Source organism: Zea mays, chromosome 4, assembly GCF_902167145.1.
Source record: "Zea mays cultivar B73 chromosome 4, Zm-B73-REFERENCE-NAM-5.0, whole genome shotgun sequence".
NCBI lineage: Eukaryota > Viridiplantae > Streptophyta > Magnoliopsida > Poales > Poaceae > Zea > Zea mays.
In genome coordinates this window covers 18,802,991-18,875,079 of record NC_050099.1, presented here as the reverse complement: position 1 = coordinate 18,875,079, position 72,089 = coordinate 18,802,991, and the positions used below count along the sequence as shown (strand labels likewise).

Sequence of the window (72,089 nt, the reverse complement as noted above, 5' to 3'; positions counted from 1 at the left end):
TCCCGTTTGATTGAGAAGAAGAAGCTCACTCGGTCCGAGGGACCGTTTGAGAGAGGGAAAGGGTTGAAAGAGACCCGGTCTTTGTGACCACCTCAACGGGGAGTAGGTTTGCGAGAACCGAACCTCGGTAAAACAAATCCACGTGTCACACTCCTTATTCGCTTGCTATTTGTTTTGCACCCTCTCTCGTGGACTTGATTATATTTCTAACGCTAACCCGGCTTGTAGTTGTGATTAAGTTGTTAAATTTCAGATTCGCCCTATTCACCCTCCCTCTAGGCGACTTTCAATTGGTATCAGAGCCCGGTGCTTCATTAGAGCCTAACCGCTCGAAGTGATGTCGGGAGATCACGCCAAGAAGGAGATGGAGACCGGCGAAAAGCCCACTACAAGCAATGAGAAAGCTCTATCGGGGGAGTCCCGCAACAAGGAGAAGAGGAAGGAAAAGAAGAAGGAAAAGAAGACTTCTTCTCACAAGTCGCATCGGAGTGGCGACAAAATAAAGAAGATGAGGAAGGTGGTCTACTATGAGACCGACACTTCATCACCTTCTACCTCCGGCTTCGACGCACCCTCCATAACTTCTAAGCGCCATGAGCGCAAGAAGTTTAGTAAGATTCCCTTACATTATCCTCGTACTTCTAGACATACTCCATTACTTTCCGTTCCATTAGGCAAACCGCCAACCTTTGACGGTGAAGATTATGCTAGGTGGAGTGATTTAATGAAATTTCATCTAACCTCACTCCACAAAAGTATATGGAATGTTGTTGAGTTTGGAGCACAGGTACCATCCGTAGGGGATGAGGATTATGATGAGGACGAGGTGGCCCAAATCGAGCACTTCAACTCCCAAGCCACAACCATACTCCTCGCCTCTCTAAGTAGGGAGGAGTACAACAAGGTACAAGGATTAAAAAGCGCCAAGGAAGTTTGGGACGTGCTCAAAACCGCGCACGAGGGTGATGAACTCACCAAGATCACCAAGCGGGAAACGATCGAGGGGGAGCTCGGTCGCTTCCGTCTTCGCCAAGGGGAGGAGCCACAAGATGTGTACAACCGGCTCAAAACCTTGGTGAACCAAGTGCGCAACCTCGGGAGCAAGAAATGGGATAATCACGAGGTGGTTAAGGTTATTCTAGGATCACTCATTTTCCTTAACCCTACTCAAGTACAATTAATTCATGGTAATCCTAGATATACACTAATGACTCCCGAGGAAGTAATCGGGAATTTTGTGAGCTTTGAGTTTATGATCAAGGGCTCACGGAAGATCAACGAGCTTGACGGTCCCTCCACGTCCGAAGCACAACCGGTCGCATTTAAGGCAACGGAGGAGAAGAAGGAGGAGTCTACACCAAGTAGAACACCCATCGATGCCTCCAAGCTCGACAACGAGGAAATGGTGCTTGTCATCAAAAGCTTTCGCCAAATCCTCAAGCAAAGGAGGGGGAAAGATTACAAGCCCCGCTCCAAGAAGGTTTCCTACAAGTGTGGTAAGCCCGGTCACTTTATTGCAAAATGTCCTATTTCTAGTGACAGTGACAGAGGCGATGACAAGAAGGGAAGAAGAAAGGAGAAAAAGAGGTACTACAAGAAGAAGGGCGGCAATGCCCATATTTGTCGGGAGTGGGACTCCGACGAAAGCTCTAGCGACTCCTCCGACGACGAGGATGCCGCCAACATCGCCGTCACCAAGGGACTCCTCTTCCCCAACGTCGGCCACTAGTGCCTCATGGCAAAGGACGGCAAAAAGAAAAAGGTTAAATCTAAATCCTCCACTAGATATGAATCCTCTAGCGATGATAATGCTAGTGATGAGGAAGATAATTTGCGTACTCTTTTTGCCAACTTAAACATGCAACAAAAAGAGAAATTAAATGAATTAATTAGTGCCATCCATGAGAAGGATGATCTCTTGGACTCCCAAGAGGACTTCCTAATCAAGGAAAACAAAAAGCATGTTAAAGTTAAAAATGCTTATGCTCTAGAAGTTGAAAAATGTGAAAAATTGTCTAGTGAGCTAAGTACTTGCCATGAGACCATTGACAACCTTAGAAATGAAAATGCTAGTTTAAATGCTAAGGTTGATTCTCATGTTTGTGATGTTTCAATTCCCAATCTTAGAAATAATAATGATGATTTGCTTGCTAAGATTGAAGAATTAAACATTTCTCTTGCTAGCCTTAGAGATGAAAATGAAAAATTGCTTGCTAAGGCTAAAGATTTTGATGTTTGCAATGCTACTATTTCCGATCTTAGAGATAAAAATGATATACTGCGTTCTAAGATTATTGAACTAAAATCTTGCAAACCATCTACATCTACCGTTGAGCACACTACTATTTGCACTAGATGTAGAGATGTTAACATTGATGCTATACATGATCACATGGCTTTAATTAAACAACAAAATGATCATATAGCAAAATTAGATGCTAAAATTGCCGAGCATAACTTAGAAAATGAAAAATTTAAATTTGCTAGAAGTATGCTCTATAATGGGAGACGCCCTGGCATTAAGGATGGCATTGGTTTCCAACAGGGAGGCAATGTCAAAATTAATGCCCCTCCTAAGAAGTTATCTAATTTTGTTAAGGGCAAGGCTCCCATGCCTCAGGATAACGAGGGTTACATTTTGTACCCTGCCGGCTACCCTGAGAGCAAAATAAGAAGAATTCACTCTAGGAAGTCTCACTCTGGCCCTAACCATGCTTTCATGTATAAGGGTGAGACATCTAGCTCTAGGCAACCAACCCGTGCTAAGTTGCTTAAGAAGAAAACTCCTAGTGCATCAAATGAACATAGTTTTTCATTTAAAACTTTTGATGCATCTTATGTGTTGACTAACAAATCCGGCAAAGTAGTTGCCAAATATGTTGGGGGCAAGCACAAGGGGTCAAAGACTTGTGTTTGGGTACCCAAAGTTCTTGTGTCTAATGCCAAAGGACCCAAAACCATTTGGGTACCTAAAGTCAAGAACTAAACTTGTTTTGTAGGTTTATGCATCCGGGGGCTCAAGTTGGATTATCGACAGCGGGTGCACAAACCACATGACAGGGGAGAAGAAGATGTTCTCCTCCTATGAGAAAAACCAAGATCCCCAACGAGCTATTACATTCGGGGATGGAAATCAAGGTTTGGTCAAAGGTCTTGGTAAAATAGCTATATCTCCTGACCATTCCATTTCCAATGTTTTTCTTGTTGATTCTTTAGATTACAATTTGCTTTCTGTTTCTCAATTATGTCAAATGGGCTACAACTGTCTTTTTACTGATGTAGGTGTCACTGTCTTTAGAAGAAGTGATGATTCAATAGCATTTAAGGGAGTGTTAGAGGGTCAGCTATACTTGGTAGATTTTGATAGAGCTGAACTCGACACTTGCTTAATTGCTAAGACTAACATGGGCTGGCTCTGGCACCGCCGACTAGCACATGTTGGGATGAAGAATCTTCATAAGCTTCTAAAGGGAGAGCACATTTTAGGATTAACCAATGTTCATTTTGAGAAAGACAGGGTTTGTAGCGCATGCCAAGCAGGAAAGCAAGTTGGTACCCATCATCCACACAAGAACATCATGACGACCGACAGGCCACTAGAGCTCCTACACATGGATCTATTCGGCCCGATCGCTTACATAAGCATCGGCGGGAGTAAGTACTGTCTTGTTATTGTGGATGATTATTCTCGCTTCACTTGGGTGTTCTTTTTGCAGGAAAAATCTCACACCCAAGAGACCTTAAAGGGATTCTTGAGACGGGCTCAAAATGAGTTCGACTTGAGGATCAAGAAAATTAGAAGCGATAATGGGACGGAGTTCAAGAACTCACAAATTGAAGGCTTCCTTGAGGAGGAGGGCATCAAGCATGAGTTATCTTCTCCCTACACCCCACAACAAAATGGTGTAGTGGAGAGGAAGAATAGAACTCTATTGGACATTGCAAGAACCATGCTTGATGAGTACAAGACTTCGGATTGGTTTTGGGCCGAGGCGGTCAACACCGCTTGCTACGCCATCAACCGGTTATATCTACACCGAATCCTCAAGAAGACATCATACGAACTCCTAACTGGTAAAAAGCCCAATATTTCATACTTTAGAGTCTTTGGTAGCAAATGCTTTATACTTGTTAAAAGAGGTAGAAAATCTAAATTTGCTCCTAAGACTGTAGAAGGCTTTTTACTAGGATATGATTCAAACACAAGGGCATATAGAGTCTTTAACAAGTCCTCCGGACAAGTTGAAGTTTCTTGTGACGTTGTGTTTGATGAGACTAACGGCTCCCAAGTAGAGCAAGTTGATGTTGATGAGATAGGTGATGAAGAGGCTCCATGCACCGCGCTAAGGAACATGTCCATTGGGGATGTGTGTCCTAAGGAAACCGAAGAGCCTCCAAGTGCACAAGATCAACCATCCTCCTCCACGCAAGCATCTCCACCAACTCAAAATGAGGATGAGGCTCAAGTTGATGAAGGACAAGATCAAGAAGATGAGCCACCTCAAGATGACGGCAATGATCAAGGGGGAGATACAAATGATCAAGATAAGGAGGATGAGGAACCAAGGCCGCCACACCCAAGAGTCCACCAAGCAATCCAACGAGATCACCCCGTCGACACCATCCTTGGCGACATTCATAAGGGGGTAACTACTAGATCTCGTGTTGCACATTTTTGTGAACATTACTCGTTTGTTTCCTCTATTGAGCCACACAAGGTAGAGGAAGCACTTCAAGATTCGGATTGGGTAGTGGCGATGCAAGAGGAGCTCAACAACTTCACAAGGAATGAGGTATGGCATTTAGTTCCACGTCCTAATCAAAATGTTGTAGGAACCAAATGGGTTTTCCGCAACAAGTAAGACGAGCATGGTGTGGTGACAAGGAACAAAGCCCGACTTGTGGCCAAGGGATACTGCCAAGTCGATGGTTTGGATTTTGGTGAAACCTATGCACCCGTAGCTAGGCTTGAGTCAATTCGTATATTATTAGCCTATGCTACTTACCATGGCTTCAAGCTTTATCAAATGGACGTGAAAAGTGCCTTCCTCAACGGACCAATCAAGGAAGAAGTCTATGTTGAGCAACCTCCCGGCTTTGAAGATATTGAGTACCCTAACCATGTTTATAAACTCTCTAAGGCGCTTTATGGGCTCAAGCAAGCCCCAAGAGCATGGTATGAATGCCTTAGGGATTTTCTTTTAGATAATGGCTTCAAAGTAGGAAAGGTCGATCCTACTTTATTCACTAAAACTCTTGAGAATGACTTGTTTTTATGCCAAATTTATGTTGATGATATTATATTTGGGTCTACTAACGAGTCTACATGTGAAGAATTTAGTAGGATCATGACACAAAAATTCGAGATGTCTATGATGGGGGAGTTGAAGTATTTCTTAGGATTTCAAGTGAAGCAACTCCAAGAAGGCACCTTCCTAAGCCAGACGAAGTATACTCAAGACATTCTAAGCAAGTTTGGAATGAAGGATGTCAAACCCATCAAGACACCCATGGGAACCAATGGGCATCTCGACCTCGACGAGGGAGGTAAATCCGTCGATCAAAAGGTATACCGGTCGATGATAGGCTCTTTACTCTATTTATGTGCATCACGACCGGATATTATGCTTTCCGTATCCATGTGTGCAAGATTCCAAGCCGACCCTTAGGAAGCTCACCTTAAGGCCGTAAAACGAATCTTGAGATATTTAGTTTATACTCCTAAGTTTGGGCTTTGGTGTCCTAGGGGATCCACATTTGATTTGATTGGTTATTCGGATGCCGATTGGGCAGGGTGTAAAATCAATAGAAAGAGCACATCGGGGACTTGCCAGTTCTTGGGAAGATCCTTGGTGTCTTGGGCTTCAAAGAAGCAAAATTCCGTAGCTCTTTCTACCGCTGAAGCCGAGTATATTGCCGCAGGACATTGTTGCGCGCAACTTCTTTGGATGAGGCAAACCCTTAGGGACTACGGTTACAAATTAACCAAAGTTCCTCTTCTATGTGACAATGAGAGTGCAATCAAAATGGCGGATTGAAAGTTGCCTAGAGGGGGGGTGAATAGGCAAGTTAAAACTTTTTCAACAAAAACTAGAAGCAAACTGGGTAAAACTGAATTGATCTCGAAATTCACCCAGTTAACTTTGGAAATGAGATGTTCTAAATGATCCACAGGGTTCAAAGTAGTAGATCTGAGAAGGGCACTTCTCAAAATCCACACACCAAAAAGATATAAACAAATCTTTCACGGAATGGTGAGAGAACGAAGAACACGAATAAGCACAATGAACAAGAACACAAGAGACACAAGATTTATCCCGAGGTTCGGTCACACCACCAAGGTGCCCTACTTCCTCGTTGAGGCGCCCACAAAGAGCCGGGTCTCTTTCAACCCTAATCCTCCCTTTGCCGACCACAAAGGTCAAGCCCACACAATAATCTTTGCTCAAACGAGCGGGTAATACAAACTTTCTTGTGGTCTTCCACAAGATTTGGAGACTCACAAGCGACACCTAGTCGTCTAGGAGCTAGAAGCTCCAAGAGTAATGAATCCACAAAGAACTCGATGTAGTACCAAAGCTCGAATGAAGAAGAGCAAGAGGGATTTAGAGATGAAGCACCAAAATCGCAGCTCTTCAATCTCACTCAAAGATTTCTCTCCAAAGATTTGAAATGGGAGAGGCAAGAGGTGTGTGAGAGAGAGTGGGAGGTGTTTCTCAGGTTAGAAATGGAGTCCAAGTCGTACTCTTCTGTGGAGGAGAGAGGTGGGAGCGAGTATATATAGGTGGGGCTCCAAAACTAGCCGTTTTTGACTTTTCTGCCCAAAAACCGGTTGAACCGGTCCCAAAACCGGTTGAACCGGTTTTTCAAAAAGCTGCGCACAGCTTTTTGGCTGACACAACAGACTGGCAGAAAAAAGTGAACAGTGTAAAAACCGGTTGAACCTGTTTTAAAACCGGTTGAACCTGTTTCCACCAGACAAAAACCGGTTGAGTGTCCGGTTGAGTGTCCGGCTGAACCAGTATTTTCCAAAAAGGTGAATAGTGCAAAAACCGGTTGAACCTGTTTTAAAACCGGTTGAACCTGTTTTCCAAAAAGCAATTTTGGCCAAGATAGACTTAAAAAGGTTGTACTACATACTTTCACTAAGGATTAACAAGGGTAAAATGGAAGTTTTAGATCAAGGATTTTGAGCTTTAGTACCAACACCACCCTTCTTTATGGATCCCCCTTGATAGTACGACGATTCCTATACTCAAGTCAAATAAAATATAATTAAGTAAACTCCTTGAGTCATTGGTGTCTCAAGTGTGATTTCTCCATGATGTTGCTTCATAAGGATCACAAACATCTTTGTCTCACCTTTTGAAGCAAACACAAATCGAGCCTGTGACTTGTGCCATTTCACCATATATGAGTTCAAATCATGGCTTCACGTCACCTTACTGATGCATCAACATGTTGTAACTCTTCATAGCTGATTAGTTCATCGACTTAGTGCAAGTACTCTCTTCTTCACCTTAGCCATGGTACCTCGGTCTACAAGCCGTCGCTTGGCCTTCACCTTCGCTTAGTTCCTCGAAGCCCTTTCCTTGCTATCTTCACCCTATCAAGCCATTCTTGAGTCACATCCTATTGAGCATCCATTGAGAGAATCATTTCTTCAATATTGTGAACCTTGCTTGAATGTCATCTAGATATAACTGCTAAGATCAATCAAGCTCTAGTTTGATTCTCATATATTCATATATGGACTAATAGTAATATGGTCAAGCCAATTCACGATTCCTCATATCTTATTCACTTTGGCTTGACCAATCCTCTTAATCACTTCAACCTCTATTATGATCATATTTATGCATAGTGATTTCTCAGGACTTGTCCATATATTCAAACCAATATAGATACCATATTATATCCATTTGCATTGTCTCACTGGTTATTTGACCTTGTGTTGAACCTTGTTCACTGATCATTATACACTATTCAAGTATGTTCATCATACTGAATTTCCTGTTCAACACTTAGCAAACTTGTTAGACCTTTAAATGTGTTGTTATCCAAATCACCAAAACTCACAAAAGGGACGAATGCACTTTCAATCTCCCCCTTTTTGGTGATTGATGACAACACATTTAAAGCTTACATAAGATTTGATAAATAAGATTTTGAATCCTATGATATAGTTTCCTCCCCTAAATATGTGCATTTCAGAAAATACCAATTTTGTACTCAAATGCCAAAATGCCAAAACCACATATTTGGGTCAAAGAGTAAAGACAACTTATATCATACTATTCATAGGGTGCTTTGTGTCATAAATAAATGTGATGCTCATGACATATTATGCACTCATCAATTTCCTTCATCTTATGTTTTACTTATGATTCAACCCCCTTTTGTCAATTATTTCTCCCCCTTTTCAAAAGTCTTCTTACACTTAGTTACATAAGACTAAAGGTAAGCTTTAATGCACAATTTCTCCCCCTTTGTCATAAATCTCCAAAAAAAGATATAAAGAATATAAAGGGTAGAAATTATGATTAATCAAGATTTGAACACACTATCATGAAAAGGGTCCTTATATGGCACAAAGGTAACGGAGAAGTGTCATAAATGATGTACCTTTGTGTTTTACCTTTTCAAAGGGGTGTTCCACACTTGTGTTGTATTTAGAGTTCATTTTGCAATCTCTTGTTGGCATAATTGTGACATAGGTCCAAGATATCAAATGAATATTGTCATACTAATTGAAAGATAAACCTTGATACCTGGAGTATAGATGTCACCTAGCATTTTCTTATCATAACAAGAGGCAGCATGAAAATTGCACAAGTATGGATTATACAACTAGCGATCATGTTTGAAAAATATCAATTGAAAACCACCAATTGATACAATTTGATAGATAATCAGATCACTAATTGCATATTACACTAAGTTCTCCTCAAGTTTTAGTGCACACAAATATATATGAATTCAATTGATATCTGTTGAGAGTACTTATTTGCAACTTAAAGTACCATTGGCATACAAGGAGTATCAATTGAACATAATCATGCAACATAAGGAACATGTGCACTATTTAATCAATTAAGTTCTAGGCAAGAGAATTTATAAGCTATGCTACTTCAGACATTTGCAATCCAAAAGGATGTGATACATATTTACCAATTTTAGATGACGTTGGAGTAGCATATACAAGAGAAACTCATTCTCTTATGAAATGTATAGAAGATACATTTATTGGAGCAAAGAATCTTTGATACCCATCAAATTTTGCAGTGGAAGCGATTGTCTTTGCTTGAAGATTCCTTTCTAATTTGAGACTACACACATAATAGACTTGAAAATGAAGTTAGTCTCAAAGATTCAAATTATAGACCATTCTCCCCCTAAATGTATGCATATAAGTGATGAATACTTGTTTAGCTTATGCACTTGGACTTGTGAGGCCAGGGGATTAAGTTCTACAATTTGAACCTTGGTACAAATAAAGTATGAAAATATGAAATTGCACCAATTTAAGGAATTGCTCATAATCAAAAGGTATACTAATAGACATGATATGCAATATTTTAAGCCAATATTCAAGTGCAACCTTATGATGTGACTTAAGATATTGCATTTACATGCATACACTAACTTGTAAGAGCCTAGATACACAAATATAATACAATAGTTCATGGAGTGACACACCTTTGTTCCATGCCATATGGTCTTCATTATAATCATGAATTTCTATCTTAGCTTTTGATAGGCTTGACATTTCAAAGAGAAACTTATCCTCTTTAAACGATCAAGAGAAACTCATTCTCTTCAAAGAACTACACAAATTCACTAAAAGAAAATGTTAGTCTTTAAGGACACAAGATATAGAATGAGCTCCCCCTAAATGTATGCATCAAGTACTCGAATTACTTGTAACATGCACTTGATTCAATTAAGATTCTTAGAGGAGTTCATCATATATCTTGGTCAAGGCATAATATATTTGAAACAATTGAATTTATGCTAGAGAACACATATCGTTCCCCAATAGAACTAATCCATGGGGTGACATGTGGTAAATATTTGATCATTTCCTTGGAACCACTCATCCTCATTTGATGTTCTCCAAGGTGTGAGACTACACAACATGAACTTGAAAGAAATCATTAGTCTCACAAGATATAGGCTAAACTCTCCATCAATTTGTGCATGCAAGAGTACACAAAGTACACTTATGCACATCAACAATACGAGGTTAAAGGAGATGTTTGCACTATATCTTGGTTTAACATAACATGCTTTACATAGATGATGAAAATTATACCAATTAAAAGTTTAAGAACTAAAAGTATATCAATTGAAATCTTGAAGGGTAGAGCATGCTAATATGAACCTCAAACCTCATAATGAAGGATATCATATAAATATGTCACTGCATCTTCATTATTTGGTTGACAAAAAATGTAACTCCCTTCTTGAATCACTGTGATCTCTTTTCTCTTTACGATTTCATCCAACCAAGTGATCTTGAACTTCTTTCATCTTTTCTTGATTCGATCATATTTGATATGAGATCAATTGAAACTCAATGATTGAAACAACCAAGACTCTTATATCCGTAGATTTTGAATCCATCTTGAAAGCACTTGGAAGGACCTTATTGAAACACTTAGAAAAGAGAGCATTAGAAACACAAGGGAGGGTTTCACAAATGATGATCCTTATATACGGATGGCAAATGAATCATCATTATTGAAACCCAAAAGGATAGACTAAATTCCTTTAAATAAGTGCACACATATAGTTAACGTCAAAGTTATATGCACTATTGAACATTTTATATTGCGGGGAATTTAACCTATACTATGGTACATTCCACTAAGGATAAAATACTAAAACAACTGAAGGAGAGGAAGTTTTCATACCTTGGCCTCTTATCAACTTCTTCTTACTTTAGTTGAATAGTATCCTTTAAGCTTATGATTTATCCAATTTAAAACAAGCACCATCTCTTAACATAGATTTTCTATGGATAAACTCGACACAAGAGATGGCATTAGTAGCACAAGCACTAGTTTCTTATTTAGCAACCCTTTATATGTGGAAGACAAGCGTGTTGCTAAAATAGAGAAACATCATAATATGGACTAAATTTCCTTGAACCCTCATGCACAATATATTTTGAATGACATGGATACTATGCATGGTTATTCAATGAAGTCTAAAGGGATGACTTAATCCATATTATGGTGAGTGTCTAATATAGAAGAATCAAATCCAAATTGACTAGATAGAGAATACGTCACATAATTTTGGATTGTTCACCATATGACAATATTCATTCAACTTCCAATTAGACCTTTATTTCATAATCAACAACTGATGTATATCCTCAAGTGCTTCTTTTTCCTTAGTGGCTACACAAGTCACAAAAAGATAAGATTTGAAAATAATATGCACTTGAGATTCAGTTGTTACCACCCTAGCTACTATCTCCAAAGATGATTTATACATTCATTATCGAGCACCCAACTTGATCCATTGAAGGAGTGATCCTGCAAAACAAGTTTAAGCTTCATATCTTGGTACCCAATTTGAATTGGGTCCTTTGAGATTAGTAGTAAGAGCCTTGAGTACCCACACAATCCTTATTGTGGCCTTTCTCTTTGTGCAGGCAACCACATATACTTGACAACCATCTTACATGGTTTCAAGTCAATATTTAATCACATAGATAAAAACTAGAGTTAAGAATAGGAGCCTTTTCTCCTTTTATTAATACATCATTGTGTTGCCTTCTTGATGATGAACCTACCTTGACTTTGGGTGCACCTAGCTTATCAAGGTTAGTTGCACAAGTATTCATATCATAAAGACAAGTTATGCATGGAATTTACAACTTAGTGATCCAATTCAATGTGAAGCATATGGATACCGATTGAAATAAATTTATAAGATATCAAAATATAGGTTTACAAGATTTAGAGAGTATGGATCACTAATTGTACCTTTTACAGTTTAAAAATCATATCCATGTTAGTGCATATGTATGTCATAAATATCAACAAAAAGGATTCTTATGCACTTTTAGATTTAATGATAAGGGAAATTTAAACTGCCTCAAGAGTAGCTATTTAGAAAACAAAGATTACAATCCATATGAATGAGATACAAATTTACCATTTTAGATTGTCTTAGTATAACTTACTCAAGGGAAACTTATTTTCTACGACACAAGATATATAATGTTCTCCCACTAGATATGTGCATCAAGTATTTGAATGACTTGCCACATGCACTTTCAATTCAGTTAAGAGTCTCATGAGGAGTACATTACATATCATGGTCAAGGCATGAAAAATTTGCAATGAATTAACTTATGCCTAAGAATACTTACCACCATTTAGAATGTACCATTTGTTATATCAATTGAAAGATCTTACTATATGATATGGTGTCATCTAAGCATTCTTCTTTTCTTCAATTGTGGAGACTTCCTTCTTTAGCTTGTTATCTCTTTTCCTTTTAAAACTAGTAAAAAGCACTTTGAAAAGAGGTATTAGTAGTACAATGAAGTATTTAATGAATGATGATATTTATATATGAATGTCAAATAAATCATCATTTATGAGGCATAAAGGCATAAATTAAATTCCTTTTAAGTTAATGCACATGGATGAGTGAATTAACAATATGCACCAATTTACAAATTTAATCCAAAAGGAATTTAACCTTCATATTGACATTTCTTTTCATAAAATAGATTATTACTAATTGAAAGTATGCCACTTGAAAGGAACTACTATTGATCAACTACCAATTGAAGTAATTAGTTCCATACCTTTGCCTTGAACATTCCTAATCTTTCTTTTAGGTGAAGATTAACCTTTAAAGCTTGTGATTTTACCAATTGAAAGAGCACAATCTCTACTTATGAATTTCATGAAATAGCTTAAAAGAGATTGTATTAGTAACACAAGCAATAGTTCCTATTTAGCAACCTCTAGTATATGAATGACAAGAAGGTTACTAAAACAAGGAAACCTCATGATATGAACTAAATTACCCTTACAAACATCATGCATAACACTAATTTAAACATGGTGAAAATAGCATGATTATTTAATTAAGTTTACATGGCAAGTTTAATTCATAGCATGGTGAGTGATTAATGTAGAAGACTCAAAACCAATTTAAACAAGAATGAATACATCACATGGTATTGGTTCGATCTTCTTTGAATGTTGAATGGCACACTCCATTTGGGAAACACATTCTCATGTTGTGAGACTACATAAACACTTGGATAGAAACATTAGTCTCACAACTCTAGTCATATAGAGAATTCCCTTTTGGTAAGTGCTTTAAGAATTTGAATTTCTTACTTAGCACTCTATTCATTTAAGAACATGGGATAATACTCTTTATGTCTAGGTCATGGCAATAATATGATGATTAACTTGAAATATGCCACAAGATACATACAATCAATTTAAAGCATGTAGATTGTCACAATATAAAAATATGAACTTGCAATCTACCATATAATTAGATCCTTTCCAAAGCAAGGTAAAATCTTTTAAGTTCATTCTCAAGTGCTTCATTTTTCCTATGTGGCTACAAAAGACACAAAGGAATATACCAATTAAAAGCAATGTGCACTTAAGAATTAATTGTTACCATCCTTTGGATATCACTTGGTTGTAGGCCTTTTGCTTGATTCCCACAAAGGTTAATCCTTATTCCCTACAACACAAGTTCTTGCTAGAGATGAATGTGAAGTTAGTGATATAACAACTCAATTCATCTTTGGGTCAATCTTAAAGGATAGACATTGTAAGACTGATAGCTTGAGATAAGAATTGAGTTAAACCGCTCAAGCACCCCAAAGCTTCATATCATCTCTGGGTACCTGCAAAACTTATTAAGTACATTTTGGTACCCATTTTTGGATGGGTCCACCAAGGTTAGCCAATAAGGACTTAGGCACCCAAATAGCCTTGGTCCTAGAATTTGGTGAACTCATCACCTTTCTAGCACAAGAGTCAAATTTAGGTCTCCTAAGCATATCTGAATGTATTGACAAGTTAGGCTTAAGAGTTTTACCCTTTGGACAAACCTTGAATAGATGACCTTTTTCACCGCAATTGTAGCAAATGCGGTGCTTATCCTTGCAATGCATTTGCCTTTTGTTTTCATCCCTTTTTATGGTCATCTTTCTTGATCGTGCAAGATCTTGGTTCTTCATGTGGGGGCATGAATCAATTTCATGACCCTTCTCCTTGCATCCATAGCACCTTCTATCGCTTCTCTTTGATCTTTCTTTGTTGAAGCACATAGGTACATTGTTAGAGCAAATAGTATGAGCATTAATTTTCTTACCATGAATTTTGCTCATGCCCTTCTTGGAAAGCTTGGTATTCTTTTGAAGGGGTTTTGTGCATGCTACAGTTGTCCCCTTTTCAAGCTTTTTCACCATATTATCATGGTTATCTAGAGAAGGTTGAGCATGACACATTCCCTTCAAAAGAGTGAAGCTCCTTCTTAGCCTTCCAACTTCTTCCTTGAGCTCTTTATTTTCTTGTGTGATAGAAATATCACTAATTCCTGAAATTTCTAGCTCAATGGAAGATTGGCTTTCTTCAGAGCAACATTTGTTAGCACATGATAATATAGTTTCTACTTGAGTACATGTGCATATGTGAGGTTGGTATGATTTCAAATTAGTTAACACAACCTCATGAGCCATTTCTAACATGATATGTGAATCCATAAATTTATTATGAGAGCACACAAGCATATCATGTTTTTCTTGCAAAGCTAGATTTTCAATATTTAGCCTTTCTATCGTGTTCTTGAACATAGCATTTTTATTTTCTAATTGAGCAATATATGATGAATGATTAACAACTTTAATTTGCTCAATTGAAATGTCTTCATACCTTTGGACCAAATCATCATGAGAGCACTTTAGCTTCTCATGCTCTTTGGTCAACTTCTCTAAGTCTTCGATTTTTCTGATGAGTAAGTCTTCTTGCTTATGAAGCATTTCTTTTTGTTCTTCTGCTCTTTTCATGAGTTTGAGCAAGCTCATCCGATGTTTCTTGCTTAGCTGAGCGAAAAATTGTTGAAGATCATCCTCATCTTCACTATCACTTTCTTGCTCCTCCTCATCCTCACTTTCGCTTTCACTGTCACTCCCATTAGCAATAAAGCACATATGAGAAGTGGATTTGAAAGACGAACCTTGTGAAGAGGTGGATTCGTCGTTTGGTCTCCATCGATCATTTTCTTCTTCAATTTTGATCTTCGCCTCATCTTCCTTCATTTTGAGGAACATCCTTTCGGCGATTCTCATGGCAAGATCTATTGCCCTAGGATCAACGTCTGCAACAAAAGATGAAGTCGAGGCAACCTCAACTTTTTCAAGCTTAGAAGCACTTTCGTTTCTTAGTCCCCCCGACATGATCTTTTCCTCACGCGGTTAAGCGTTAGAACGAGGATTAGGTTCTGATACCAATTGAAAGTTGCCTAGAGGGGGGTGAATAGGCAAGTTAAAACTTTTTCAACAAAAACTAGAAGCAAACTGGGTAAAACTGAATTGATCTCGAAATTCACCCAGTTAACTTTGGAAATGAGATGTTCTAAATGATCCACAGGGTTCAAAGTAGTAGATCTGAGAAGGGCACTTCTCAAAATCCACACACCAAAAAGATATAAACAAATCTTTCACGGAATGGTGAGAGAACGAAGAACACGAATAAGCACAATGAACAAGAACACAAGAGACACAAGATTTATCCCGAGGTTCGGTCACACCACCAAGGTGCCCTACTTCCTCGTTGAGGCACCCACAAAGAGCCGGGTCTCTTTCAACCCTAATCCTCCCTTTGCCGACCACAAAGGTCAAGCCCACACAATAATCTTTGCTCAAACGAGCGGGTAATACAAACTTTCTTGTGGTCTTCCACAAGATTTGGAGACTCACAAACGACACCTAGTCGTCTAGGAGCTAGAAGCTCCAAGAGTAATGAATCCACAAAGAACTCGATGTAGTACCAAAGCTCGAATGAAGAAGAGCAAGAGGGATTTAGAGATGAAGCACCAAAATCGCAGCTCTTCAATCTCACTCAAAGATTTCTCTCCAAAGATTTGAAATGGGAGAGGCAAGAGGTGTGTGAGAGAGAGTGGGAGGTGTTTCTCAGGTTAGAAATGGAGTCCAAGTCGTACTCTTCTGTGGAGGAGAGAGGTGGGAGCGAGTATATATAGGTGGGGCTCCAAAACTAGCCGTTTTTGACTTTTCTGCCCAAAAACCGGTTGAACCGGTCCCAAAACCGGTTGAACCGGTTTTTCAAAAAGCTGCGCACAGCTTTTTGGCTGACACAACAGACTGGCAGAAAAAAAGTGAACAGTGCAAAAACCGGTTGAACCTGTTTTAAAACCGGTTGAACCTGTTTCCACCAGACAAAAACCGGTTGAGTGTCCGGTTGAGTGTCCGACTGAACCAGTATTTTCCAAAAAGGTGAATAGTGCAAAAACCGGTTGAACCTGTTTTAAAACCGGTTGAACCTGTTTTCCAAAAAGCAATTTTGGCCAAGATAGACTTAAAAAGGTTGTACTACATACTTTCACTAAGGATTAACAAGGGTAAAATGGAAGTTTTAGATCAAGGATTTTGAGCTTTAGTACCAACACCACCCTTCTTTATGGATCCCCCTTGATAGTACGACGATTCCTATACTCAAGTCAAATAAAATATAATTAAGTAAACTCCTTGAGTCATTGGTGTCTCAAGTGTGATTTCTCCATGATGTTGCTTCATAAGGATCACAAACATCTTTGTCTCACCTTTTGAAGCAAACACAAATCGAGCCTGTGACTTGTGCCATTTCACCATATATGAGTTCAAATCATGGCTTCAAGTCACCTTACTGATGCATCAACATGTTGTAACTCTTCATAGCTGATTAGTTCATCGACTTAGTGCAAGTACTCTCTTCTTCACCTTAGCCATGGTACCTCGGTCTACAAGCCGTCGCTTGGCCTTCACCTTCGCTTAGTTCCTCGAAGCCCTTTCCTTGCTATCTTCACCCTATCAAGCCATTCTTGAGTCACATCCTATTGAGCATCCATTGAGAGAATCATTTCTTCAATATTGTGAACCTTGCTTGAATGTCATCTAGATATAACTGCTAAGATCAATCAAGCTCTAGTTTGATTCTCATATATTCATATATGGACTAATAGTAATATGGTCAAGCCAATTCACGATTCCTCATATCTATTCACTTTGGCTTGACCAATCCTCTTAATCACTTCAACCTCTATTATGATCATATTTATGCATAGTGATTTCTCAGGACTTGTCCATATATTCAAACCAATATAGAGACCATATTATATCCATTTGCATTGTCTCACTGGTTATTTGACCTTGTGTTGAACCTTGTTCACTGATCATTATACACTATTCAAGTATGTTCATCATACTGAATTTCCTGTTCAACACTTAGCAAACTTGTTAGACCTTTAAATGTGTTGTTATCCAAATCACCAAAACTCACAAAAGGGACGAATGCACTTTCACGGATAATCCCATCGAACATAGCCGCACTAAACACATAGCCATTCGGTATCACTTTTTAAGGGATCACCAACAAAAGGGAGATATCGAGATCTCATACATTAATACTAAAGATCAATTAGCCGATATCTTTACCAAGCCTCTTGATGAACAAACTTTTAATAAACTTAGGCATGAGCTAAATATTCTTGATTCTAGGAACTTCTTTTATTGATTTGCACACATAGCTCATTTATATACTTTTGATCATGTCTCTTTCACATGTTATGACTAATGTGTTTTCAAGTCTATTTCAAATCAAGTCATAGGTGTGTTGAAAGGGAATTGGAGTCTTCGGCGAAGACAAAGGCTTCCACTCCATAACTCATCCTTCGCCGTCACTCCGAGCACCACTCCGTCTTTGGTATAATCTTCACTCATTTATTTATGACCAAAGGGGGAGAGATTAATTCTAAGGGCTCTAATGACTGTTTTTGGCGATTCATGCCAAAGGGGGAGAGAATATTAGCCCAAAGCAAAAGGACCGCACCACCACCTAATTTTAAAATGTTTTCAATTGGAAATTTCAAATTGGTACCCTATTGTGTTCAAAAGGGGGAGAAAGTAGTATTTCAAAATTGATATCTCAAAACCCTCTTGAACACTAAGAGGAGGATTTCATTTAGGGGGAGTTTTGTTTAAGTCAAAGGAAAAGCATTTGAAACAGGGGGAGAATTTCAAATCTCGAAAATGCTTCTCGAAATCTTATTCATTTACCTTTGACTATTTGCAAAAGGAATTTGAAAAGGATTTACAAAAGAATTTGCAAAAACAAAACATATGGTGCAAGTGTGGTCCAAAATGTTAAAAATAAAGAAACAATCCATGCATACTTTATAGGTATTTATATTGGCGCAATTCTAAGTAACCTTTGCACTTACAATTATGCAAACTAGTTCAATTATGCACTTTTATATTTGCTTTGGTTTGTGTTGGCATCAATCACCAAAAAGGGGGAGATTGAAAGGGAATTAGGCTTACACCTATTTCCTAATTGATTTTGGTGGTTGAATTGCCCAACACAAATAATTGGACTAACTATTTTGCTCTAGATTATACATTCTACAGGTGCCAAAGGTTCATCTACAACTATACTAAATCGACTGTCTGGAATACCGTAGATTATTCCGGACAGGAGAAGCTTTTTGGAAAAACAGGCCAAGCGCGGACCGTCCGGGCCCCTGCGGCGGACCGTTCGCAACACCAGGATCACCCTCGGACAGAACCAATGCAAAAATCCAAGTCTGCACTACGGACCGTCTGAAGGAAAAGCAAGGACCGTCTGAGACCTCGCGCGGACCGTCCGGTAGGTGAGGAACCGAAAACCCGAAGGTGACGGGTTCGGAAAAAATGAATTATAGCGTCCGCGCGGACCGTCCGGGGTGCACGACCGGACCGTCCGCGACTGACTTTATCTGACATCTGACGACGCATTAAATGCAATATAGCCGTTACTGCTGACCGTTGCGTTTTCAGCCGTTGATCTACAGGCGCGGACCGTCCGGACCAGAAGGGCGGACCGTCCGCGGTCGGCAGAATGAAGCAACGGCTAGGAAGTGGTTGGTGGCTATAAATACAACCCCAACCACCTCCATTCACTTCATCCAAGCATTCCAACCTTCAACATTCAATACAAGAGCTAGCAATCCATTCCAAGACACATTCAAAGCCTCAAATCTCTCCAAGTTCCAAAGTTGAGACAAGTGATCATTAGTGATTAGTGACTTAAGAGAGAGAAAGATCCGTGTGTTATTTGTCGCTCTTGTCGCTTGGCTTTTGCAATCGTGCTTTCTTTCAATCTTTCTTGCGATCAACTCAATTGTAGCCAAGGCAAGAGACACCAATTGTGTGGTGGTCCTTGCGGGGAAGTTTGTTCCCGTTTGATTGAGAAGAAGAAGCTCACTTGGTCCGAGGGACCGTTTGAGAGAGGGAAAGGGTTGAAAGAGACCCGGTCTTTGTGACCACCTCAACTGGGAGTAGGTTTGCGAGAACCGAACCTCGGTAAAACAAATCCACGTGTCACACTCCTTATTCACTTGCGATTTGTTTTGCACCCTCTCTCGCGAACTCGATTATATTTCTAACGCTAACCCGGCTTGTAGTTGTGATTAAGTTGTTAAATTTCAGATTCGCCCTATTCACCCCCCCTCTAGGCGACTTTCAAAGACCCTAGTTAACAAGATCCGAAGCTACGGAAGCACAAGATGGACGGATCATGATGTCGTCCGACTCATGCTAAGGTCATTTACTGTAATTGACCCCCATCTTGTGAATCTCATTCGTGAAAACCCCAGGTACACAAAGATGACGCCCGAGGAGATCCTTGGAAAGTTTGTAAGCGGCCGTATGATGGTGAAGGAGGCTCGATATGTGGACGATGCTCTAAACGGTCCACTACCCGTCTACGAGCCTCAACCTGTTGCTCTTAAGGCAACTAGTAGCAGGGAGGCGCTTCCAAGCAAGGTGGCACAAGTGGAGGCTGCTGGCCTCAACGAGGATGAGATGGCGCTTATCATCAAGCGCTTCAAGACTGCACTTAAAGGACGCAAGGAGTACCCCAACAAGAACAAAACAAGGGGAAAGCGCTCCTGCTTCAAATGCGGTAAGACTGGTCACTTTATTGCTCAATGTCCCGATAATGAGAATGACCAGGCACAAGAAAGGCACGACAAGAAGGAGAAGAAAAAGAACTACAATAAGGCGAAGGGCGAGGCACACCTTGGAAAGGAGTGGGACTCTGACTGCTCTTCATCCGACTCCGACTGGCCGCCTCGGCCTTCGACAAGTCTTCACTCTTCCCCAACGAATGCCATACATGTCTCATGGACAAGGAGAAGAAAGTAAGTATTCGAGATACACCTAAGTACTATTCTTCTAGTGATGAGGAATCTTCTGATGATGAAGTAGATTACTCTAGTTTATTTAAAGGCTTAGATAGAGCTAAGGTAGAAAAATTAATGAATTAATTGATGCTCTAAATGAAAAGGATAGACTTTTAGAAAAGCAAGAGGATATTTTGTATGAAGAACATGATAAATTTGTTAGTGTTCAAAAATCTCTTGCTCTAGAAATTAATAGAAATGAAATGTTATCCTCTGAATTATCTGCTTGCCATGAAACTATGTCTAGTTTAAAGAGTTTAAATGATGAATTAACTACTAAGCTAGAGGGAGTTAATAAATCTAGTTCATGTGTAGAGCATGTTGTTATTTGTAATAGATGCAAGGATTTTGATGTTGATGCTTGTGATGAACACCTTATTTCTATTACCAAATTAAATGACGAGGTGGCAAGTCTTAATGATCAACTTAAGACTTGCAAAATTAATTTTGATAAATTAAAATTTGCTAGGGATGCCTAAACCGTTGGTAGACACCCCTCTATTAAGGATGGACTTGGTTTTCGAAAGGAAACCAAGAACTTAACAAGCCAAAAGGCTCCCGTTCTCAATAAGGAGAAAGGGAAGGCTGCTATGGCTAGCAGTTCTCAAAAGTGTCATGCCTACATTTATGACAGAAAATTTTCTAGGAATGCTCATTATAATAGGAGTTATGATCATGATGCTTTTAATTCACATGCTATGTTTGCCTCTAGCTCTACTTTTGTGCATGGTAGGAGTAGGCCTAGAAGAAGTAATGTTGTGCCTCATGTGCCTAGGAGAATGTGCAATGAACCTTCTACCATTTAGCATGCTTGCAATACTTCATTTGCGCTTTTATGTAAAAAGGAAAAAGTAGTTGCTAGAAAGTTGGGATCCAAATGCAAGGGAGACAAGACTTGTATTTGGGTTCCAAAGGCTATTGTGACTAACCTTGTAGGACCCAACAAGAGTTGGGTACCTAAAACCCAAGCTTAAATTGCCTTGCAGGTTTAGGCATCCGGGGGATCTAGCTGGATAATCGACAGCGGATGCACAAACCACATGACGGGGAGAAGAAGATGTTCACCTCCTATGTCAAGAACAAGGACTCCCAGGATACAATCATATTTGGAGATGGGAATCAAGGCAAGGTCAAAGGTTTAGGAAAGATAGCCATCACAAGCGAGCAATCTATTTCAAATGTATTTTTAGTAGAGTCATTAGGATACAACCTCCTGTCTGTAAGTCAATTGTGCCACATGAGCTACAATTGTTTGTTTACAAATGTTGATGTATCTGTCTTTAGAAGGAGTGATGGTTCATTAGCTTTTAAGGGTGTATTAGACGGCAAACCCTACTTAGTTGATTTTTCGAAAGAGGAGGCCGATCTAGATGCATGCTTAATAGCTAAGACTAGTATGGGCTGGCTGTGGCATCGTCGTCTAGCACATGTTGGGATGAAGAACCTTCATAAACTTCTAAAGGGAGAACATGTGTTAGGACTAACCAATGTTTGCTTCGAGAAAGATAGATCTTGTGCAGCTTGTCAGGCAGGGAAACAGGTGGGAAGCACTCATCACAGCAAGAATGTGATGACAACATCAAGACCACTGGAGCTTCTTCACATGGACCTCTTCGGACCCGTTTCCTACCTTAGCATCGGGGGAAGTAAGTATGGTCTTGTAATTGTTGATGATTTTTCCCGCTTCACTTGTGTGTTCTTTTTACAGGATAAATCAGAAACCCAAGGGACCCTAGAGCGCTTTCTAAGGAGGGCTCAAAATGAATTTGAGCTCAAGGTGAAAAAGATAAGAAGCGACAACGGGTCCGAGTTCAAGAATCTACAAGTGGAGGGGTATCTTGAGGAAGAAGGTGTCAAGCACGAGTTCTCCGCTCCCTACACACCACAGCAAAACGGTGTAGTAAAGAGGAAGAACAGGACGCTCATCGACATGGTGAGAACGATGCTTGGAGAATTCAAGACGCCCGAGCGGTTTTGGTCGGAAGCTGTGAACAAAGCTTGCCATGCCAAAAACCGGCTCTACCTACATCGCCTTCTCAAGAAGACCTCATATGAACTCCTTACCGGTAACAAACCCAACGTTTCTTACTTTCGTGTATTTGGGAGCAAATGTTACATTCTGGTGAAGAAAAGTAGACATTCTAAATTTGCTCCCAAGGCAGTAGAAGGGTTTTTACTAGGGTATGACTCAAATACAAAGGCGTATAGAGTCTTCAACAAATCATCGGGTTTGGTTGAAGTCTCTAGCGACGTTGTATTTGATGAGACTAATGGCTCTCCATGAGAGCAAGTTGATCTTGATGACATAGATGAAGAAGATGTTCCAACGGCCACAATGCGCACGATGGCGATAGGTGATGTGCGACCACAGGAACAACAGGAGCAAGATCAACCATCTTCCTCTACAATGGTGCATCCCCCAACTCAAGATGGTGGACAGGTTCCTCAAGAAGAGGCGCGTGATCAAGGGGGAGCACACGAAGAACAAGTTATGGAGGAAGAAGCACCACGGGTCCCTCCAACTCAAGTCCGAGCAACAATCCAAAGAAATCACCCCATCGATCAGATTATGGGTGATATCGGCAAGGGAGTAACGACACGCTCACGTTTAGCTAATTTTTGTGAGCATTACTCGTTTGTCTCTTCTATTGAGCCTTTCAGGGTAGAAGAGGCCTTGCAGGATCCGGATTGGGTGTTGGCCATGCAGGAAGAGCTCAACAACTTCAAGAGAAATGAAGTTTAGAGCCTGGTGCCACGTCCTAAGCAAAATGTTGTGGGAACCAAGTGGGTGTTCCGCAACAAGCAAGACGAGCACGAGGTGGTGACAAGAAACAAGGCTCGACTTGTGGCAAAAGTTTATGCCCAAGTCGCAGGTTTGGATTCCGAGGAGACTTTTGCTTCTGTGGCTAGGCTATAGTCTATTCGAATATTATTAGCCTATGTCGCTCACCACTCTTTCAGGTTGTTTCAAATGGATGTGAAGAGCGCTTTCCTCAATGGGCCAATCAAGGAGGAGGTGTACGTGGAACAACCCCTTGGCTTTGAGGATGACAAGTATCCCGACCATGTGTTCAAACTCTCTAAGGTGCTCTATGGACTTAAGCAAGCCCCAAGAGCATGGTATGAATGCCTTAGAGATTTCTTAATTGCTAATGCTTTCAAGGTGGGGAAAGTCGATCCCACTCTTTTCACTAAGACTTGAGATGGTGATCTTTTTGTGTGCCAAATTTATGTTGATGACATAATATTTGGTTCTACTAACCAAAAGTCTTGTGAGGAGTTTAGCAGGGTAATGACACAAAAGTTCGAGATGTCAATGATGGGCGAGTTGACCTACTTCCTTGGGTTTCAAGTGAAGCAACTCAAGGACGGCACCTTTCTCTACCAAACGAAGTATACACAAGATCTTCTCAAGAGGTTTGGGATGAAGGACGCCAAGCCCGCAAAGACACTGATGGGAACTGGCGGGCATGTTGACCTCAACAAAGGAGGTAAGTCCGTTGATCAAAAGGCATACCGGTCTATGATAGGGTCATTGCATTATTTATGTGCTAGTAGACCGGACATAATGCTAAGTGTATGCATGTGTGCTAGATATCAATCTGACCCAAGGAATGTCACCTTATGGCTATTAAGCGAATTCTTAGATATTTAGTTTCTACGCCTTGCTTCGGGATCTGGTATCCAAAGGGGTCTACCTTTGACTTGATTGGATATTCAGACTCTGATTATGCTGGATGCAAGGTTGATAGGAAGAGTACATCAGGGATGTGCCAATTCCTAGGAAGGTCCCTGGTGTCTTGGAGTTCAAAGAAACAAACATCCGCTGCCCTATCCACCGCTGAGGTCGAGTATGTTGCCGCAGGACAGTGTTGCGCGCAACTACTTTGGATGAGGCAAACTCTCCGGGACTCTGGCTACAATCTGAGCAAAGTCCCACTCCTATGTGACAATGAGAGTGCAATCCGCATGGCGGATAATCCTGTTGAACACAGCCGCACTAAGCACATAGACATCCGGCATCACTTTTTGAGAGACCACCAGCAAAAGGGAGATATCGAGGTGTACCATATTAGCACCGAGAACTAGCTAGCCGATATCTTTACCAAGCCGTTGGATGAGAAAACCTTTTGCAGGTTGCATAGTGAGCTAAATGTCTTAGATTCACGTAACTTGGATTGATCTATAGCATACATGTGTTCTATGGCTTTGATCATGTAACTTTATGCATTTATGTGATATGTTGCTTATTTATGGTACTCAAGTTGTGCAAGGGATCCCCGGACCTCACAAGTCCATGTGTGAATGATGCACATATTTAGGGGGGATGTGCTACAACTTGACCATTTGAGACTAATCTATTTGTTTGAGTATACTTGATGTAGTCTCAAAGGTGCATTGAAAGGGAAATATGGACTTGGACAATGCAAAGACTTCCACTGCACTCCGGTATTAGTGTACTCACTTCCAAGTTCATACTTATGCTCTTATTGCCTTTCTGCTCTTAATTGACATTTTTGGTGAGGCAATGGGGTTAAAGGGCCAAGAATGATCCTGTTTTGGTGCTTAATGCCAAAGGGGGAGAAATTAAGGCCAAAGCAAATGGATCAGCTATCACTTGTGAATTTCAAAAATAATAGAGTTAGAATTTTTTGATTTGTCCAAAATACTCTTATTGCAAAATTTGGTCTCTTGTGGGGGAGAATATTAATTTTGGGAAAAGAGGGAGTTTTTGGCACTTGATCAATTTTACTCTTGGAACAACTCTTTATGTGCCCAAACAAGTGTGTTGGGCTTAGAGATAGGAAAATGAATTTGATTTGCAAAAACAAACCAAGTGGTGGCAAAGAGCGATCCAAATATGCCAAATTATAGTAAAAACAATTTGGTCCTCAATTGCATTGATGTTGCACTTTTTTTGGTTGTGTTGGCATAAATCACCAAAAAGGGGGAGATTGAAAGGGAAATGTGCCTTTGGGCCATTTCTATAATGTTTTGGTGATTAAGTGTCCAGCACATATTCTTTAAGTCCTATTGTGCCAAAGAGTGAAAAAGTGCAAATCAAGGCATGAGGTATGTTTCTAGACTTAGTACATTTGTTTTTGAATACTAATGAAGTTATCTAAGTGCTAGAAACAGTAAGAAAAGAAGAAGAAAAGAAACCGAAAAGACTTGGCTCGGTGCAGCCAAAACTCAGCTCAGTCTGGCACACCGGACTGTCCGGTGGTGCACCGGACAGTGTCCGGTGCGCCAGGCTGGTCTCTGGTGAAAAGGCCGCTCTCGGGAAAAGATCAGCGGCGTACGACTATAATTCACCGGACTGTCCGGTGGTGCACCGGACTGTCCGGTGAGCCAACGATCGCCAGCGCAACGGTCGGCCGCGCAATCCGCGGGCGACGCGTGGCCCGCACCAACGGTCGGCAGGGGGCACCGGACTGTCCGGTGCGCCATCAGGCCCGAAGCCGCAATGGTCGACTGTGCCTTATTTGGAAGGCAATCGCGCACCGGACAGCTATAGTGACTGTCCGGTGCACCACACGACAAAAGGCAAAATTAGCCTTCCAAGATTGTCTTCAACGGCTCCTAGCTACCTTATGGCTATAAAAGGGACCCCTAGGCGCATGGAGGAGTCACTCAAGCATTCTTTGAGTATTCTAAAGCATCCAGACTCCGCTCCCACGCATTTGATTCTCTGTTAGCGATTTGAGCTCCATTTGAGTTGCGAACTCCGTGTGTTGTACTTTGAGCTCAAGTTGTGACTTGTGTGTGTGGTTGTGTTGTGGATTTGAGTCTTGTGTGTGTTGCTCTCCCCTCCCTTACTTCTGTGCTTCTTTTGTGATCATCATTGTAAGGGCGAGAGACTCCAAGTTGTGGAGATTCCTCGCAAATGGGAGAAAGACTAAGAAAGAAAGCTGTGATATTCAAGTTGATCATTTGATCGCTTGAAAGGGGTTGAGTGCAACCCTTGTCCATTGGAACGCCACAACGTAGTAGGCAAGTGTTACTTGGCCGAACCACGGGATAAAAATCACGTGTCTCGTGTGCTGCTTATTGTGATTGCTTTGTTCGCACGAGAACGTTTCTTAGCCACTTGACTACAATAACACTTATAACTAAGTTTTGTGGCTATTAGTGTTTGATTTTTACAGGATCACCTATTCACCCCCCTCTAGGTGCTCTCACGCGGCGGCCGAGCGTGGGGGTGGTGCGCATCAGCCGCGGGCGCGCAAGCCGGGGGAGGACGACCGCACGGGGGATGGCGCTGTCGTGGGGGGAGGGGCTGCACGAGGGGCAGGGAAGGAGGGGGAGGGGGCGCCGCCGCCGTGGAGAGAGAGGGAGAGGGGAGAGAAAGGGGTTGCGCGTATAGGAACAAAAAATGGAGAAACTTTATGGACAACAATGGAGGGAGGCTCACAGGAGAAGACAGAGTTCGCTGGAGCCGAGAAGAAAATCATTGATTGGTGGCGAACCGACGGTCGGATCGACGAATCAAAAGCAACGAGACGAAGCTCTCGACGAGACAGATGCAGCGATACCCTCGGATTCCGGCAACGACGCACGGATTGAAAATAATTGCTCGCCGGAGTTGTCTCTGGAGTTGGAACCGCCCCGAACTTCGACGAGCAATTCCGGGAATTGTGGATCGAAACTGAGGAAACGGTTCCAGGATTTGGAAAGGGTTCGACGAGATGTTCCAGCCATATATGTATTGCTAAGGTTTGAAGATATTTTAGTTTTCGTAATAATCCTATTTTTAAAATTAAAATAATTCTAGAAAAAAAGCTAAAATCGTTTTTAATGTCTGAAAAATGTGTCGAAGGCTCCAAAAATTCTAGAAAAATTTCTAGACATGATGTGGCAACCAATGAACTTAAAAAACATATTTAGAACTTTTGAAAATGTTTTAAGTACCCCAAATAAATAGATTTTTAATTTCGGAATATAGAAAATGTTTAGAAAAATATAAAAATCTACCAAAAAGTCCTACAAGGCATATTAACATGTTCCAAACACTTCTTACACTTAGAAACACTATGATGTAGCACCAAAAAGTTAGTCTTCCAAAAAGTCCTACAAAAAATGTAGCACCCAAGAGACACTTGCAATACAATTGCTCTTGCAGCCTACAACCTTGCTTTGCTACTTGCTTTCCAACCCCTGAATGTTTGGTCCACGGTTTTCCATGCCAACATGCACTAAATCATGTGTAAATAAGGACAAAGTTAGTCTTCTAGGACGCATTGGATATCTATGAAGTCACACCTAGCCCTAGCCTATCATTTTGCGGGTCGGGTCACGTGTAGACCATGGTTCACAATTTCATTTGTACGGCTCGAAATTTTGTTTTTTTTTACCAAAATTTGATTTTTATATTTTTTGAATTTGGAACCGAAATAAAAAATGGGACCGAATTTTGTATCTCGAAACGCACCGAAATCAGGAAGTTTTATGATGATTATCTATGAAGGAATATAAATGAGTATATAGAGTTTAGGATCTAGTAAGTGATGAATTTTTACTATCGTAATAACTCGGTCGATGTAGATGGTTTTGATCAAACCTGGAAAAAAAATGAAACAAAACACCACCTATGTCCATTTTCGCGAATTGCTTTGCTGTGTGAGCGGTTCACCTCGAGCGGGTTGGCGTGGCTCCCGATGGGACACGCCGCGTTGCTAGCCGCCAGTCCCGCCACGTTGTTGTCTCGTGTCTCGGCGAGTTTCTTTTCTTCACACGTCTTGAGAAATCCAAGTGAATTCTCGCAAGGGATGCATGCAGCCCGGGCTGGATAAGTCTGGGAATATTTGAGGAACACCATGATTGGCGACGTGGTGCGCATCCCATTGCTCGAGACGATTGACCCACTATGACGAATCTAGCTAGCTCTTGACGCTGATTGGGTACGGTGGAGGTGGAGGTGGAGGTGGAGGTGGAGAAGCGCTGAGAGCCACCTTCCATGGCTTTCTGCTGCCTCAGCTGTAAAATATGTACAGTAATTTGTTAAAGATCCTGACGAACCGTCCACGGATGGGACGACCACCAAAAAAATAGAGGTGCATCCATCAGCCACATGTTTAGGCCCATTTTAGAATAAAGAAAATTTTACTAGATCCTGCATTTTCTTGTGTTTTTAAACTAATTTCTATAGATTTTCTATATCGTTATAAAATTCATGTGTTCCCTAGAAGCTGTTAGGCGTGGCTATATATAGCCAATAAGCATGAGGCCTGCGAGCCCGGCACGAAGCCCGCTGTTTGGGCCCGGTTCTATGTGGATCCAGGTCAGCCCGGAACGAATAAGCAGCCCGGGTTCGGACAGAAAATTAGGCATGGTGGGCTAGTCCGGCATGGTTGGTTTACCTCTAAGCCCGTTAAACCCTGCACTAAAACGTGCCCGCTTTTCTGTCCGTTTAGACCCGCCCTGGGTCGGGCTCTGACAAAAAATCGAGCATGCGGACTTAGACGGTCCGACCCGATTTTCTAGCCGCGCTTGGCAGGCCAGGCTCAAAACGGGCCGGGCTTCACTGGACCCGGGTCGGGCGACCCGTTTGGCCATCTCTAGTCGTGGCGCGTGGGACATATAAATCAGTCGTCGTGGATCGATATATGCCCTGCTTGTGCATTCATATTGAATAATAAAACTCAAGCACCCTTTAGACTGGAGGACATAAAACTATAGATGATATGATTTAATCCTATTTTAGAGTATAGTTTAAAATATGTGATAAGATATGGGATCGGTGGAGATAGGCCTACGAAGACACGTTAATTAATTGTCTTATGTTTGTAGCACGTACAAAGAGTTCAGAGCCTGCCCTTATTTCAGTTATTTACATTAAGTGGATGATCAATTTCACTCTTTTAATATAACCAACCTGTTTAAAATCAAAGGTCCAAACCATTTACTTGTTTCTCCGGTTCTCCCACACGTCCCCCAGCCCTATAAAAAGCAAGAGGCGGGTAGGTTAGGTTGCTCAGACGCGGCTAGGAGCAGCTGCTGGGCAGCTATCCAGCGGGCCACTGAGTTTACCTTACTCTTACTCTTACATACTAAGATCGCTACCAGAGCATGGCGGGAACTTCGTCGTGGTCGTCGTCTTCATCCTGCGCGTCGTCGTTCGGGTCGCCCGACCACGACGTCGTCTGCGTCACCGAGCCGGACTCTGTGGGCGCCGCAGCCGTCGCCGTCGCCGACGCCGAGGGAAGCGTCAAGTTCCTGTGCAGCTACGGCGGCAGGATCCTGCCCCGCCGCACCGACGGCACGCTGCGCTACGTCGGCGGCGACAACCGGGTCCTCTCCGTCGACCGTCCCATCCGGTTTTACGGTAGTACATATATTTGTGCCGGCGAATCGACACGAGTCCACTGAACAATCCTTTGATTTCTCTGACTTCAGTTGCCGTTTATTTCTGTCGGCAGTGTTGCAGCGGAAGCTGAGGGAATTGTGCGGCGGCTGGGAAGCGCACCTGCGGTGTCAGCTACCGACGGAGGACCTGGACGCGCTCATCTCCGTCACCTGCGACGACGACCTCGCCAAGCTGCTCGAGGAGTACGACGAGGCTAGCAAGGACCGCCTCCAGTCGCTCAAGATCCGGGCGTTCCTGTTCCCGACTAGGACGCCGGCGCCGTCCATACTACAGCGTAGGAGCCCGCCGTCGATTGCTCACCTCCACTGGCAAAACACTTCCCCGCCGGCCGCAGCCGGCGTCTCGCTGACGTGCGCGCCGCGGTGGTGGGCAGCGCCCCAGGCCTCTCGCCAGGCGCAGGCGCCCCAGGCGCAGAACTACGACCGACACAGCCTCGGTGAGGAGCGGCCGCGCCTGTACTATTCATATATGCCACGGACATAATTAGATCAGATTTATCATTAGACCCTGACCAAATATGGTCCAAAATTTTGTTGAAGTTTTAATAGACCTACATGAACAACTTATTGTAACATATATATACGGAGTAATATAAAAAAATGGGCGCTTACAGTTGAGTTAAAATTATAATTCAGGCACGCTATAGTATTCCTGTTTAATGTTCATCTGAACTTTAGATCTTGACCCCCCGCCACCCTACCAACCTCGTGTGCCCCACTCATTGTCACGTTTGTGGTTGTGATTTTAGCCGATCTCGTTTTATTTTTTTTAAACCCTAACAAAACCTCAATTACGTTCGTATTTTCATATCTATGGTTGATTCACAATTTGATTGAGCTCAAAATTTGTGAAAACTTAAGAAACATATCTGTACAGGTGTGTAAATTTTCATCTCAATCGGAATTCCTTTGGTTCGGTTTTGCATCTTCCTCAGACAGCCCCACGAGTCCTTCAGATAGCCAACCACAATCAAGAATATGTCATCTTCCTCAATGGCAAGGAAGTGAGATGGAAAATTTCCAAGCTAGAGATAGAAACTAATTCAACAATAGGAGTTGAGTACTTTGTAGCTTCAGAAGATGCAAAGAACGTTATATGGATTAGAAAGTTTGTTTCTGAGTTGGGTGACTGTGATCCCTAGTTGCTCTAGTTCGATAGACCTCTATTGTGACAATAATGGTGCTACAACACAAGCAAAGGAGACAAGGTTGCACCAAAACTCCAATTGTGCAATGTGCTGCTATCACCTCATTCGAGAGATCTATACAAGTATCTTTATGTTCTAACCCCTTAAGTATGCAGTCTTATAGGTTTGTGCAACCAATGACCATGACCTAAAAACAGTTTCTAGTCGCAATAATTAGCATTAGCCTCTAGCAAGACATACTAACTCACAAAAGTTCTCAAAAACATATTTTTCATAACCTATGACACTCAATAATACAATGTCTTTCTGTCATGCGACATCTAGCCAAGTACAAGGCAAGTCAAGTTCAACCCTTGTCAACTCGATCATATCTTGCTCTGTGTAGAACTAATTTCATCTACTAACCACTAGTCAAGGCATCGCCATGAACTTATATTTTTATCACATCAAGAGGCCTTAGAGGAGTCTCTCCCTAAAGGAGGGACATATTCCATCTTGACTCGACACACCTTATGACTTTTTTGGAACATATTTGAAAACTACTCTTATAACTACCTAGTTATGGAGTAGCGTTTGGTAGCTACAATTACAAAGTATCTCTTACACAATCTGAGACTTCACGCTAACCTCAAGTCTAAGGAAAGAATCATGCATGCCATATCGAGACAAATCAATAGCACCATATTCGTGGCATCTCATAATAGTCGATCTGGCATTGTTTTCCCAATACATGTATATATTGTTGGTTTGATATCCAATATCGCTACAATCCATGAAACATGATAATTCACCCAACACATGTTCCAACTTATCTCCACATCACATTACCACATGACCGATAGAAGTTGGGGATCTCATTTAGTACGTCTTCAATTCAAATTTTGGAGTTTCACTAACAAATCATAAAATCATTAATTGCATATAATGTAAACATTGTAGAACATATCACTACTTAAACATGTAAATCATAAATGTTAACATGATGTCATCATCTAATGAGAAGAATTAAGGTACACATTGTCATAAGCCTCACACTAGAGTTAATCATGCCAGCATTTCATGCCCATTGCTCCTGTGTTTGCCTCATGCTTTGCTAGTGGTAGTGGTTTTGTCAATGGATATAACTTGTTTAGGTCAGTGTGCACCTTGCATATCTTCACATCTCCTCAACTAACGTTAACTCAAGTGTAAGTGCGAGACTGTTGCCACTACCGGAATCTGGCTCTTTGCCGAGTGCTATTTATCTGGCACTCGACAAAACTCACTTTGCTGAGTGCCACACTTGGCACAATAAAGCACTCGGTCAAGAGCGATTTTGCCGAGAGAGCCGAACACTTGGCATAAAACGGCTCTCGGCAAAGAGCCCTTCGTCGAGAGCCTAGCTCTCAGCAAAAACGGGCTCTCGGCAAAGCATCGTTAACTGCCAACTGCAGCTGACGTCCGTTAACTTTGTCGAGTGTCCTAGGGAGACACTCGGCAAAGAGAACACACCTGAGAACCGATACAGCCTCTTTATCGAGTGTTGTAGTCCTGGCACTCGGCAAAGAAGCTCCCTTTGCCGAGTGCCGGCCAGCACGCTCGATAACAAGACTTGCAAAGGGGCCCATTGGTGTTCCCTTTGCCGAGTGCCAGGAAGGCAAGCACTCGACAAAGGCTCCCTCTTTACAGAGTGTCAGTTTGTGGCTCTCGACATAGATGCTGTCGTGGGGCCCATTGGAGTTTTCATTGTCGAGTGTCGTGTCGGTAGGCATTCGGCAAAGTCTTTGTTACCGTCGCTTGTCGACATCACGATGAATTTTCTTTGACGAGCACCAAGTGACACTCGGTAAAGACTTTCAAGTGTCCGACAAAAAACACTCAGTAAAGAGGCTATTGTCGATGTACAATTCACTGAGTCCTCTTTGCCGAGAGTCACACTCGGTAAAGAGTTTGCCGAGTGTTTTCTGAACTTTATCGAGTGTATGTGGCACTCGATAAAGTAGTATATATGTTCTGGTAATGTGCATATATGCCATAGAGATAACCAGATTAGATCTACTATTTGACTCTAACGAAACATGGTCACGAGGCTTTTAGAGTCATAATGGGCCACAAGTTTCGTTAGTGTATGAATAACGTCTATATAAGAAGGGGAGAGAGCATTTAGGCTTACTGAGAAGTAATCTCGCTGCCTTGCTACACTAACTTGCGCTGTACCTTCTCCACCTCGCTCCCAAATCGAGCTGCTAGTGTATACTAGTACGCTAGTACATAGAAGCTTTATAGTAACGATTTTAGAGCTATTTTTAGCTGCGTTTCAGTACTGACAGCATAGAGGCCAGTGTATACTAGTATAGAGAATCTCAATAGTAACAATTCTAGAGCTCTTTTTTACTACTGATATCTAAGCTGTGTTCGTGCACCAAATACATCAAATGCTATAGTGGTACTTCTGAGTTGTGTACTATGACTATCTTAGGTGTCCTTAGTAGATATGATAAAATAGGGGGACGCGGACTATAGACAATATTGTTTGACACTATTTATAGAATGAAGTTTGAAATAGGGGATAATAAGATAGAGGATGAGATAGGAGACCTGCTGAAGATAGCTTTATATGTCTATTTATTGGCGTCGATTATGTCGACTATGTATGCAATTGCTAAGCTGTGCTTCGTGATGAAAAGTTATAATATATGGTTATCTATATCTAATCGATATTGTTTTGTAACACACTGACGCCTTGTTAACGGCATCATGCATGGCGTGCAAATGGACGTGCAAAGCACTGTTTTACGCTATAGATTGTACTGTTTGCAAAGTGTAGTTTGAAATAGAGGTGTGATAGGAAGTGGAATAGGAAGTCTACCGGAGATAGTCTTAGAGCAATAGTGGACTCTAAATTCTACACTATAAAATTTAAAGATTGGATCGTAGCAACATTCGTAGGACTTTATTTTTAGTTATTTTTTAACTAAAATTAATTAATGGCTCAAAATAATGATAAAGAAGTATTTGAGTTGTGATTCATTATACTTGCACGGGTAATAACGTGACATGAGCACAGCTCCTCTCGACAACAGATCGGAGTACGGAGTGTACTACATTATACGTATATACGGGGCATGCGTCAGGTGTGCACGGTGCACCCAACGTCTGACATGTACGTACCATGTCTTATCATCCAGTACTGTAGTACAAATAGATCGGTTTGTTAATTTTTTCGGCAGGATGAAAATGTTATATATATATATGGGAGGATAGGTACGTGGAACCTACACAAAAGGCAATGGCGATAAGGCTCCTATATATCCTAGCTAGAGTGGAACACACGCAGCAGCACAGCTTGTTGTAGGATATGACGGAAGCGTTGCGTGGTTGCATTGTCCTTTTCGACGATTCAACTTGTGCTGTCGTCGACCACCATTCCAATCTGTGTCGCCGAGCGTCGTGTGGTTAGACGGGCACGGCGGCGGTGGACCATGTGGCTAACTAAGGTCTACGTGCCTCTTCATGTCATCCAGGCAAATCCAGATTCCGAGAAACATGTTGTGCGGTTCCGGCCGTCCTAGTTTGCCACGTGACACCCGTGTGTGTGGCGTCGCGCGCCGAAGCTGTGTGGCGGCAAAATTGATCTCCTTGCGTGCTATGTTTTCTATATATATTTATGCTTCAACCAGTTAAAAACGAACGTCAACACCATCCATACAATTTCCCTTGGTCCTGGAACTCAGCACTCAGCGTTCGTGCTCGTCAACTTAACATAGAGATCTAGGTGCTATTGTCTTGCTTAGGAATCATATAAAGCTAAGGGTCATAGTCAGATTTGCGCATGCATTATTATAGTTTCTATATATCATATAGATGCCGTTCTGTTCACAAAATGTAACTTAGGTAGTGTTTGGTTGAAGAGTCAAGTAGAACAGAGCCGTTCTGTCCCGGTTTTGTTGTTGTTTGGTTATAAAGTAACTAGAACGGAATGACTCCAATTAGGGAATATTCTCCTCAGATCCGGAACCATCCCGCTCCAAAAAATCAACCGGACGGAGCCGCTCTGTTCCCAGCCCGCTCGCACAGTCACACTCCGTTCCGTTCACTCTGCAACCAAACAAAAAACAGAGCCGCTCCGTTCCAAATTACCAAACACAGAACAGAGCGGCTCCGTTCCTAAAATCAGGGATGGAACGACTCCATTCTACTTGGCTCCTCAACCAAGTCGGTAACATGTTTGAATAAGTCGGTTCCATTTCTAGTGTGGTATCGATTACGGTTAGACTTAAACAAACATAATTTAATGTTATGAGTTACCCATTACGTTACCAATATGTGAACCAAACGGTACCATAGTTAGATTTTATTTCAATAAAACACAAAATTATGTGTTCTATTGGGTTAGGTGGGTATAGAGATGGCCAAACGGGCCGCCCGGCCCATTTTCGGCCCGAGCCCGGTGAAGCCCGGCCCGTTTTGGTCCCGGCCCACCAGACACGGTTAGAAAACCGAACCGGGCCGTCTAATCCCGCGGGCTCGATTTTCTATCCGAGCCCGGCCCGCAGCGGCCTAAACGGACCGGGGCGACCCGTTTAGCATGAAAAAAGCAGGCCGAAAAGCGGGCTAAGTGGGCCGAAAAGCACGTTTTAGTGCAAAAAAGCGGGCTTAGAGGTAAACGGGCCGTGTCGGGCTAGCCTACCGTGCCTAGTTTCCGGTCCGAGTCTGACCCGCTTATTCGTGCCGGGCCGGCCCGGGCCCCCATAGAACCGGGTCGTGCCGGGATCGGACCGGGCCCAAACAGCGGGCTTCGCGTGCCGAGCTCGCGGGCCTCGCGCTTATTGGCCATCTATAGGTGAGTGTGAATATGGAGCCAACAACCAAGGTTCAAAACTTTACGTACGTGTGCACAATTTTATCTTATTTTTTCACGGAGTGGGAAGGGGAAAGAACGACGAAACTTATGCTTTATATAGCAGATAAATAAAATATAAAAGGGATAAATATACTGACAGAATTTATACTACATAACAGTACCAACTTGCGATGGCCGCCGCGACTTCATACGAACTTTGATTGTGGCGTTCGTCAAGTACTTCACGAAAGGCTGGGCTTATCAGTTCTACTATATTTTCAAATAGATCTGGGCCTTACGTCCATATCAGATTCTAGTCTGGCGCAATCATCTTTTACCTATAGAGACCTTTTTCGATCTATGGTGCTAATGACCCACTATTTTTTACCCAATGGGTGATGTATCAAGATGAGTAGTCCACTAAAGATACATGCATCCTGGGGTTGGAGCATTCATGACACCAACACCCCTTTGGTCATTTTCCCATGTTACTAATACCCTTGGCCACTGCCGGGAAGACTCGAGTTCTGTTTCGAGTTGTATAAATCATCTGCCTTATTGTATCCAGAACCTCACCATAGTTAAATTCCTCTATTTCAAAACATCAATTCCATTCCATATGACAATTACGGGGCGTTTGGATCCCTTCGTTTTCGAGGAATTGGAATTCACTCGATAAAGTTACTTTATTTAGTTTGGAATTTGACATTTCACCACTTTCTAAAGTTCAGATATTAATCTATCTCAAATTCATGGGGCGGGGATGGGAAATGGTTTTATACAGTAGTAGAATTTGTTTCTACTCTGTAACTTACATGACACTCTTCGTCTCACTCCTCTGTAGTAAAAATATAGCGTATAAATATCTCCGACATCTTGCTAATAATAATATATAAATATATTTTGTATAAAACTGAATTAGCTTAATTGATATATGCCTAAATTATTATTATTAAATTCAATTCTAATGATCCAAACGGGGCGTTAGTGTTTGTTTTCTTGTTCTTGCTATTTCTTCAGTTACTTGCAGGGCAAGACTGCCCTCATGGCCGGTGGTCACGCTCCACAACAACCATTATTGGAGATAGTGTATTGGTTGCTAATGTACAACATCCATGGATAGTTGTTGTTAGACTGAGAACTTCATCTCCATCCATCAATCAAGTTAGCCTCTTCTCTCATTGAAAGATCAGCAATACCCCCACTTGAGTTCTCATTTGTAATACCTAACTTTTTGGCAAAATAAAAAGAGTTCTTTGAGTATGTGTAACTTCTGGTTACTTAATTCCATATTTAAATGTGATATTTGTTTCAACATAAATCAAGAATAATTACTAAAATAAGAATGAACCTTGCATTCATGCTGAGATTTCTTTTTTGTTTGTGCATCTAAATCAAAGATGGAAATTCAAACTCAGCATTGAACATGGAAATTCAAATTAGAAATTCAAAAGGAAACAGAAACATAAAGGAAAGGAAAAGGACTAAGTGGGCCAATTTGTTTTCTTGGGCCCAATATCCCTCCCGCGCGCTCGCTGCTAGCAGCCCATCATGAGTGGCTCGGTGGCTGACAGGTAGGGCCTAGTAGTCATCATCTTCCCTTAATAACATGCCATGCCACTGTGGACCACTAACCCATGGGTCCGGATCATCGGATCCTTGTTCCTCAATCCACGCGGGCGACTCAGGATCGGGAATTGGCAGTCGCCCGTCTCCGTGGTTGACACCCTCGGTCTCGCACACGAGTACCATCCATCCACCATCCTGGTTAGTCGCTGATCTGTTGAGCACAGAAAATAGTGTTAGACTGAAACTAATTACTACTTATTTCATTCTTTTTTATTTGTAACATTTTAGGTTAAAAATGAACTAGGCGAAAAATATTCGAACGGAAGTACTTTCTACAAGCTCAGCAATTTCTTACAGTGTAGGAGAGCACGCGATGTAAATTTGCTAAAAGAACTCCATTTGTTTTCAGCCAATGAAGTATCTCAACGGATTGCGAGCTCATCTGTTGGCGCAAATATTATACTCTATCTCACAACAAATTAAGGCTATGTTTGGTTCGTTGTTTAACTTGCCATATTTTGTCTAACTTTTGTATTTAAGGTTAGTTTTTCGATTTGAACGACTAACCTTAGATAAAGTGTGACACACTCTACCTTGTCATCGACACTTTGTCGTGCACATCGTGCCCTGACGCACTGTTAGGTCGCTGCCTAACGGTTACAGTGACACTTTTGTCCTGCACATTGGTAAGAACATCGAACGATCTCTTCACCTCTAAACAGCAATATTAAAAGTCTAATGCAGCGGTGATAGTTGTCTTACTAAGTCATCACATCACATGTTTAAACCAACCTCAACTTGGCTCAGTTTATTCTTTTTCTAAAGTATTGGATCTACCCTTTTAATAAAAATAGATGTACAATAGGCCCGAAGCCCGAAAGCACGGCGCGAAGCATGATTTTTTAGGCCAGTACCAGCCCGGCTCAGCCCACTTTAAACGGGTTCGAGCTGGCTCGAGATGGATAAACGGGCTAGATCCGGACAGAGATCTAGGCCCGGCGAGTGTCTAACCCGTTTGGCGCGCATTTTTACATTAAACCGTGATTTTGGACCCGTTTTCCATGCTAACTGGCATGTCCCGGCCTGTTTAAGCCCTAGCGTGCAGGACCCAACAAGAACACCGATCGGTTTTCTAACTGTGTCTGCCGGGCCGGGCGGCCCGTTTGTACATCACTAGAGAACATTGTGTTATTACAAATGTGTATTTGATTCTTGTTTTCATGTTCCACTCAGACGTGTACACTTCTGTGTGTCGGCATTGCCGAGGATCATAGCTTGTTTGGGAACACGGTATTTTTTAGTTCCAAGATAATACCGAAGTATTTTAGAACAAAAGGCGTTCGGGGGCACATACAATAACTCTATATTTTAAACCATGGTTTTGCCAATACCATAATATTTTTGGGGTAAAAAAATTTTAGTCTAGACCAAAGTTTTTTACTTGCGCGCAGCTACAGTCTTATTTTCTCCAACACTACAACTAAAATACTATATCTCCAAACAGATATTAAATTGGACTGATGTAAAATATAACATATTTATGTCATGACATACTTAAACCGTGGTATTATAAATTGTGGTTTTATGAAACAAAGTTGTCAAACAGGCTCTCAGATTGCGCGCTAGGACACCAGGAGTGAAGGACCGCCCTCTCCTCTACAGGGTTTGTTCAGCTGGTACCACGCATCGGCGGTGGAGACTCGTAGTAGGGAGGCCGCGCGCGCGGCGGCATGGATCCCCGCCACTGTGTCAGCGAACTCGACGTCCGGTGACCACTGTCGGACAGGAAGAAGGGAGCGGAAGAAGAACAGAGGAACAAGAATTGGGGAATTATGATTCTGGTAAATTTCTTCTCCCCTTTCTCTGTCAACAACACCAGTATTTATGTCTCTATTACAATACGGCCCATGGCCACAGCCCACTGCTATTTCTTACTGGACCCACTCAGCTCCAGACACACGCTGCTTCGGCCTTCTATCACGCCGGCCCAGCCTCCGAACGCCGTCTACTTCTTGACTCAGCCCCTCACTGTCCTTGTCTTGCATCTTCCTGGCTGATGTCCTGACATTGTCCTCCCCTTGAACTGTCGCTTGTCCCCAAGCGGCTGCTTCTGGAAATCGGTCCCGTAAATCCTCTTCATCCTCCCATGTGGCTAATGCTGCATCACTGTTGGACCATTGGATCAGCACTTGTTGAACAGATTTACCTCCCCTGACCACCACTCTGCGATCAATTGCCTGCAATGGCACCTGAAGATGTTCCAAATCATTTGGTAAGACTACACCGACCAGTCGATCACCCACAGAGCGCTTGAGTTGGGAGACATGAACCACTGGGTGAATAGTTGAAGTAGATGGTAACTGTAGCTTATAAGCTACTTTGCCAACTCGTTGAAGCACCATGTATGGTCCGAAGAACTTGAAACTTAGCTTGTGATTGGCACGACGAGCCACAGATGACTGCACATAGGGTTGTAGCTTGAGATATACCATGTCACCTTCTTTGAATTCTCTTTTTGTACGTCCTTTGTCGGCCTGTGCTTTCATCCGTTGTTGAGCCCTCAACAAATTCTGCCAGATCAGCTTGACCATCAGCTCCCGTTGTTGCAACCAAGTCTGAAGATCCAACTGAGTTGATGCATCTGATATGTCCAGGCCTAGATTCCTAGGGGAACGTCCATACAACACCTCAAATGGAGATCGCCCAAGGGAAGAATGACAACTGGTGTTATACCAGTATCCTGCCACTGATAACCATGACGACCACTTGGATGGGCAAGCGTGAACGAAGCTGCGTAAGAAAGTTTCCAAACACTGGTTGACCCGCTCAGTTTGCCCGTCGGTCTGTGGATGATACGAGGAACTCATCTTCAATGATGTACCAGCCAATCTGAACAGCTCATGCCACAGCCGACTGGTAAATATGCGATCACGATCGGACACAATGGCAAGAGGAAGGCCATGGAGCTTATAGATCGAATCAAGAAATAGTTGAGCCACTTTCAATGCTGAATAAGGATGGAGCAAAGGTATAAAATGAGCATATTTAGAAAAGGTGACCACTATCACCAAAATGGTGTTTGCATTTGCAGATCGTGGAAGACCTTCAACAAAGTCCATACTTATCACATCCCAAGCTTGGTCTGGTACCGGCAATGGTTGTAACAGACCCGGATATTAACTGCAATCAGACTTAGATTGCTGGCAAATAGAGCAAGAAGCCACATAATCCTTTATTGAATTCTTCATTGATGACCAATAAAAGAGTTGTTTGATCCAGCGATATGTCACAGGAAATCCGGAATGGCCTCCTATTGGACTGTCGTACATGGCTGACATAATCTGAAGCTGGAGACTTGTATCATTACCAATCCATACTCTTCCCTTGTACCGAATAAGTCTTGTCTTCAATGTATAATGTCCTGAAGTGTCTGGACTTACTGCCAGAGCAGTTAATAGCTTCTGAGCTTGTTCATCCCTGCTATAACTGTCCAAGACTTGCAGCAACCAGTCGGGAGTAGCTGAAGAAATACTAAAGAGTTCAGACATCGGGCGTCGAGACAATGCATCTGCAGCTGTATTGTCAGACCCCTTTCCGATACACCACCTTATATTGAAGACCCAACAGCTTGGAAAACACATGTTGTTGCCATGGTGTTGTCAATTTCTGCTCAGTGAGGTGTGATAAACTTCGATGGTCGGAATAAATGACAAATTCTGAGGTCTGAAGATATTGGCGCCATTTTTCTACTGCTAGCAGAATTGCAAGATACTCCTTTTCATATGTTGAGAGTCCTTGATTTTTGACGCCCAAGGCTTTGCTCACATAGGCTAAAGGGTGATTATCTTGCAGTAGCACTGCCCCAATGCCTTTACTCGAAGCATCTGTTTCAATGGCAAAGGGTTTATCAAAATTTGGAAGTGCTAGGACAGGAGCTGAAGTAAGTGCGTGTTTCAGTGATTGGAAAGTTGTGTCATGCACTTGTGTCCACACAAACACTACTGCCTTTTTCAATAAATCAGTTAGTGGACGAGCAATGACCCCAAAGTTCTTAACAAATTTCCTGTAATACCCTGCCAAGCCCAAGAATCCTCTAAGCTCCTTGCAATTCACAGGTACCGGCCAAGAAGAAACCGCTTCTATTTTTGTTGGATCGGTAGCCACGCCATGCTTACTGATAACATGACCAAGATATGCGATCTGTTGCTTGGCAAAAGCACACTTTGAAAGCTTGATAAACCATTGTTCTGTATATAATATGTGAAGAACTTGTGCCACATGCTGCATATGATCTTCCCGAGTTTTACTGTATATCAATATGTCGTCAAAAAATACCAGGACACATTTCCTTAGTAATGGAGCCAGAGTAGAATTCATAGCACATTGAAACGTGGTAGGAGCACCTGACAATCCAAAAGGCATAACCTTAAATTCAAAATGCCCATGATGGGTTTGGAAAGCAGTCTTATGTTGGTCCTCTGGATGCATGCGAATCTGATGAAATCCAGCTCTCAAATCTAGAGTAGAAAACCATGCTGCTCCATGTAATTCATCCAAGAACTCATCAATAATAGGTACATGATATTTTGTCTTGATTGTCAAGGCATTCAAATGTCGATAGTCAACACAAAATCTATATGTGTTGTCCTTATTCTTCACCAATATGACAGAAGATGCAAACTCACTATGACTGTGTTGGATAGTTCCAGCTTGCAACATGTCTGTAACTTGGGCTTCAATCTCATTTTTAAGAGCAGGAGCATACCTATAAGGTCTCATCTGGACTAGTCTAGCTCCAGGAATTAAAGGAATTTGGTGGTCCCCTTCCCTGACAGGAGGCATACCCTTTGGTTCTTCAAAAACTGTAGGGTATTGAAACAGAACAGCTGTAATATCATCTGGCAACTCATCCAAAACTGTTTGTTCTTTGTCAGACGGATCCTATAGACTGCACACTTGAACCACAGCTGTCTGCATTACAGAGGACTTAATGCCATGTAAGGTAACCGTTGAATTCTTAAGAGGAATAGCCAGCCACTTCTGGGACCAATGAATCAACATAGGATTGTGCTTCTCTAACCAATCCATTCCAATAATCAGATCATAATTGGATAATTGTAACACTTTTAGTGTGGAAGAAAATGAAACACCACTGATAGACCAATCAGCATTCACTAACTGATGATGGCATGAAAGATGTGACCCATTTGCCACTTGCACTTGTAAGGGACTGTCTATAGAAGTAACTCCTGGCAAATTGGCACCCACAGCATCACTAATGAAGGAATGGGAACTACCTGAGTCAAGCAAAGCAAGAATATCCATGCCAGCTATATGTCCCACAAATTTCATGATGCGAGGAGCTTCAAACCCACTGAGCGCTGCCTATGACAGAGTTAACTCATTTATTTCATACTCATCTTCATCCATTGGTGCAGTAGTGTCAGGTTCAGTAGCAGCCACTTGTGCCATCTGCACGCGAATACTGCAATCCGCACTTGTAACAGAGACCCTTAGCTTTTCGATAAGCATACAGAGAAGCGATCCTGTCATCTGTAGATGAAGAAACCCTGGTCCCTGAAGGTTTCTCATCCACCTTTATTGGACCCTGTTGTCTTGTTTCCTTGGAAACTAGCTGTTGATAAGCAGGTTGACGAGCTGAAGACTTGGCAGCTCCTGAAACTTCATGCCATCAATAGTCTTTCTTCCTCAACATAAGACCTGCCTCCTCCTGTAATTGAGCAATAACAGCAGCAGTATCGAAGTCTTGTGGCCTTTGAAGCATTACAACAGCTTTAATGTCGTCTCTAAGACCATCCACAAATTTTAATGTATAGTATAAAGGATCAGACATGGTTTGGTAAGCATTTAACTTGTCAATCAATTGAGAGAATTCCTCCACATAAGTAGCTACTGTCCCCGTTTGTCTGATCTGGAATAACTGTCTAAGGAGCCCTTGATATTGGTCCTTGCCAAATCGTTCCTGAATTAGGCGCCCAAATTCCCCCCAAGACATTTGAACCAACTTATACTCAATCGATTGTAGCCATCTAGCTGCTGGTCCCACAAATTGCATAGAAGCAACCTTGATCCACATACAGGGGTCCACCGAATACATAAGGAAGTAGTCCTCACATCTAGTTTGCCACAGCTTGGGATTCTCACCATCAAATGATGGAAAATGGAGTTTCGGTAGGTTCCCTAAATTCCTGGCAAAATTAGGTTCCTGAACACTACCCCCCATAGCATCAGATGTATATGGATGGTTATCCCAACTCGTCCGGTTTTGCCTAGTATCATGAGTTTGGGGAATGTAGGGAGAATGCATACCATTGTTCGGGAGATGGATTGGAATTTGGGAATTCTCAATTCCATACTCCCGAGGTTGACAAGCATTGCGGTGGCCGTTGGCCCAGTCGGAGTTGTGTGCGGTCGTAGAAGGACGCTCCGCCACAGGTACGTACGCTCCCAGGAGGCTCGGACGTGCTTGATGTTCTCCAGCAATGCCGCCCTCCAGGAGCTGAGTGAGACGGGCGAGCTCTGACCGCATGGTGTCGACTGAAGACCTGACGGAGTCAATGGAACCCTCGATGTGTGGTCGCCATGCCTCAAACACGGAAGACACGTTTTCCAGCACCGCCACGCGAGTGGAAGTAGTTGCCATCAATTCCTGGACACGATACGCTTGGTCTTGCTGGAATTCCGCCATCTGTCCGTCCAAGCGTTCCCCAATACGCGCGTCAGTTCTTCGTCGTTGAGCCTCCCTTGAAGATTGGCGATGTTGGCTGCGTTCTGATCGACCACCTTCTCGATGCTGCTCCACCGCTGATCCTGGTGTTCGAAGCGGTCGCACAGTTGCTGCAGAAGCTTCGATTGGGTCGCCATCGTCCTGGATTGGACATCAATCGCCTTGGACTGTGCCTCCAGCGCCGCCGCCACCCCGGGATCAGACGCGCCCGCCATTTTCGCGCGACGAGTGTAATACGCGGGCGTCGCCAGAGAATCGTCTGAATCTGATACCACTTGTCAGCAAACTGGACGTCCGGTGACCACTGTCGGACAGGAAGAAGGGAGCGGAAGAAGAACAGAGGAACAAGAATTGGGGAATTATGATTCTGTTAAATTTCTTCTCCCCTTCTCTGTCAACAACACCAGTATTTATGTCTCTATTACAATACGGCCCATGGCCACAGCCCACTGCTATTTCTTACTGGACCCACTCAGCTCCAGACACATACTGATTGGGCCTTCTATCACGCCGGCCTAGCCTCCGAACGCCGTCTGCTTCTTGACTCAGCCCCTCACTGTCCTTGTCTTGTATTTTCCTAGCTGATGTCCTGACACACTGCATGTCTGCGCTGTGGCTGGCGCCCCAGTACGTTCTCAAGGTGGCTTTGGTGAATTGAAAGGATCATGGGGCTCTCGGGCGCGTTCGGCGCCATCGCGCCGATCGAGTTATACTATGCAGTGCTCCCCAAGTCCATGGGCGCGCAGTTTCGTGCTGGCGCTGCTCTTTTTTCTTCCGAGGTGGCGTTGAGCCGTTGATCGTCAAGCTCGTGAACGCGGACGTGGTCACCTGTTAGGACTTGTTTGATTGCGTCTGAATTTAAATGAGACTGGAGAAGGATTAAATCAAAATTGAATAGAATATGATTTAATTCTTCTGTAGACACATCCGAACAAAGGATGGAGGAGCGCGTTGGATTTCTGCGACCTGGTACGAGTGTACAACTGCTACTATGGAGTATGGACAGTTCGCGGCTCTTTGGTGCCTCGGTCGACCTAGTCTACCTCGTCATTTGCGCTAATGTTTTCCACGAGTCGACACAAAACATGACACTTGAAGCTGGTGCTGACGGTGAAACCGAAGAGTTTCGAGGCTAGCGCATGCAATTCACATGTTGACTTTTGTGATCAATACGGTTCATAAATATTGAAAATAAGTAGACTTGTTGTTGTTAAGAAAGAACCAACTTTATGGCATCCGGATCAAAGATCCAACGCCAGAACTGAAGAACCGAAGCCGACTACGTTCAGTAGGGTGTACGTAGGGGCAGCAACACCAGATACTACACAAGTTACACACATTCTCTGCAGTACACGGCTATTTCTACATGCCACATGTGCATATATATAGTAAGCATATATGAAGGATCACGTCTCAATTCTCATATGTCATCTATGTACATAATATACATACTATTAATATGTTTTTTAAACAAACTTAACCTGCGGCTAGCTAGAACCTCCCACGCAAGTTGATAAAATCTTTCTTAGACCTCACCATCCATATAGCTAGCATGCAGATGCAACATCACTCCTCAATTCACATAAGTCATCAACCTTCTCATCAGGTAGACTGAGAAAACCCTTCTTAAACATCGACAAAACCATACTTTTTAGAGACCTGTGCTTCGGCGGAGTCGAACTTAGAACATAAGAAATAAGAAATGCTATTCGGACCATCTAACTAACTCAGCACATGTATTATTAATAAGTCTAACCTTCGTGTGGCACAAAGAAGCCAAGCAGCACAGTGAGTCAGTTGGGTATAAACTTGAAGCGAGGCTTGGAAAACGCCGGAGCCGGATCGTAGCGCCCATAATCATTTGTCGCCACCCCTGCAGCCGTCGCCGCTCCCTTTTCAGAAGAGGCAGTGGAATGCTCCTGAATTAAACAACGAAATGAACATGACGATGATTGTTCTCTTTTCGAAGAAGATCTAGCTCCTTTGAGTTTTGGAAGATCGTTCCCAGACTTCAAAATATGGATTCGTAGATCATTACAAGCTCTCAGGAAATTCCGTGACAGAACTTTGCTACTGTCCAGTCTAGTACGCATACCTTGTGATCCTTTTCATCCGCCAACTCCCTTCCTCCTGCAAAATCAAATTTCAGAATACTAATGAATCAAATCCGTCACTTTTGCATGCCTGACAAAAATCTACTACATACTTCCAATAGCACATGTTGAGTATATTTTGACAAGTTCCTGAGTTTTTTTCTCTCTTTACATATATACCTGCTCGTACAATTTGACGAAAAAAAACAAGAAATGTGTAGAAAATAAAGATAACAACAGATTGAACAGGGAAATCAATCTGCCTGCGGTGCATACCGATCGAGAGCGCAGGCAAAACAATAAGCAGAAGAACAAGTACCAAAACCCCGTGTGCTTTCCTGGAACCCATCTCGCTCCTTCTGCCCCCTCTAATCCTTCCGGTCCCTTGAACACTGCATCAGAACACTGTGTGTGCATATCCAGATGTATATATAGCTCGGGTGTGCTCCACTGTCGAATCATAGGGTTATTGGTCCGCCCGGATTGTCCATATATAATAACGGAAAGCAAAAGGTGAGGTGGAGATAATGCTGTGCACACTTTGCCTCCGTGGTTTCTGAGTCTGTGTGCAGTCAGTTGCTAGTGCGGTGCTAAAATGCTAGTCCCTCCAGGCTCCAGGTCTCCAGAAAAGCAAAAGGAACAATGCGTTAGTGGAGGGCCTGATTGCTCCGTGTCTTTAGGCTGGTGTATCCCTTCTTCATTCTCTACCGCTGGAGGAAGGGGCATGGAGGAGGCCACACATTCGCAAGCACCGTGGAAAAGGGTGAGCAAAAATGCGTGTGGTTCCAAGTCATTGAGCAGGGTCAATTTATTAGGTCATTCTCAATGCCTAATAAATATTATTAGTTAATATCAATGATTTCAATTCGTCCGACGTGATTAGTCGAGCTAGCCGGTTCTCCAGACGCCACCAGGGAGTCTGACCCGATCAGGGCGACTAATCGTTCGGTCATCCGATTAATCGTCGATTAAACACGATTAGTCGTCCGGTTTGGGTGGAACTGAAAGTCGCCTAAAGAGAGTGAATAGACGAAACCTGAAAATTAACACAAACTTTTTCTGAGGTTAGGGTTACAACAAAAATTAACGAAATCGGAGTGCGGAAGACAAGTTTTTCTTGCTGTGAGTCGCTAAATCAATGTGGATAACTTCTGAAGCCAACTCAAAATGATTGCAAGCAAGAGAACTAGAGAAAGAGGGGAGAGGAATAAATCAAATTGTAAAGGGTGATCAACACAAAAGACACAGCGATTTGTTTCCCGGGGTTCGACTCCGAAGAGTCCACTAAGGATGAGTCTCTTTCAACCCTTTCCCTCTCAAACAGTCACGGAGACCAATTGAGCTTGCTTCACTATCATAGAAACACTAAGTCAAGGATCTCTACATAAAGTATTCCGAGCTCTTACCTCGCTTTGCAATCAAGAGAAGAATGGGAGTGAGAATGCGAAAGCTCAAATCAAGAACACAAACAGATGCAACACTCAGTAGCACAAGCACTAAGTCTCACAAATCCATCGAACGCAAGCTTGTGTGGCTTTGGAGGCGTAGAAGTTATTGCACTTGATGTATATCACTTTGGTGTAGTTATTATGTCTTCAATATGCTGGTTGGGGGTATTTATAGCCACTAACAACTAAAATATCCATTGGAGAAAAGCTACAAAAACTGCACAATCTGGTGGTGCATCGGACCATGAACAGTGTCTGTTTGGTGTGCTATCAGACATGAACAGTGCGCTATCGAGTGACCTTTCGTGCGCCACCGGACATTCCGGTGCTCCCTTCTCCAAAATTCCTGAAGCTGGCATGTTCACTATAATTCACACTGGATGGTTTGGTGCGCCACCAGACAGTCTGGCGACCCCTTGGTACGTTGGCATGATTTTGACTGAGTCTGAGTCCTTGGACCGGACAGTCTGGTGTGCCATCGGACAGTCCGATAAACCTCCGATGGAATTGTCCAACAACCCAACTTTCCATCTTTTGTCTAATTCTCCTTCAAATCTTTTTGACTATCTTTGAGGATGTTCCTATGACTTAGACAAACATATGTAATGACAATCCAACAAGTTTAAGTCGTGGTTCTTGGACTTTTTTCTTCTTTCTCATAACCCTGTTTTTTGTCAAACTAGTTCCAAAAGGAGTGATTTTGTAAACCTGGCCTCCTTAGATGTCAAATAAGTTCTTAGGGGTGTATGTAACTTATCTAAGGTGTGAAACTAGGTGTTCATTATACTTTCCAAGTTTTACCCTTTGTTTGTTTTGAGCTGTTTCTGATTTAGAACTGAGTTGATTGGACTTATGCTCCTATGAATCAACGACTAGACAAGCAAGTTAGTCCATAAGGTTGTGATGGTCATTAAGCACCAAATTCAATTAGGAAAAATGGTTGAGGTCATTTCCCTTTGAGGGACGATTAGTTTCCCTGGGCTACACGGTTATTTTAGATGTGGGTTGCACGGCTGGTACTACGTAATAAGGCCCATTAGTGTAATGACTTAGGGTTTTAACTAAATAGGGTTGCTCCTATTGGTGGTACTATTCTAGCGGTTGTTTTTCCTCTCTGTTCCGGTGGCTACTCTCTCTGCTCTCTCATTGTTCAACCCCGGTGGTTGTCCTCTCCTATTCCTCGGTGGCTCAATGGTCTAGTTCTGGTCACCAGCTCACCCAGTCACCCTATTCCTCCTCGGCAGTGGGTCTGCAGTCCTATACCCTCCTCGGTGGTGGTGGCCTAGCAACATGCAGCAGTGCAGCGGTAAGATGAGTTCATCATCCGAAGGTACCTTCACCTCTCTGATGATCTATTGTCTATTCCCTATCTTGAATTCTCCTCTATGACCTTGTGACCCAATTAATTGACCTAATCAACGTCCTAATCGTGATTAGTCGCCTAGTCACCAGGTGTATCGACTAGCAAGTTGGATGACTTGAAATCATTGGATAGTATATCACATAGGATTTTTTATGACATGGTACTATATTTTTTATGAAACTATTACAGCTTGTTTCTAAGGTATTGGAAAGCATGTGAAACCACTGTTAAGAGTAATTTATTTTATCACCATCTATTTCATCTAATCCTATGGTTATTTAGATACAATATTTAAGTCACATGTTAGCCTATTAAATTGTATCATGAAACTCTTTATTGGAAGAGCATATTACATTCTTTATTTTATCTTACTTTTATTGATATGGCAATATTGAAAATGGTGTGATGAAACTACCGGTGAGAATGGCCTTAATCACACTTCATTGTGATCGCGTGTGAAGTGTGAACCATGTGTTCAAAAAAAGAGGTCCTAGCTTTTGCCTAATAGAGATGAAATCAAATCGAATACCCATAAAATCAGATTTAGATAGCATTTTTACCATATTTTAATTAGAAAATCTACATAACTTCCTCACCATTAGAGGGTAGCTTACTTTACTCCCTCACCTTTAAAACCAGTTGTTTAACCCTTTCAACTTTACAAAACCAAATGAATAGCCCCTTAGATAGTTTTAGTGAGTGATTTTGCTGATGTGCCACTGTCACCGTGGCTCTAGCAGTGGTGGTGGTGCGTTAGTGGCTAACATGACATTACCACCATGACATCCGTTTTGTCTATTTTTTGTGATCTAATAGTATCCAAAATTTATAAAATTTTGCACACAAGTTGATAATCAGATATTATATTTACTCTATTTTTTAAAATTTAATAGCAGCTTAATTACTAAAAATAAAAAAACTACTTGAAAAGAGCTTAATCTTTTTGCCGCAGATACATTTCTTATCTTTTAAGGCTAAATTTTTTCTAGAGGTAACTAATATTATTACTAACTACTTGGTTGATTTTATTATTTTTCTAGAGGTAACTAATAGTATTACTAACTACTTGGTTGATTTTATTAAGCAAGTTAAATGGCCTTTCTTCTAATCACTGACTAAAATTTAATTTAAAAAAACACTTAGCAAACAATAATAAAATGATCTCCAATTTTTATACAACCCTCCTCTCAACTAAAATAACTTACACAGTTATTTTATACAGTCCTCAGAAGTATTTGTATAAGTTATGAGTTAACATTTAAGTTTCTTAGAAAATTTTGAAAATGTTTTTGTAAGATAGTTTAGCTGTGACGAGGGCTATGTAAAAATTGGAGAATATTTTATTACTGTTTGCTAAGTGTTGATAAAAAACTAATATAAAATCAATTTACTTAGTAATTAGAAGAAAGAACACTTAAGTTACTTAATAAAATCAAACAAAATTTTAGTAGTTTAGTAATAGTACTAGTTACTCTAGTAAATGTTTTAGTCTTAGAAGATAATAAATGAATCTAGGACATAGATATTAAGCTCTTTTTATTTAGTTTTATTTTTAGTAACTAAGCTGCTACTCTTAAAATCTAGAAAAATTAGAGCAAATATAATATCTCATTACCAACTCGTGTGCAAAATTAAATAAATTTTGGATGCTACTATATCATAGAACTTAAATTATAAAACCGGTGCCATGGTGGCAATGCCACGTCATCAAAACCGGTCATTAAAACTACCTTAGGGTTTATTTTTCTGGTTTTAAAAAGTTGAGGGGTTAATGAATTGGTTTTGAAGGTTAGGGGGTAAAGTAGACATCCCTCTAAAGATGAGAGGGTTATGTAGAATTGTTTTTGGCTTTATGGCACAACCGTGGTAGAGCCTTTCATTTGATCATCAAGACTTGGGATCCAAATTTGGTGGCGACAAATTAGTTTTACAACCCAACTAAATTTGGTGGTGACAAAAAAAATTACAACCCAATTTTACTACCACGAAGAAGTAAGTTTTTTAAGACCTCCAACAAACAAAGGTATGACATTCCAACATGGAATATATAGCATTTCTTTTAAAAACTATATCAAATGGTTATGACAAACATATATTGTCATGCAATGTCATCATGTATGATGTAGAGCAATTTATGATGAATCCCACATATGATGCACCCATATTGTCATAATATATCATCATAGACATGTTGACACAAAAAATTATGACATTTTTATGATGGGGCTCAATTTTTTCTCACTAAATTGTTTTGGTTCCTAGAAATCATCATAAACATAGTCATCTAGTGTCAAATTTTACAATTGTCATCGAGCATTGGTCATTAAGGGCCATTTGTGTTGTAGTGTGAATCTGTTTTTAGTTTTTAGGATAGCAGCACTATTTCTGGGATTACTCCTAAATCGCTAATCGGATCAGGACAAAACCTGTAGAATTTTTTATATATAACAAACATACTTAACTTTTGTATTCGTGGGATTACCAAACTCTTAACTTATCCATACCATATTTCAAACTATACTTGTTGTCTAGATTACGATGAACACACAATGACGATCAACGACTTGTTTCACCATGAATCCTTCATTCTCCTCCTTCTCTCGTACTTCAATCCCTTGAAATGAGAGTTCCACTACATGGAGGTCATCCTAGGGCAAAGGTATAGGTGACATGGTGCAAGAGAGGATGAGGGAGAGGGTGGTGCTAAGGGCATCAATGGTGGGAGATAGAGGGCAGCTAGAGTTTCTTATGGTTAGAAGGGAGAGGGAGAGGGGAGAAGACACGACCATAATGAGGAAGAAAGGGGAGGCATGGCTTTGGACACGTGATGGATATGGGGGTGTGTGAGAGATAGATGTAGGAGAGATGTAGTTGCGATGGTGGCACACACGGATTCAAGGAGACAACCGAATGCAAACTATAGCATGGCTTTGGACGTGTGATGGATATGGGGTGTATGTGAGAGAGATGTAGTTGCGACGGTGGCACACACGGATTCAAGGAGACAACCGAATGCAAACTATGCATGTGCTAGATCAATTTCACATACAAAGTGGCATCATAAGTGAAAGTATCATCACATATTACTTCAAATAAATCATATGATAATATTATTACAAAGCATAGTCATATCAAAAGCAAATAATCTTAACGAATAATGTTTATATCTGTAAACCTAGTAACCCCATAGGCATCTAATTGGTGGCACGCCCATCTAATAATCATCAAACTCTTGGAATTCCACCATGTATCCGTGGTCTCCTCCAACTCCATTTGAGTAGCGGTTGCATTTGATGCAACAAAGTTGTTGCAGAAAATAGCAAGGGTGATCATTTCTCATACTCAACAAGTGACACTAAAGCAATGCATATGAAGGCTATATAGTGGACTAGTTGAGCATAACCATTTAAGTTGATTAACTTATCATCATTATTATCAAGGTAAAAGTATAACCTCCCAAAATTGCCATGAACATAAAGGTAAACAAGAACCTGTCAAAACCTAAACCACATTATGAGAAACTTTAATCTGTGAGGATCCCCAAGTTTGCTCTTAACTGTGAGCACAACTGATATCAGATAGTAACAAATATCGACAGGTTTGCATACTTTACCCGCAATATAGGATTCCTACTTTCTCTGGATTGTACCGACCGTCACACACTTCCTAGGTGTGTGACAAATACTTTTACCTCAAGGTTGTTTCTTTGAGAGTCACTCTAATGTTTTCAGCATGCTACACGATTTTGTCTACTTCGTCAATATTGACCCTCATTCCAAGGGGTGTCTGATAAAACAACAAACAAAACCACTTCACCGCTCTTGGCACCAAAAGGTTTATACCCCAAACCCCATCTTGTGCCATGTCGAATAAGCATCCACTCATCTGAAATCTTGAGTCTACCTTGGTCAAGCCCATTGCACATGTTAGACCTTGTGGTTGCACAATAAAATATTGGTCATTATTTGTGAATCGGACCTTAGGGTGAGGTAGTTTGTATATGGTAACCCCATGAACAAATCATCGTTGTCATGTTGCAAAAAAAGTTTTAACTACCATTGTTTCATATAAGTAAAATAAGCAAGATTAACCAAACCGTCATCATTATATTATTAAATATTAAAAAACTAGAAAACTAACCTATCTACCCATGGTTTCATATGAGGATAAAATATAGCTAGACATCCTTAACAGGAGCAATCATATAATGCAATGCACTAAGTATATATGAAGGTTTAGGATAGAGTTAGAATAGGATTGGGATTTTTCAATTTTGGAATATCATTTTTTGAATTAAAATAATGCTCAATAATTGTTTTAATCTCCAAAAAGGAATTTGAAAGCTTTGAAAAGTCTAGAAAAAATCATGGGAATGTTTGGGGACCAAATGAACTCGAATAAAATGATTAGATACAAAGGAATGATTATGAATTTATGATGAACTTCCAGTATGAAGATCTTATCTTGATAAAAAGGAAAGTGCCTCCAAAAAGATTAAGAAAAAACACTAGAGTGAGATAAACGATATGAGACATATTTGTGAATAGTTTCTTAACCAAAACACTATGTGAGAGTAGCATGAATGAGTCAACATGGTTCATCTTATTGTTCATTTAAAAAATTCTAAAGTAAAAAAACTAGGATGTTACAGACCTACCCCGTTAAACATTTCGCTTTTGAGATTAAAGGTTGGTTAGCAAAGAGTTTGGGATAATCTGCCTTAAGCTAAGCTTATATTTCCCAAGTTACCTCATCTTTAAAATGGTGATTCCATCTAATTTTACATATTCTAACTATACCGGTAACCCTCTCTGCCATCTTAAGAATCAGGGTTGGATATTTGGTATAAGTCAGATCATCTTGCATATTGAGTTCATTCAGCGAAAGTTACTCTTCTAGAACTATCAGACACTTCTTCTAAGAAACATGGAACACATCATGTACATCTAACAATCTAATAGATAGCTCGAGTTGATATGCTACATGTCCTCTTTTACAAGGATTTTGAAAGGTTCAATGTACTAGGGTGCTAACTTCTCCTTGATTGAATCATCGAAGACCTCTTATAGGTGACACTTTCAGATAGACATAATCACCTTCCTCAAAGGCTAGCTATCTCTGTTTGTTATCTGAATAATTGTTTTGCCTTGATTGAGCAATTCTCAAATTCTCCCTCACCATCTGCATATGACATTCTACTTCTTGAATATATCATGCCAAAATGCTTATTTCTATTTCGGTTAATTATAGTACATATGGGTTCAACACTTCATGTCATACAACACTTCTAATGGTGTCATCTTCAAACTAGCTTGATATGTACTATTATAAAAAGAACTCGTCATATGGTAAGCTTTTATCCTAACTAGCTCCATACTGCAAAACACATCCTCTTAAAAGACCCTCTTAAACATGATTGGCCCTCTCTGTCTTCCCATTAGTTTGAGGATGATACGTTAAGTTGAAATTTAGAAGGGTATCGATAGATTTATGCAAAGCCTGCCAGAACTTAGATGTAAACTATGTGTCTCCATCGAATATAATCTTCTTAGGTACCTCATGGAGACAAACAAATTGAGCCATGTATAACTCTCCTACCTTGGCTCCTGCAGCCAGTTGAAGACTGGTACAACAATATACACATCCAATCTATGCAACTTTGAACGAATATACAGAAGATGTTTCTCGTGTTTTAAGTCTTTAGAATAGCATAATGTCACTTTCAACCATCCTAATATCTTTTGAAAATAGGGAACATCTATATATCTTAGGTCAAAGATCCTTAGATTCAATTTGGGCTTGGATACCAAAAGTGTCATGGCCAAGCTAGGGGTGGAGATTCTAAGGATGTGTTTGGTTCAGCTATAGATTTCTAATAATCTGATTTAAGGTGTGAGCTGTGAAAAAGTTGCTGCAAGCTGACGGTTGTGGAAAAGCTAAAAGTTGTTTGGATGAAACAACTATCAACTATAAATTTTGTAAGAGTATGACCATAAATTCTGTAAGTGTGATGGCTTGGCAATATGATAAGAGGGACTCTATCTTAGCCTATCGAGTGAGTCGATTAAACAACATGTCATCGTCGATAAGAGAGTGGTACGCCATGCCGGAGGAGCCCTATACCCACGATGCTAGGCCTAAGTGTCGTGACTGTAATCATATCCTATTTAGCATATACATGGTGTCATACACAAGTAGCGTGTATGGCAGTGATAGCAGCTTAAGTGTTAGGTGTTGCGTCAGCATCTTTCATAGGTATAGAGCCCCATAGTCACTAAACATTAAAGTGGGTTAGGGAGGTGTTGAAGGGGGTAACATCACATGTGGACGGACATTGTGAATGTTGGGTGATGAGCAATGTTGAATAATCGACAAGAAAGAGTTATAATGGTTTAGGCACAACTAAGTCACATCATCGATCTTCGAGGTCAGGCACAGGAAGGCACTGACAACTCTAGTCTATGCTGAGAGGTTTAGTCGGATGAGAATCAAGTGACGTTTCAAGTAGGGGCCTTTGAATAGAAACTAAAATGATTTAATCATATAAACTGTAATAATTGGATGATATCTTCGAAAATCTGGATCACATGAACCTAAAAATCTGGATTGAACTAGAGTAATTTGTTCGCTTGATTTTAATATGTTTCGGGATCTACTGCTTCTATGAATTACAATTGCAGCAGTCTAAACAGCTAACTTTAATTCGAAGCGAACAACCCAAAGTCGATAAAAGAGTACTAGAAGCGTAACGCACCTCAACACCAATTAGTAGATTCTAGAATATAAAAGCTCTCTCTCATATATATATATATATAAGAGTACTAGAAGCGTAAATATATATATATATATCAGGTATAACGGGAGCCCTAGGCTTGCAATAGTTAAAAAAAGCCCAGGTCGACTACTCCTCCAACCTGGTTGAACCCAACACGCCGACTCAATCAGGCTGTCGGGTGCACCATCTGCCCCACGTTTGTGCGCGCAAAAAAGAAATGCATGCATCAGCCAAACACGTTCCCTTGCATACGCGTAAATTTAGGAAAGATATGTGTGGCGGTTTCTATTTTTAAATGCTTTATTTCCTCCATAAATTTAGGATTGCTGCAACAGTCATGCAGCTAGACTCGTAAGGACCATTTTATGATATATACTGATACTAAATATGCTACACCGTGTAGATAATTATGCAATTCGGTATACTGCGTAAAAATCTGTTACTAGCTGCATGCGCACGAATTTATGATAGAAAGAATGTGCAATGAAAGGAAATGAATTGCATGCATAGAAACAAAAAATCGTATTTAATGTTTTATTTCCTTCATAAATATAGGATTCCTCCAACAGCCATGCAACTAAACACATTAGAACTAGTTTATGATATATACTGATACTAATTATACTACACGGTGTAGGTATTTATGCAATTCGGTACACTGCGTAAAAAATCTGGCATGTTGTTCACTGGTGGACGCATCTCCAGGTTGGAGCGTAAAAATCTTAAGTTTTGAGCATAAAATCCCTCAATTATAAGCGTAAATACCGAGTCAATGTGAGAGGTTGATAGTTGTAGTAGGTTGTTATTATGATCCTATTTTTATGGTAGATCACAGCCGCATGCATGCGGTTTCTATTTTTATACAGATCCAAAAATTATGGCAAATCGTGGGAGTTTCCATTGCATGAGCGCAAATTTTGGATTATATTTTTCTTTCCAGTTCATGCGCGCAAAAAATTAGATGGCATAGGTCACATAGAGCATAAATTCTTATATAACGTCACATAAATACTTACACCGTGTAGCATAATATATCGGTTCAACTAAGAACGCCAGCGGAAATAGAGACGGTATTATGGCAGACATAAAAATATGGTATTTACGAACATAAGTGATTTGATTTGATTTTTTATGATAATTACGAACATGCGGGAATTAGGGATAGTTTTATAACAGACGTATAAATCTGGCATTTACGAACATAAATGATTTGATTTTTTATGATAATTACCTTTCTAATGTGCATGCAAAAAATATGCATGCGGCAAACTGATATACGAACTCCGTGTTTAAGCATAAAATCGTACAATTTTTAGCGTAAATAATACATGTGGTAGGCATAAAACACAATAATCGAAAAGAAAACACGAATCGGATGAGTTAGTGGCCGGAGGACATCGTCGATGACACAAGCACAAATGTAGGTCGTCACTCGGGCCGTCCAAACTGCGCCGGATCGAAGGATGTCACGCGCGATCATCGTTGCGCGCACCTCGCGCCTTCCGTGACGCCGCTCGCTCGAACCTTGAAAGGGAATTAGGCTTACACCTATTTCCTAAATGGTTTTGGTGGTTGAGTTGCCCAACACAAATAATTGGACTAACTAGTTCGCTCTAGTGTATAAGTTATACAGGTGCCAAAGGTTCACATTTAGCCAATAAAAAGACCAAGAATTGGGTTCAACAAAAAGAGCGAAGGGATAACCGAAGGCACCCTGGTCTGGGGCACCGGACTGTCCGGTGCACCACCGGACATTGTCCGGCACCAGGGTACTCCAAGCTGAACTCTTCACCTTCGGGAAAACTTAAAGGCGCTCCGCTATAATTCATCGGACTGTCCGGTGCTCCAAGAATGAAGCGTCTCTGAACTCGCCAGCTTCGGGAATTCGCTCCGCTATAATTCACCGGACTGTCCGGTGAGCCAGCGGAGCAACGACTACTTCGCGCCAACGATCACCTGCAGAAGCATTAAATGCGCGCCAGAGCGCGCAGAAGTCAGGCACGCGCAAAGTGGCGCATCGGACACTCTACAGTACATGTCTGGTGTGCCACCGGACATCCAGGCGGGCCCAACAGTCAGAGCTCCAACGGTCGGAACCCAACGGTCTGGTGACGTGGCTGGCGCACCGGACAGTGTCCGGTGGCTCACCGGACTGTCCGATGCGCCATGCGACAGTAGCCTCCACCAAACGGCTAGTTTGGTGGTTGGGGTTATAAATACCCCCAACCACCCCACATTCAAGTCATCCAAGTTTTCCAACTTCCAACCACTTACAAGAGCTAGGCATTCAATACCAGACACACCCAAGTGATCAAATCGTCTCCCAATTCCACAAAAGCTTTAGTAACTAGTGAGAGTGATTTGTAGTGTTCTTTTGAGCTCTTGCGCTTGGATTGCTTTCTTCTTTCTCATTCTTTCTTGTGATCAATACTCACTTGTAACCAAGGCGAGAGACACCAATATTGTGGTGGTCCTTGCGGTGAAGTTTTGTTCCCGGTTGATTTGAGAAGAGAAAGCTCACTCGGTTCGAGGGACCGTTTGAGAGAGGGAAAGGGTTGAAAGAGACCCGGTCTTTGTGACCACCTCAACGGGGAGTAGGTTTACGAGAACCGAACCTCGATAAAACAAATCTGTGTGTCACACTCTTTATTCACTTGCGATTTGTTTGTCACCCTCTCTCGCGGACTCAATTATATTTCTAACGCTAACCCGGCTTGTAGTTGTGATTAACTTTGTAAATTTCAGTTTCGCCTTATTCACCCCCCCTCTAGGCGACTTTCAATTGGTATCAGAGCCCGGTGCTTCATTAGAGCCTAACCGCTCGAAGTGATGTCGGGAGAACACGCCAAGAAGGAGATGGAGACCGGCGACAAGCCCGCTACAAGCCACGGGAAAGCTTCATCGGAAGAGTCCCGCAAAAAGGGAAAGGGGAAGGAGAAGAAAGCTTCTTCCCACAAGTCGCATCGGAGTGGCGACAAGATAAAGAAGATGAGGAAGGTGGTCTACTACGAGACCGACACTTCATCACCTTCCACCTCCGACTCCGACGCGCCCTCCGTAACTTCTAAGCGCCATGAGCGCAAGAAGTTTAGTAAGATCCCCTTACACTATCCTCGCACTTCTAGACATACTCCATTACTTTCCGTTCCATTAGGCAAACCGCCAACCTTTGACGGTGAAGATTATGCTAGGTGGAGTGATTTAATGAAATTTCACCTAACCTCACTCCACAAAAGTATATGGAATGTTGTTGAGTTTGGAGCACAGGTACCATCCGTAGGGGATGAGGATTATGATGAGGACGAGGTGGCCCAAATCGAGCACTTCAATTCCCAAGCCACAACCATACTCCTCGCTTCTCTAAGTAGGGAGGAGTACAACAAGGTGCAAGGATTAAAGAGCGCCAAGGAAGTTTGGGACGTGCTCAAGACCACGCACGAGGGTGATGAGCTAACCAAGATCACCAAGCGGGAAACGATCGAGGGGGAGCTCGGTCGCTTCCGTCTTCGCCAAGGGGAGGAGCCTCAAGATATGTACAACCGGCTCAAAACCTTGGTGAATCAAGTGCGCAACCTCGGGAGCAAGAAATGGTATGACCACGAGGTGGTTAAGGTTATTCTAAGATCACTCATTTTCCTTAACCCTACTCAAGTACAATTAATTCGTGGTAATCCTAGATATACACTAATGACTCCCGAGGAGGTAATCGGGAATTTTTGTGAGCTTTGAGTTTATGATCAAGGGCTCACGGAAGATCAACGAGCTTGACGATCCCTCCACGTCCGAAGCACAACCGGTCGCATTTAAGGCGACGGAGGAGAAGAAGGAGGAGTCTACACCGAGTAGAACACCCATCGACGCCTCCAAGCTCGACAACGAGAAAATGGCGCTCGTCATCAAGAGCTTCCGCCAAATCCTCAAGCAAAGGACGGGGAAAGATTACAAGCCCCACTCCAAGAAGGTTTGCTACAAGTGTGGTAAGCCCGGTCACTTTATAGAAAAATGTCCTATTTCTAGTGACAGTGACAGGGGCGACGACAAGAGGGGGAGAAGAAAGGAGAAGAAGAAAACCCCTAGTGCATCAAATAAACATAGCATTTCATTTAAAACTTTTGATGCATCTTATGTGTTAACTAACAAATCCGGCAAGGTAGTTGCCAAATATGTTGGGGGCAAGCACAAGGGATCAAAAACTTGTGTTTGGGTACCCAAAGTTCTTGTGTCTAATGCCAAAGGACCCAAAACCATTTGGGTACCTAAAGTCAAGAACTAAACATGTTTTGTAGGTTTATGCATCCGGGGGCTCAAGTTGGATCATCGACAGCGGGTGCACAAACCACATGACAGGGGAGAAGAAGATGTTCTCCTCCTATGAGAAAAACCAAGATCCCCAACGAGCTATCACATTCGGGGATGGAAATCAAGGTTTCGTCAAAGGATTGGGTAAAATTGCTATATCTCCTGACCATTCTATTTCCAATGTTTTTCTTGTAGATTCATTAGATTACAATTTGCTTTCCATTTCTCAATTATGTCAAATGGGCTACAACTATCTATTCACTGATGTAGGTGTCACTGTCTTTAGAAGAAGTGATGATTCAATAGCATTTAAGGGAGTGTTGGAGGGTCAGCTATACTTGGCAGATTTTGATAGAGCTGAACTCGACACTTGCTTAATTGCTAAGACTAACATGGGTTGGCTCTGGCACCGCCGACTAGCCCATGTTGGGATGAAGAATCTTCATAAGCTTCTAAAGGGAGAACACATTTTAGGATTAACAAATGTTCAATTTGAAAAAGACAGGATTTGTAGCGCATGCCAAGCAGGGAAGCAAGTTGGTGCTCATCATCCACACAAGAACATCATGACGACCGACAGGCCACTAGAGCTCCTACACATGGATCTATTCGGCCCGATAGCTTACATAAGCATCGGCGGGAGTAAGTACTGTCTAGTTATTGTGGATGATTATTCTCGCTTCACTTGGGTATTCTTTTTGCAGGAAAAATCTCATACCCAAGAGACCTTAAAGGGATTCTTGAGACGGGCTCAAAATGAGTTCAGCTTAAGGATCAAGAAAATTAGAAGCGACAACGGGACGGAGTTCAAGAACTCTCAAATTGAAGGTTTCCTTAAGGAGGAGGGCATCAAGCATGAGTTCTCTTCTCCCTACACCCCACAACAAAATGGTGTAGTGCAGAGAAATAATAGAACTCTATTGGACATGGCAAGAACCATGCTTGATGAGTACAAGACGTCGGATCGGTTTTGGGCGGAGGCGGTTAACACCGCTTGCTACGCTATCAACCGGTTATATCTACACTGAATCCTCAAGAAGACATCATATGAACTCCTAACCGGTAAAAAGCCCAACATTTCTTATTTTAGAGTCTTTGGTAGCAAGTGCTTTATACTTATTAAGAGAGGTAGAAAATCTAAATTTGCTCCTAAGACTGTAGAAGGCTTTTTACTAGGATATGATTCAAATACAAGGGCATATAGAGTCTTTAACAAGTCCTCTAGACAAGTTGAAGTTTCTTGTGACGTTGTGTTTGATGAGACTAACGGCTCTCAAGTAGAGCAAGTTGATCTTAATGAGATAGGTGATGAAGAGGCTCCGTGCATCGCGCTAAGGAACATGTCCATTGGGGATGTGTGTCCTAAGGAATCCTAAGAGCCTCCAAATGCACAAGATCAACCATCCTCCTCCACGCAAGCATCTCCACCAACTCAAAATGAGGATGAAGCTCAAGTTGATGAAGTAGAAGATCAAGCAAATGAGCCACCTCAAAATGACGGCAATGATCAAGGGGGAGATGCACATGATCAAGACAAGGAGGATGAAGAACCAAAGCCGCCACACCCAAGAGTCCACCAAGCAATCCAACGAGATCACCTCGTCGACACCATCCTCGGCGACATTCATAAGGGGGTAACTACTAGATCTCGGGTTGCACATTTTTGTGAGCATTACTCTTTTGTTTCCTCTATTGAGCCACACAGGGTAGAGGAAGCACTTCAAGATTCGGATTGGGTGGTGGCAATGCAAAAGGAGCTCAACAACTTCACGAGGAATGAGGTATGGCATTTAGTTCCACGTCCTAATCAAAATGTTGTAGGAACCAAGTGGGTCTTCCTCAACAAGCAAGATGAGCATGGTGTGGTGACAACGAACAAAGCCCGACTTGTGGCCAAAGGATACTCCCAAGTCGAAGGTTTGGATTTCGGTGAAACCTATGCACCCGTAGCTAGGCTTGAGTCAATTCGTATATTATTAGCCTATGCTACTTACCATGGCTTCAAGCTTTATCAAATGGACGTGAAGAGTGCCTTCCTCAATGGACCAATCAAGGAAGAGGTCTATGTTGAGCAACCTCCCGGCTTTGAAGATAGTGAGTACCCTAACCATGTTTATAAACTCTCTAAGGCGCTTTATGAGCTCAAGCAAGCCCCAAGAGCATGGTATGAATGCCTTAGAGATTTCCTTATCACTAATGGCTTCAAAGTCGGAAAGGTCGATCTTACTTTATTCACTAAAACTCTTGAGAATGACTTGTTAGTATGCCAAATTTATGTTGATGATATTATATTTCGGTCTACTAACGAGTCTACGTGTGAAGAATTTAGTAGGATCATGACACAAAAATTCGAGATGTCTATGATGGGGGAGTTGAAATATTTCTTAGGATTTCAAGTAAAGCAACTCCAAGAGGGCACCTTCCTAAGCCAAACGAAGTATACTCAAGATATTCTAAGCAAGTTTGGAATGAAGGATGCCAAACCCATCAAGACACCCATCGGAACCAATGGGCATCTCGACCTCGACACGGAAGGTAAGTCCGTGGATCAAAAGGTATACCGGTCGATGATAGGCTCTTTGCTATATTTATGTGCATCTCGACCGGATATTATGCTTTCTGTATGCATGTGTGCAAGATTCCAAGCCGACCCTAAGGAAGCTCACCTTACGGCCGTAAAACGAATCTTGAGATATTTAGTTTATACTCCTAAGTTTGGGCTTTGGTATCCTAGGGGATCCACTTTTGATTTGATTGGTTATTCGGATGCCGATTGGGCAGGGTGTAAGATTAATAGAAAGAGCACATCGGCGACTTGCCAGTTCTTGGGAAGATCTTTGGTGTCTTGGGCTTCAAAGAAGCAAAATTCCGTAGCTCTTTCTACCGCCGAAGCCGAGTACATTGCCGCAGGACATTGTTGCGCGCAACTACTTTGGATGAGGCAAACCCTTAGGGACTACGATTACAAATTAACCAAAGTCCCTCTTCTATGTGATAATGAGAGTGCAATCCGCATGGCGGATAATCCCGTTGAGCATAGCCGCACTAAACACATAGTCATTCGATATCACTTTTTAAGGGATCACCAACAAAAGAGAGATATCGAGATTTCATACATTAACACTAAAGATCAATTAGCCGATATCTTTACCAAGCCACTTGATGAACAAACTTTTAACAAACTTAGGCATGAGCTAAATATTCTTGATTCTAGGAACTTCTTTTGTTGATTTGCACACATAGCTCATTCATATACCAATGATCATGTCTCTTTCATATGCTATGACTAATGTGTTTTCAAGTCTATTTCAAACCAAGTCATAGGTGTATTGAAAGGGAATTGGAGTCTTCGGCGAAGACAAAGGCTTCCACTCCGTAACTCATCCTTCGCCGTCGCGCCAGGCAACTCTCCATCTTTGGGGGAGAGAGCCTAAGTACAAAGCAAAAGGACTCCGTCTTTGGTATAATCTTCACTCATGTTTTATTTTGCCAAAGGGGAGAAAGTAGTTAAAAGGGCTCTAATGACTCCGTTTTTGGCGATTCATGCCAAAGGGGGAGAGAGTATTAGCCCAAAGCAAAAAGGACCGCACCACCACCCTAGTTTTAAAAATGATTTTCAATTGGAAATTTCAAAATTAATATATCAAAACCCTCTTGAACACTAAGAGGAGATTTCATTTAGGGGGAGTTTTGTTTAAGTCAAAAGAAAAGCATTTGAAACAGGGGGAGAAAATTTCAAATCTTGAAAATGCTTCGCAAAATTTTATTCATTTACCTTTGACTATTTGCAAAAACAAAACATGTGGTGCAAGCGTGGTCCAGAATGTTAAAAATAAAAGAAACAATCCATGCATATCTTATAAATATTCATATTGGCTCAACTCCAAGCAACCTTTGCACTTACATTATGCAAACTAGTTCAATTATGCACTTCTACATTTGCTTTGGTTTGTGTTGGCATCAATCACCAAAAAGGGGGAGATTGAAAGGGAATTAGGCTTACACCTATTTCCTAAATGGTTTTGGTGGTTGAGTTGCCCAACACAAATAATTGGACTAACTAGTTCGCTCTAGTGTATAAGTTATACAGGTGCCAAAAATTCACATTTAGCCAATAAAAAGACCAAGAATTGGGTTCAACAAAAAGAGCGAAGGGATAACCGAAGGCACCCTGGTCTGGGGCACCGGACTGTCCGGTGTACCACCGGACAGTGTTCGGTGCACCACCGGACAATGTCTGGTGCACCAGGGTACTCCAAGCTGAACTCTTCACCTTCGGGAAAACTCAGAGGCTGTCGGCGTTTCGAGACAGGGGGGTCCCTAAGCCGACGAGTGAGTGTGCTGCGTGCCCCAGCCCAGATGGGTCGAGCGCGTGGGCGAGCGCGAAGGGGGGAGAGGCGAGGCGGCCGGAGCCGAGCGTGAGAGAGGTGGAAGTCCCGCGGCCTTCGTGTTCGTCCCGCGCCCAGGTCAGGTGCGCTTGCAGTAGGGGGGTTACAAGCGTCCACGCGGGTGAGGGAAGCGAGCGGCCCCAAGAGAGCGCCTGTCCCGTCCTCGGTCCCGCGCGGCCAACCTCCTCTGAGAAGGCCCTGGTCCTTCCTTTTATAGTCGTAAGGAGAGGATCCAGGTGTACAATGGGGATGTAGCAGAGTGCTACGTGTCTAGCGGAGGGAGAGCTAGCGCCCTAGGTACATGCCAATGTGGCAGCCGGAGAGATCTGGGCACCCTGCTGGCGTGATGTCGTGGCTGTTGGAGGTGCGGCGGAGCCTGATGGAGGGACAGCTGTTGGAGCGGTCGAGTCCCTGCTGACGTTGTCCTGCTTCCGTAAGAGAGCTAGGGGCCGCCGTCGTCATAGAGCTTGTGGAGCGCCATCATTGCCTCTCTGGCGGAGCTGGCCGGATGAGACGCCGGTCTTGTTCTCCGTGACCCGAGTCGATTCGGGATGGGATGATGATGGCGCCTCCTGTTGACGTGGCGGTCTGTGCCCTAGGCAGGGCGACGTGGGGTTTCCTCCGAAGCCGAGGTTGAGTCTGCCTTCTGTTGCCGTGGCCGAGCCCGAGCCAAGGGGTCGGTCGAGGCGGAAGTCGTTCGGCCGAGGCCAGGGCGGAGTCCGAGCCCTGGGGTCGGGCGAGGCGGAGTTTCGTCGTCTTCCGGGTCTTAGCCCGAGTCCGAGCCCTGGGGTCGGGCGGAGCGGAGTTCGCCGTCTTCCGGGTCTTAGCCCGAGTCCGAGCCCTGGGGTCGGGCGGAGCGGAGTTCGCCGTCTTCCGGGTCCTAGCCCGAGTCCGAGCCCTGGGGTCGGGCGGAGCGGAGTTCGCCGTCTTCCGGGTCTTAGCCCGAGTCCGAGCCCTGGGGTCGGGCGGAGCGGAGTTCGCCGTCTTCCGGGTCTTAGCCCGAGTCCGAGCCCTGGGGTCGGGCGGAGCGGAGTTCGTCGTCTTCCGGGTCTTAGCCCGAGTCCGAGCCCTGGGGTCGGGCGGGGCGGAGTTCGCCGTGGCGCCTTTGGCGAGGCCTGACTGCCTGTCAGACTTACTCTGTCGAGTGGCGCTGCAGTCGGAGTGGCGCAGGCGGCGCTGTCCTTCTGTCAGACTGGCCAGTGGAGCGGTGGAGTGACGGCGGTCACCTCGGCTCTGCCGGAGGCGCGTGTCAGGATAGAGGTGTCAGGCCTCCTGTGCGTTAAATGCCCCTGCAATTTGGTCAGTCGGTGTGGTGATTTAGTCAAGGTTGCTTCTGAGCGAAGCCAAGGCCTTGGGCGAGCCGGTGATGTGTCCGCCATAAAAAGGGGGCCCCGGGCGAGACGGAAGTCTCTCGAGGTCGGCTGCCTTCGGCCGAGGCTAGGCTCGGGTGGAGCGTGATCGAGTCACTCATGTGGACTGATCCCTGACTTAATCATGCCCATCAGGCCTTTGCAGCTTTATGCTGATGGGGGTTACCAGCTGAGAATTAGGCGTCTTGAGGGTACCCCTAATTATGGTCCCCGACAGTAGCCCCCGAGCCTCGAAGGGAGTGTTAGCACTCGCTTGGAGGCTTTTGTCGCACTTTTTTGCAAGGGGACCAGCCTTTCTCGGTTGCATTTCGTTCCGGTGGGTGCGCGCGAGCGCACCCGCCGGGTGTAGCCCCCGAGGCCTCGGAGGAGTGGTTACACTCCTTCGAGGTCTTAATACTTTGGCTGGTCTGGTCGTTCCCTCATGCGAACTGGCCGTAGCCCGGGTGCACGGTCGGGGCCCAAGCTCTCGGGCTGGTATGTTGACGCTGTCAACGATTTGGCCGGAGCCGGTTTTTGCGAGAGCAGCCCCCGAGCCTCTGCACAGGGCGAGAGGACGATCAGGGACAGACTCGGCTTTTTACATACGCCCCTTCGTCGCCTTTCCGCAAGGAGGAGGGGGGAGTGCGCCATGTTACCCTCGATGGGCACCGAACATGGTGTCTCCGGTGAGCTGCAAGCGGGTAATCCGAGTGGACGTCCGTGCCCCGTTCGTTGGGGGTCGGCTAGGGGCCCAGAGGCACGCCCAAAAGTACCTGCGGGTGATTTGCCGGACCCGGTCCCCTGGCGACGGGGTCCGAGGGCTCGATGCCTCCCTCCGATGGGATTCCGTTACAAGATCGTTCCCACTGGTCTCGGAAATGTCCTAGGGTACCTCGGGAGCGCAGCCCGAGCCTCGGTTATGTATCGAACGTACCCCTGGTCATCCCTCGCTCGGTGTCTGAGGCGACTGTGAACCCTTCGGGGGCCAGCCTTCGAACCCCTGATCAGTAATGGGCGCGGAGCCCGAGTAGCCTGAGGCGGCCATGAAGCCCTTCGGGGGGCTGGCCTTCGAACCCCTGACCAGTAGTGGGTGTCGGGCCCACGCGATCTGAGGCGACTGTTGAACCCTCGGGGGGCCAGCCTTCGAACCCCTGATCAGTAATGGGGGGCTCGGAGCCCGGTTCCTTCGCGGAGAAGGATCCCTTTTGGGGTATCCCCCTTTCCCGGTCCCTGTTGCAAGAGATAGAGAAAGAGGAAAACGGAAAAGGATACAAAATCGGACGACGTGGCGTACCTTTTCTGACGCGGTTATTACGGCGAAGGTGAAGCGTCGCGCGCTCCTCCTGCCAGAAGCGCCGCGTGTCTCGCCGCGGAGTTAATGCGACGGGGTGAGTGGTTGGCGGGGCGGCCGTTGCGCGCGTGCGATCCGTTCGAGGAATGGGTCACGGGTGCTCCGTCTTCACGCCGTGAGAGGAGGCTCCCTTGCTGTCTCAGGATGGGACGTGAGCCTGGCTGACGACGTGACTGCTGTGCCCGCCCGCCTGCCACCGCTATTACTGCTGGCCCACTTTCGGTCGCTTTGACCGACGCGCCAGTTTGGCGCTGTTGGGTCGCCTCGAGTCGTGGCACAGGCTTCGCAACCGAAGAGGCGCGATGGTGGCACAAGTGGCGGTGCGGTTGCTTGTATGCAGCAACTGGCGTGTCAGAAGTCGGAGAAGTGCGTCCATCTGGCGCGGTTGCATGCCGCCTGCATGGCTGCCCGCCCCTTCCGCCCGTTGGTCTGGGCGAAAATGGGGGGTCGCCTGTAACCGCTGGACGGTCGTGCGCACCATGCGCGGCGGTTTGGCTTCTTCTGCCCTGAGCCGGCTTGCATGACATGCGGGACCCAGCCCCCGAGTCGCAGGGGAGGGCCTTGGAGCGTGTTGGAGAAGACTCGGCCCGCGGCGCTTGGGGGCGCACGTAGGGGGAGTTGCCTTTAAAAGGAGGGAGGCTCCCTTCGTAAGGCAACCATGTCTTCTTCCTCCCTTAAGCGTCGGGTCTTCCCGTCTTCCAAGCCCCCGGATGGGGGGTATCCGCCGCCTTTCCGCCTCCTCGTTGGAGGAACGCAACTCCATGGGAGTTGGTACCTCTCAGCCATCGTTCGGCTTCAAGGATTTTCATCAGCCGGCCCGGCCGTACCCCCATGCCGACGATCACCCAGGATGGTGACTGTCGGTTTCTGGGTGGGGAAGAGCAAGCCAGGCTGCGATCTTGGTCCCACCCTCAGCTTCAAGGATGTTCATCATCCCCGCTGGGGCGGGAGCCACGCTGAGCCGGCGCTCTACCTTCCGCGTGGGTCCGCGGGTCGCCCTTTCCCGTGGCGCTTGGGGGTAGAGGCGTTCGCTGGCCCTGCGGACGGCGCGGACTTCGATAACGTGGGGCTGAACGACGGCGAGCGTCGTCACCTCCAGCGTGTCGGAGTCGTCGGCCGGGCTTCCGGCGGCCCCTCCTGCCGGAGGGCGGCCGCCGCATCGTGTGCACGGGAGGACCACCCAGGGTTCCGCGCGCCATTAGGGCGGCGTTCGTGTTCTGGGGTGGTCCTGCTTTTGCACTGGGACGGCGCCCTTGCACAGAGGCCGGCGCCCCACTCATCTGGGAGGATTTGAGTGGGGATCTGCCGGGGGGCTGGTGTCCCCTGCCATCGGCGCTGATGCGGAGGCGGCTTGAGAAGTCCTCGTCACCGACGGGATCACTGCCATCACCGGCGCCTCGGGCTACCGCGCCGGTGTGCTTGTCCTCGCCCCTCGAGCGTCGGCGAGGGCGAGGGCAAGATCGCAGCAGCGCCGACCCACTGTTGCCGTAGTCAGGACGGGCGGCGGTGAGCCGGCCATCGGCCTTCTGTGGTTCCGCAGGCCTTCCCCATGGAGTGGGGTCGTTCGTACCTGCGGAGGGGGGAACCGGAGTTCCGTTGGTAGTGGCATCTCGTATGCCAGTGGTCCTCGTTCATTGTGGCTGTCGAGGCCTGAACGTGTATGTAACTTCGGCACTGAGCCGTGTTTTTTCCTCATTTTCGAGCACTAGGTCTCGCCTGTTTGATTATCTGAACCGCTTTACCAAGCATGAGTTGCCCCGTGTCAAGGTGACGGGTGAGGTATCCGTATCCCGGAGGCGTAGGAATCCCTCGGCCCGTTCGGCCTTGTTATGTGAGGCTCCTCTAGCTTAGTTGAAGAGACCCCTCGGTCGCCCTTCGGTGGAGCGAGGCCGGGGGTAGCGATATCAGTATGAACAGAGGCGGAGTTGGCTCGAGAATGGGAACCTGGTTGGCCGGAGCCTAGCCGTGTTGTCCGTCAGCGGGGCCGACGCCAAAGTCGATCAGTCGAGGCCTCAGATCGGGCTGGCGCCCTTGGGAGCCGGTTGACCGAGGCCCCAGGGGTAACCGGTTGAGCCGCCTGCTCGGGCCGGATTCCCGGAGGAGCCCCTGGACCGCGGCGCTGCCCGAGGCTGGGTCGGGCTTTGCTGAAGACGTCGTCGATGCCGAGGGTGCTACAGCTCCCTTCGGCGTGAAGACCCGAGCCTGCAGGATCCGATCATCTTGTAGCGTGTGCTTCCTGCGGCCGCCGAGGCCAGAAGAAAACACCCTCGCTGCACTTGTGAAGCTGCGCCTTTTTTCCTCCTGTTTCGAGCATCTGGACTTCGTCGGTAACAGGGATGTTTGTGTGAGCAAGAGCTGCTTTTCGCGGAAGGGACGAGTGAGGTATCCGTATCCCAGAGGCGTGGGAATCCCTCGGCTCGGTCGGCCTTGCCGCTTACGCGTACTTTCACCCGTCCATGAGGCCCTGTCCCCGACTTAGTCGAGAAAGCTTGAAGGACTGCTTCGGCAGGAGAGCTTCCGAACGTGATGACTCGTTCGGTCCACGGAGTCACTTTATCGGAGCGCAAGTTACTTATCGCAGAAGGGGACGAGTGAGGCATCCGTATCCCGGAGGCGTAGGAGTCCCTCGGCTCGGTCAGCCTTGGCTGCTTACGTGTACCTCGTCGTTTCCAGGATCCGCTTTCCGAAGTAGTCAAGAAGCACGAAAGAAATCCTGCTAAAAAGAGATCCTTTTTCGAGGAAAAATTCGACGCAGAGGGGGTCTCCCCCCTTTTAGCCCCCGAGGGAGGGTCGGGTTTTGCCGAGGCTAGGCCGACCCTTCCTTGACAACTAAACTTTGCGTAGGTGCGAGGTATATGAACAACTTGAAAACATCTTAAGGATAGAAGCGACGTAGCTGTTTGATGTTCCAAGCGTTGCCGTAGATCTCGCCTTGATTGCTGGCTAGCTTGTATGTTCCGGGCTTCAGAACTTTGGCGATGACGAATGGCCCTTCCCAGGGGGGCGTGAGCTTGTGCCTCCCTCGGGCGTCTTGTCGCAGCCGAAGCACCAGGTCGCCCACCTGGAGTTCTCGGGACCGGACCCCTCGGGCGTGGTAGCGTCGCAGGGACTGTTGGTACCGCGCCGAGTGTAGTAAGGCCCTGTCCCGAGCTTCCTCCAACTGGTCCAGCGATTCCTCTCGGCTGGCTTGGTTGCTTTGTTCGGTGTAGGCCCTCGCCCTTGGGGAGCCGTATTCCAGGTCAGTGGGCAAGATAGCTTCAGCCCCGTAGACCAGGAAAAACAGCGTGAAGCCCGTGGCACGACTCGGCGTCGTCCTTAGGCTCCAGACCACCGAGGGGAGTTCCTTCATCCATCGCCTGCCGAACTTGTTGAGGTCGTTGTAGATCCGAGGCTTGAGCCCTTGTAGAATCATGCCGTTGGCACGCTCTACCTGCCCATTCGACATGGGATGAGCCACGGCGGCCCAGTCCACCCGGATATGGTGATCTTCGCAAAAATCCAAGAATTTTTTGCCGGTGAACTGGGTGCCGTTGTCGGTGATGATGGAGTTCGGGACCCCGAAGCGATGGATGATGTTGGTGAAGAATGCCACCGCCTGCTCGGACCTGATGCTGTTCAGGGGTCGGACCTCGATCCACTTGGAGAATTTGTCGATGGCGACCAGCAGGTGCGTGTAGCCCCCGGGCGCCTTCTGCAAGGGACCGACGAGGTCCAGACCCCATACAGCGAAGGGCCAGGTGATGGGTATTGTCTGCAGAGCCTGAGCGGGCAGGTGTGTCCGCTTCGCATAGAATTGGCACCCTTCGCAGGTGCGGACAATTCTAGTGGCGTCAGCCACCGCCGTTGGCCAGTAGAAGCCTTGCCGGAAGGCATTTCCAACAAGGGCTCGGGGTGCTGCGTGGTGGCCGCAAGCCCCCGAGTGTACTTCTTGCAGCAGTTCCCGACCTTCGGCGATGGGGATGCATCGCTGGAGGATGCCCGAGGGGCTGCGATGGTAGAGTTCCTCTTCGTCACCCAGCAAGACGAATGACTTGGCGCGTCGCGCTACCCGCCGAGCCTCGACTTGGTCGAGGGGTAGCTCTCCTCGACGGAGATATTGCAGGTATGGGGCCTGCCAATCTTGGTCTGGCGTGGCCCCGCTCTGCCCTTCCTCGACGTTCAACGCCCCGCCCTCGGGGGCCGAGGGTACCTCGGGCTGAGCCGAGGGTACCTCGGGCTGAGCCGAGGGTACCTCAGGCTCGGGCGCGTCGTCGAGCTTGACGGAGGGTTGATGCAGATCCCGGGAGAAGACGTCCGGGGGGACTGTCGTTCGCCCCGAGGCTATCTTGGCCAGCTCGTCTGCGGTTTCGTTGTAGCGCCGAGCGATGTGGTTGAGCTCGAGCCCGAAGAACTTGTCTTCCAGGCGCCGAACCTCGTCGCAGTAGGCCTCCATCTTCGGGTCGCGGCAGTGGGAGTTCTTCATGACTTGGTCGATGATGAGCCGCGAATCACCGCGGGCGTCGAGGCGTCTGACCCCTAGCTCGATGGCGATCCGCAATCCGTTGACCAGAGCTTCGTACTCGGCCACATTGTTGGACGCCGGGAAGTGGAGGCGCAGCACGTAGCGCAAGTGCTTTCCGAGGGGCGAGATGAAGAGAAGGCCCGCACCGGCCCCCGTCTTCATCAGCGACCCGTCGAAAAACATGGTCCAGAGCTCCGGTTGGATCGGAATCGTTGGTAGTTGGGTGTCGACCCATTCAGCCACGAAATCCGCCAACACTTGGGACTTGATGGCCTTCCGAGGGGCGAACGAGATCGTTTCGCCCATGATCTCCGCTGCCCACTTTGCGATCCTGCCCGAGGCCTCTCGGCACTGGATGATCTCCCCCAGGGGG

General features: G+C 44.0%; 2 protein-coding genes across 8 annotated transcripts; one reads left to right on the top strand and one right to left on the bottom strand.

The window, feature by feature from the left end:
* The first annotated feature begins 29,472 nt into the window (after positions 1 to 29,472).
* Positions 29,473 to 30,487, top strand: LOC100281824 (uncharacterized). The gene is made up of 2 exons (NM_001368105.1): positions 29,473 to 29,821; positions 29,916 to 30,487. The coding sequence occupies exons 1-2, from the start codon at positions 29,566 to 29,568 to the stop codon at positions 30,344 to 30,346; spliced, it is 687 nt and encodes a 228-aa protein (NP_001355034.1). The 5' UTR covers positions 29,473 to 29,565; the 3' UTR covers positions 30,347 to 30,487.
* A 14,013-nt stretch (positions 30,488 to 44,500) lies between these two features.
* Positions 44,501 to 46,805, bottom strand: LOC103652906 (uncharacterized). 7 transcript variants are annotated; one of them, XM_008679898.3, is made up of 4 exons: positions 46,562 to 46,790; positions 46,245 to 46,279; positions 45,906 to 46,068; positions 44,501 to 44,977 (listed from the first exon to the last, which is right to left on the bottom strand). In XM_008679898.3, exons 1-4 carry the CDS (start codon positions 46,589 to 46,591, stop codon positions 44,813 to 44,815), a joined length of 393 nt encoding a protein of 130 aa, XP_008678120.1. In that variant the 5' UTR covers positions 46,592 to 46,790; the 3' UTR covers positions 44,501 to 44,812. The 7 variants fall into 7 exon arrangements, 6 of the variants coding, with proteins under 6 accessions (XP_008678120.1, XP_008678118.1, XP_020408069.1 ...); XM_008679896.3 differs by having other exon boundaries at positions 46,519 to 46,779; XR_002269016.3 differs by lacking the exon at positions 44,501 to 44,977 and adding an exon at positions 45,335 to 45,808 and having other exon boundaries at positions 46,519 to 46,805.
* Between the last annotated feature and the right edge of the window lie 25,284 nt (positions 46,806 to 72,089).

What these genes read in the sequence shown, in the direction of transcription:
- LOC100281824 (NM_001368105.1), top strand. Translation starts at nt 29,566, where the DNA reads ATGGCGGGAACTTCGTCGTGGTCGTCGTCTTCATCCTGCGCGTCGTCG. An exon ending in CCGTCCCATCCGGTTTTACG is followed by an intron (nt 29,822 to 29,915) that starts GTAGTACATATA and finishes TTCTGTCGGCAG; the next exon opens with TGTTGCAGCGGAAGCTGAGG.
- LOC103652906 (XM_008679896.3), bottom strand. Translation starts at nt 46,704, where the DNA reads ATGATTCGACAGTGGAGCACACCCGAGCTATATATACATCTGGATATG. An exon ending in TTTGCCTGCGCTCTCGATCG is followed by an intron (nt 46,280 to 46,518) that starts GTATGCACCGCA and finishes TTGATTTTGCAG; the next exon opens with GAGGAAGGGAGTTGGCGGAT. An exon ending in CGGATGAAAAGGATCACAAG is followed by an intron (nt 46,069 to 46,244) that starts GTATGCGTACTA and finishes TGTTTAATTCAG; the next exon opens with GAGCATTCCACTGCCTCTTC.